The 72,089-nt window shown below is 40.3% G+C and overlaps 2 long non-coding RNA genes across 7 annotated transcripts; both read right to left on the reverse strand.

Annotated features, from left to right (window-relative positions):
• Positions 1-12,336: 12,336 nt before the first annotated feature.
• On the reverse strand, positions 12,337-44,721 carry LOC117066864. 6 transcript variants are annotated; one of them, XR_004430537.1, is made up of 4 exons: positions 37,535-38,060; positions 33,188-33,344; positions 32,666-32,738; positions 30,966-31,193 (listed from the first exon to the last, which is right to left on the reverse strand). It is a non-coding gene; the product is annotated as an uncharacterized LOC117066864 (long non-coding RNA). The 6 variants fall into 6 exon arrangements; XR_004430556.1 differs by lacking the exon at positions 30,966-31,193 and adding an exon at positions 44,674-44,721 and having other exon boundaries at positions 31,287-32,738; positions 37,535-37,795; XR_004430551.1 differs by lacking the exon at positions 30,966-31,193 and adding an exon at positions 41,993-42,270 and having other exon boundaries at positions 31,287-32,738; positions 37,535-37,795.
• Positions 44,722-45,495: 774 nt separating this feature from the next.
• On the reverse strand, positions 45,496-47,565 carry LOC117066705. The gene is made up of 2 exons (XR_004430467.1): positions 46,972-47,565; positions 45,496-46,419 (listed from the first exon to the last, which is right to left on the reverse strand). It is a non-coding gene; the product is annotated as an uncharacterized LOC117066705 (long non-coding RNA).
• Positions 47,566-72,089: the final 24,524 nt, after the last annotated feature.

Consider the following 72,089-nt stretch of genomic DNA (forward strand, 5'->3'; position numbering starts at 1 on the left):
TTTTTCGAGTGTATCTAGGGGAAATTGATGAAATACTTTTATTTCTGTTTTGCCTAACCCAGAACTCATTCTTCATTGAAAATGCCAGAAATTGGTCATAAATATTTAAGTTGCTCAGAAAAAAGAATACAGTTTTTATCCAATAGACAGACAATATAAAAATCAAAAATTGAAGAGATCTTTATTTGAAAAAATCTGAATATTCAAAAGCAGTTTAATGTACTGAAAGATTTAGAAAATCATGTCTATATTCACGACGGAAAATTTTATCAAAAATATATAAAACAATATAGGTTAATTCTCAAGTTTATCTATAGTTTCAGTGTGAGAAGAAAGTGAAGGCCAAGACAGAATTATAAGCAATCCCCCTGAGAGTTAAAGAAGAGTGTTAATACAGATCTAATTTTTAAAAAGTGATAGTTTTAAAATTGCTCTTATTCAAAATGCTAATGGAACACAAGCTAAGCTTTTAACATCTAAGAAAGCAGATTGGAGAAATGAAGAAAAACTAGATTTCAGAGTTAGCACATTTGGACATTTTGAATATTGTTTTCTGCAAAACGAAAATGTAAAAACCAATAGAAATATATGACTAAGGTAAAGTAAATGCAGAAACTGAAATATACCAAATTTTATAGATAAAGAATTTAAAACAACAGTTTTAAGTAGGGCTAAAGAAAAGTGACACAGAATTGATGAAAGAACAACATGAGAGCAACAATGAGACAAAATATTTAAAAATATGAAAAATTTGAGATAAAGAGCACAATGACGGAAAGAAATCTAAAACAAGGACTTTAACAGCACACTTGAGCAGGAAAATATTCAGTCAACTTTAAAAATGAAAACTGAAATACCCAGTCTGAGAATTGAAAAAAAATTTTTTTTTTAATGCTAAAATGTAAATAGAATACCATGAGCTATACCAATACATGCAATATGGGCATCTCATGTATACAGTAAAAGAAGAGGAAAAAAAAATCTGAAAGCAAAAAGATGGCTGAATATTTCCCAAACGTAACTAAAAATCTAAATCTTCAACCAGAATATAGTCAACAATATACACATCAAGAAACATTATAGTCAGTCAAGAACTAAGACAAAGAAAATTGTAAAACCAGAAAGTTATAAGCAATTTGTTATGTTCATATGAGCCTTGATTAAAATTAATGGATGATTGTTCATTAGAAACTATGGAAGTCAGAAGGCAGTAGGATATCAAAATTTTAATAAAAAAATTTCTATCAAATTTGAAATCTATAAATGGTAAAATGATACACAAGCAAACATGTCTAGATAAAGGAAAGCTGAAATAATTTGTGACTAACCTTCTTTAAAAGAAAATTGCTATTACTATCACAACCCTGGCAAAGTTATGTATTACTGAGCACTCACTGTTTACACATATAATATGAGAAAATAATATAATTTAGAAGAATAGGAAAGCAAAAAGCAGCACATTTTTATATTATTTCAATTGAAGTTCAGGTTATTGAAACAAGTTAGTGTTATTAAAAGTAGGTTATTTTAAATTTACAATAATCACTGAAGTTCCAATTATAACTAATTATAATATAAAAATACATAATTTTTTCTAAATTAACCAAATTTTTAAATGAGCAAACAGGAATTAAGGATAAATAAAATAATTAAAATATTGACAACAAGGAATTAAATTTCAGAATAAGTAATGTTTGACTTGTAATAAATTTAAACATGAACTCATGCATAAAAAGACAAAGACTGGCAAAAATGTACCTTTAACGAAAAATTTATTTATGTTATTTCTAAGAAAGTCTTTCTTTAGGTGTAATAACACAGAGGTCAAAAGTAAGATGATACAAGTTCTGGGAAAAGCATGACAAGTTACTCCAGAGCACTATATATCTGTCACTTCAACTATACAATAGGTGCAGGGTCAGAATTAGTATGATGCAATTTTTTTGGAATCCCAGAGTTTACCTGAAGGTTTACAGCTTCCAAAAAGATTTGTATAGTAAACAATAATTAAATTTTATCCATTTTATAGCATAGATAAACAGCAGCTATTTATTCTTTATTAACCACCTCTGTGGTATGCTGCCTTGCAAATACTTCTGGAGCAGCTTGCAAGAATGGTGATAAACAGAAAGGACCCTGCATTTTAAATCTCAGAAGGACTTGTGCACCAATTTCTGCTACTGATTATAGCGGTCCTGACATACGTGAATAGCCATTATTTCACTACCCAACTGTTTGGACGAACGGAGGCAAGATGGCGCAGTTCCGGGTTCTTCACTGTCAAATTTCCCGCGCCTGGGAAAGACACCGGTCGACTGCGCAGGCGCAACCCGACCTCCGACGGAGAGAAACCGGAGCCCGCCTAGCCATGCCTACCGATCCGCCCCCCCCCACACGCCTATGTCCCGCCCACTGCCCTCCCACTCCCGGGCCCAGGACATAAAAGCCGCTCCGCGCGGGCGTGCAGTGCGAACTTCCTGGTCCCTCCTGGTACCCCGGACACAGGAACCTCATCCGAGAGCGCCAGAGTGAGCTTCCTCAGCCCCTCCTCCTGCGTGGGACCCAGGAACCTCGCCCGAGAGCCCGGAGTGAGCTTCCTTGGCCCCTGCTCCTCTGCGGACTAGGAACCTAGCCCGAGAATGTGGGAGCAACTTCGTCGCCTCCACCGCCAGAGGCCAGTGAACCTCGCCCCTCCCTCACATTTGTTTTGTAAATAAAGTTTTTTTGCCTTGCCTACTTGCCTTTCTCTGGCATTTGCTCTGGGGGTCGCATTAAAGCAAATCAGCTGGTGCCGAAACCCGGGAGGAGACCCCTCCTCAGGGCCCCCCAAGGTCCGAGGAGCCTCCTCTTTTCACGCCCCAGACAGACCAGGACCTGGACATCGCTTTCCCCACCTCCAAGTCTCCTATGGGTGAGTACCTTCTGCCCCCCTCTCATATTGCTTGACCAGAAGTCCTGCGCAGGCCCAAGGCTTTTTTTCCGGTCACCTGGTGGCCCAGGGAAGTTCCCAAGGGCAGAGACATCTGCCCAAAGGAACTCCATTCTGTTCCGTGTGAGACCCGTCCAGGACGGAGACATCTGCCTGGAGGTAAACTCCATTCCGTTCCGTGGGAGACCTGTCCAGGATGGAGACGTCTGCCTGGAGGTAATCTGAATTCCAGCTCCAGGAGGCTCTCACCGGTCTCTGGTGGCTCCAAAGGATGCTTTGTAGCCAGGTAGAGTTCGGTTTCCATTTCCGCCTATTGGCGAGAGGAAGGCAATGGGAAACCCCCAATCCAAAATACCTAGAGACTCCCCTTTAGGGTGTTTTCTGAAAAACCTCAAAACTTTGCAATTAGAACAAGATCTTGGGTGAAAGCGACTGTGTTCCTCTCCACTGTGGCGTGGCCACAATATAATTAGACAATCAGTCTCAATGGCCACCTGAGGGCACTCTAGACCATAACATTTTGACCGACCTCAGTAGTTTTGGTCAACGCTTAGGCAAGTGGCCCAAAATTATTATATACAAGGATTTTGGGCCTCGCATTCTCGTACCGACCTGTGTTGCCAGTGTCCTTGGATCAAGTCATTTTGGCTAGGGACGCAGGCCTATCAGAGTCCGAAAAAGAGGAGTCATCTTTCCTGTCTGAGTTGCCCGAAGACCTTACTTCCCCTCCCTCCCTTCCACTCCTGCCGTATACCCCACCTCCACCTCCCACTTCGGCCCCACCTCCTCTTTTGGGCCCCACCCCCGCTCTGGCAGTTGTTCCGCCTCCCTCCACAGCCCCTCCCATCATTGTTGAGGCTATAGTTCCCTCCGACCCTTCGGCACTTCCACCTGGTCATTTTAGTTTCCTTATCTCTGCCCATACCCGCTCTAAAGATTGCCTAGCTGCCCCCGCTCCTACTCCCACCCTATCCAGCCCCGCTCTGCGGTCTGGCACCGTTGCATGAGGTGGCCGGAGCAGAGGGCATAGTTGGAGTTCATGTTCCCTTCTCACTAGCAGATCTTTCAAAGATTGAAAAACGCTTAGGAGATTTTTCTGCCAACCCTACAATTTATACCAAAGACTTTAGATACCTTTGCCAGGCCTACGATTTAACCTGGCATGGTCTCCAGATTTTTCTTACCTCTACTCTAAACCCTGAGGCCAAGAGCGCATCCTGCTGGCCGCCAGGCAGCATGCCAACCAATTACACTTAACAGACCCTACGTTCACACTGGGGGAACAAGCAGTCTCCTCTATAGACCCAGACTGGAACTATCAAGTAGGCCAGCCAGGCCGCCGAAGATGAGATATGATGACTCAGTGTCTTCTGGCTGGTATGCAGGTGGCCTCAAATAAGGTAGTAAATTTCAATAAACTAAAAGAAATTATTCAAGATCCAGATGAAAACCCAGCCACATTTTTAAACAGGCTAACTGAGGCTTTAATTCAATACACTCGGTTAGACCCAGCTTCCCCAGCCGGGGCCACTATACTAGCATCATATTTTATTTCACGATCGGCCTCGGATATTCGGAAAAAACTCCAAAAGGCAGAGGATGGACCTCAAACTCCTATTCAAGACGTAGTCAAGTTGGCCTTCAAGGTCTATAATTCAAGGGAGGAAATGGCTGAGGTCAAACGACAGGCCCGCCTAAAGCAGAAGGTACAGCTCCAGACTCAAGCCTCAGTTGCTGCTTTGCAGCCTAGCCGTAACCCAAAACTGGAGAGCAAAATGCCCGGAGGCTCAAAGACAATAAAAGGGGCTTGCTATAAATGTGGTAACCCAGGGCATGGGCTTAATAGGTGTCCCCAGAGTCCCCAACCATCTGAGCCAGTGTGAACATGCTACAAGTGTGGAGTAGCTGGACACTGGGCTAAAAAGTGTCCTAACCCTTGTCTGCCAACAACTCCTTGTCCAGCATGCCACAAAGAAGGGCACTGGAATTCTGACTATCCCATCCTGAGAACGGGCGTGGCGCCTCAGCATGATGTCCCTTCTCAGGACCCTGGGAGCTCCTTCCAGCTCTTACATCTGGATGATGACTGAAGGTGCCAGGACTCGGGGACCCACATTACCCTCGCTGAGCCGCGGGTAACTCTCCTGGTAGCGGGCAAGACAATTAATTTTTTAATCGACAGGGGGGCTACCTACTCTGTTTTGTTGTCTTTCGAAGGGCCTAGCCTTCCCTCCAATATTTCTGTTGTAGGAGTCAATGGCTCCCCATCCAGCCCTCGAAAAACCCCACCTCAATTGCTGCCTGGCCAACAACTATTTTGCACACTCGTTCCTCATTATCCCCTCACGCCCCACTCTCCTCTCCTCCTGGGCCGAGATGTTTTAAGTCAACTGAAAGCCTGTATCTCCATCCCTACTAGCGCCCCCACCCTACCCGCCATCTGCTTCTAGTATTGACTAACTCAATGACTCCAACAATCCTACTAACCCTTTCCCCGATTTCCCCATTCCTATCAACCCCCAAGTGTGGGACACCTCCACTCCTGTCGTGGCGGAACATCATCCACCAATACTTTATAAACTTAAGAAACCATCTCAGTTTCCAACCCGCCCACAGTTCTCTCTCTCCACAGCACTTACGAGGACTAAAACCATTCATTACTAGCTTACTCAGCCAACACATATTCATCCCCATTCATTCTCCCTGTAACACGCCAATCCTACCTGTAAAGAAGGCAGATGGAACTTTTTGGTTAGTGCAGGATCTTCGTCTTATCAACGAAGCTGTTTGTCCCACCCATCCGGTAGTTCCCACCCCTATACCCTTCTTTCTCTCATTCCACCTAATACAACACACTTTCTGTACTGGATCTAAAAGATGCATTTTTCACTATTCCCCTGCACCCAGATTGTCAGTTTCTTTTTGCTTTTACATGGGAAGACCCAACACCCATACCTCCACCCAACTGACATGGACAGTGCTTCCCCAAGGTTTCGAGACAGCCCCCATTTCTTTGGGCAGGCCCTAGCAAAAGACTTAGCCTCCTGTCCTCTTACCAACGGTAAAATTCTCCAATATGTAGATGACCTTTTACTCTGTAGTCCCATGGGACAGGACTCTCTTTTAGACACTGCATCCTCCTTAATCATCTAGGATCCAAAGGTTACCAAATATCCAAACACAAAGCTCAACTCGCACAACAATGTGTCATATATTAGGTATTGAGATCACTCCTACGATGTGCTCACTTACTACAGACCGCTTAACTCTAATACAAAATCTTTCTCCTCCTCAAGACGCTAAGGAAATTCAATCCTTCCTGGGCCTAGTAGGATTTTTCAGACACTGGATTCCTAATTTCGGAATCTTGGCTAAGCCTCTATATGCAGGCTGTCAAGGAGACTCCCCAAGGACCTTTGTCTAACCCAAAGTTAATCTATAAACATTTCACTCACCTGAAAACCGGCCTTCTCTCACATCCTACTCTCTCACTCCCAGATTTCCAACGCCCCTTCCAGCTTTTCACAGATGAAAGACAAAAAGTTGCAGTGGGTCTTTTAGCCCAATCTACAGGCGCCACCTACCACCCCGTGGCATATCTATCTAAACAATTAGACCCCACCGTACAAGGGTGGCAGCCCTGTCTTTGGGCCCTGGCAGCAGCAGCCTGTCTAACCCAAGAAGCAAAGAAACTTATTAGGGGTGGTAATCTAACAGTCTTTTCTACTCACCGCCTTCAAGATCTTATTGCCCACAGAAGTATTAGCCATCTAACCCCATCCAGACTCCAACTCTTTCACCTCCTATTCATAGAGGACTCCACCATTGCCCTAGGAGTCTGTTCCTCTCTGAATCCAGCAACCCTATTCCTGACCCTCTCAAGCAACCTAGTACTGAACACTCTGTCCAAAACTTTTAGAGGCCCAACCACCTAGTCATTACATTTACATGACCAGCCATTGGAAGGCTCACAGTTAACCCTATTTGTAGATGGCAGTTCTTTTATAAATTCTCTAGGAAACAGATAGGCAGGATGCGCGGTAGTTACATCTTCTGTTGTCCTAGAAGCTAAGCCTTTACCTCAAGGAACAACATCACAGCAGGCAGAACTTATCGCACTAACCAGGGCTCTCCTCCTATCCGAGGAAAAATGGTAAACATAGTACACAGGCTCCAAGTATGCCTTCTTGATTGCACACCCCACTCTGTCATCTGGAAAGAGAGAGGGTTTTAACCACCAGTGGTACCCCTATAGTCAACAAAAAACAGATACTCAAACTGCTAGACACTTTATCAGCACCTTCCAGAGCAGCCATCATACACTGTAAAGGTCATCAGACTCCATCTAACTGGTGGTGGCTGGCAATAACTTTACCGACACCACTGCCAAGTCGGTAGCCAGATTCTCACTCCCACGCTTTCCTCTCTTTCTTTCTCTCTCCAATATACCCCTACTTATACCAAGAGGAAAAGGCCAAACTATTACAAGATTCAACAGCCAAACTAGCCGCAGACAATTGGATTTACCTCAATAATAAATTAGTTATTCCTGAAACTCAACTCCACACCATTCTAAAAGACATACATAATTCCCTACACATAGGACCCAAAGCTTTTTATAACCTCCTAAGCCCTCATTCACTGCCCCACACTCATGAAACACCTAATTATAATCAACCGACAGTGTTCCACATGTCTCAAGTCAAACCCTCAAGCGCATTGCGCAACCCCCATCCGAGCCATCAACTCAGAGGGCACCAACCAGGCGAAGATTGGCAGATTGACTTTACCAACATGCCAGGGCATAAAAAATTCAAATATCTCTTAACCTTCATTGATACTTTTTCAGGATGGATAGAAGCCTATCCTACTACAGGAGAAACCGCCAATATAGTTGCCTCCATACTCACTGAACGCATTATTCCTAGGTTTGGCCTCCTGCTCCACTCCAGTCTGACAACGGCCCAGCTCTCATCTCCAAGGTAGTCCAACAGGTCGCAGCCCTCCTACAAATCCCTGGAAACTCCACATCCCTTATAGACCTCAGTCTTCTGGTAAAGTAGAGAGGGCCAAGGGCTCATTAAGCAGCAACTCACCAAACTCTCCTCGAGACTCGACAATCGTGGGTAACTCTCCTTCCCCTGGCCCTAACCCGGCTGCGAGCAGCCCACGGAGTCCAACAGGCCTCAGTCCATTTGAATTAAGTTACGGCGGCCCCTCTCCCTCCAGCAGTTACCCACCCTTTATTCCCCACTGGCAACTTATCTCCATACCTCACCCTCTTGAGACAACTCCTGAGACAATTGCAGAAACTAGCACACTCCTGTCCAACAGACACCTATAGCCCACATCTCTCTCTCAGCCCAGGAGACCAAGTATACTTAAAAGATATCCAAGCCAAAGATCTTCAGCCTAGGTGGAGAGGCCCCTATAACTGTCCTCCTATCCACATACACAGCAGCCAAACTTCTAGGACACACGCACTGGGTCCATATATCACAATTAAAAAAGGCCCCCGCAGAACACAATCAGTGGACATCTACTAGACTTACCCCACCTGTCTCAAATTCACCCAACTCTCCAACCACTGCATGTTTCCTGACCCCTGAGCTTATCCCGATTTCTCGCCATACTCTATATAAACATAACAGAATTCCAACATCTTACCCGGATCCCTACTTGCCTCCAGATAATAGCCCATCAGGGGTTCTCCAGCTTACCTTTATAGAACATCTTCAGTGACAAGGTGTACCCTGTGTACACTGAAGATGAAGTACTATTTCACACTTATACTATCTTTTTCTTGCATTTCAATCTCTGTTAACAACCCAACTTTCATATGGAGATTCTCTGTAGTTGAAACTTGGTCACACAAAAATAAACAGCACTCACAGCTACAAGGCACACTGCTGACTGCCCCCCTTCAGGCTGCCAACCCCATCTCACTATAAATTTCACCCGTATCGTGTTGCAGTGCGGCCGGAGCTAAGGCTCTCTGCTTCCTGCATGATCAGACACATTACAATTGTAAGACTTACTGGAAACAAAAGAACCTAGGATGCCTTATATTATTGTAAGATCCATTATGCAACCTTGAGACAGACGAAACCCACTGCTCTCTTCACCATTGCGAATCAACGAACCCCCCTTCAATACCAATTAAATATCAAAGACCCATGGGACCCCTGTGGCAGACGGAGTCAAGGTGGACTCTACACAGGCTACACAATCCTTAGTTCATATCCCATGGCACTCTCTGATAAAAAGAAACACTTGTCCAGCAAAAATCCCTTCCTCAAAACATACAAGCCCTACAGATTTAACCTTAGCCATGCAAGCACAAGAAAAGGCCTTAAAAGATCAATTGCACTCCTCCAATAAGGACCCCTTCTTATGGTTAAAACTAGTCCATCAAGGGTTAAACCTAACATGGGCAGCCAACCTACAAAATCTCTCCCACTGTTTCCTCTGTGCGGCCCTTGAAAGAGCCCCCTTAGTGGAAGTCCCCTTACCTACTGCTTTCAAGGCTACCACTAACTCCATAGGCACCTCCCCAAAAAACATTTTACTCCAAGTCCCACTATACCAAAGCCCAGAAAGTCCAATCCTTCCTTTCTGCTACTCTACCCCAAACACCTCCTGGTGTGTAACTATACCCAGCCACCCGCTAAGACCCACACGGCTCCCATTGGAGGTATTTCTGATGCAACAAAACTCTCTCAAGGTCCTTCATCAACATCCATTGTTCAATCCCTTTGTGTCCCAGGTCCCTAGTACCTAGTTTAACCTTATATAGTAAAGCAGAAGTAGCTGAACTCGTCGTACAATTTAACCATCCTCCTAATGATCTCCAATAAGGGGCTGTCTTCTTCCCCTAGTCATCGGAGTCTCCTGGCACCTCCTTAGTGGCATCAGGGCTTGGAACTGGGGCACTTGCCCACTCGGTACAGTCTACCCAATCTCTAGCAGCTCAATCCAAGAGGCCATAGAGGCTCAGCTAAAAGCCCGGCCTCTGCTGCAGCATCAGATTACCTCAGTGCGAGGTAGCAGCACAAAATAAGTGAGCATTAGATTTACTTACTGCGAAAAAGGAGGAACATGTCTTTCTTAGGAGAAGAATGCTGCTATTACGTAAGCGAGTCAGGCCTAGTGAACACTAACATCCAAACCCTAAACAGGACTAAAACAGAATTAAAAACCTACAATACCCCCTTCAGCCCCGGACCACCGGTATGGCTGCTGCCCGTAATACAGCAGATGCTCTCGTTCCTAATTCCCATACTAATCCTCTGTTTTGTCTTATGTCTTGCTCCGGTTTTAATCAAATTTCTCCGAGCCAAAGTTCAAGAGATCACGCGCGTCACCTTCAACCAGATGCTTCTTCATCCGTGCGTGCAAATACCAACCATAGACCCCAACCTTAATGACGTCTCTTAACAGCAGGAAGTAGCCAGACAGACCACGGTGCCCCTTATCACTATTATCAATAAAAGGTTGGACTGTTTGGATGAACGGAGGCAAGATGGCGCAGTTCCGGGTTTCACTGTCAACTTTCCCGTGCCCAGGAAAGACACGGGTCCACTGAGCAGGCGCAACCCGACCTCCGACGGAGAGAACCCGGAGCCCCCCAACCACGCCTACCGACCCGCCCCCGCCCTGCCTATGTCCCGCCACTGCCCTCCCCTCCCGGGCCCAGGACATAAAAGCCGCTCCTGGCGGGCCATGCGGTGCTCACTTCCTCGGCCTCTCCTCCTGTGTGGGACGCAGGAACATCACCCGAGAGTGCCGGAGTGAGGTTCCTTGGCCCCTGCTCCTGTGCGGACCTAGGAACCTCCCCAGAGAATGCGGGAGCAACTTCGTCGGCCTCCACCGCCAGAGGCCGGTGAACCTCGCCCCTCCCTCACATTTGGTTTGTCAGTAAAGGTTTTTTTTACCTTGCCTACTTGCCTTTTCTCTGGCATTTGCTCTGGGGGTCACATTAAAGCAAATCACAAACCTTTTGCAGGCCTTTCCTCCTTCTGCTTGAGCAACTTTAAGAATATTTAAAGAAAGAATGCTTGTGTACTTATCCAGAACCAAGATTCAACAGCTCAAGGCTCCTGGTCTCCCACAACAATTCTCAATATGAACTGCCTATTCTCTTCTTTCTATGACCCAGCTTCTAGACAGTGGCTGGTTACTCTTGCTGATCACCTAGCAAGTGATTTCCAACCCTTTATCTATATGTGTCACCACTGGTTAAAAAATTGAGTATGTACCTCCATTTATTTGTTTATAAGTTACACACATGTGCTATTCTTCGGAGAAATCATCTGTATGATGTAACATATACAAAAGTCAAAATTATAAGTCATGAGAGATTCTGCAATGTAAGTGGCATTACCCTTTAAAAATGTCATAGTCATGAAAGAAAGGGAGATTTAGGAACTGTTCCAAGTTGGAGTAACAAATATATGACCCTGGATTGGAATCTGAACTCTAAAGAAAATTTTGGAAAAAATAAGTAATGTTTGAATGGGATCTGTGGATTAGATGGTTAGATAAATGTTGATTTCATAATTTTGATTTTGGAATTGTAAATACATGCCAAATATTAAGAGAAAAAAGAATATTTAAAGAGAAAGAATATTTTTTCCTAATTTTTCTTCTTTTCCTGTTAAGAAGACAGAAATTTGTTTACAAAAACATTCAAAAATAAACATATAAATAAAAAGTTATGATAAATAAGGGTAGTAATCATATCTTCCCCAGATGGGTGCAGGCTCAAAGAAGACCTAAGAAGTTCAGTAGGACTAATTTCCAGGACAGCAAGGGCCTACATGATAAATAAACAAAACCCTAGCCAATCACAGGGAAAGAAAATCTGAGTTAAATATTTACAGTATTTTAATATTTAAATGCCCCTTTTCAGCATTAACAGAATCACTAACCATAAACTGAAAGAGAAATGTAGGGCTCATCCTAAGAAAAAATAATAATAACTTACAGAAACTTTTCCTACACTGCCCAAATGGCAGGCTTTACTACATATATTTTTCTAAATTAATGTTCTTGGGAAGGGAATAGAATAAACATAACACAGACAGTCATGAACAAAAATTAGTAATGAAAAGAGGTAAAATTATTTTAAAAACTAAAAAAATTCTAGGGATGAAAAATAAAACAATGAAATAAAAATCCACTACAGACTTTTTTTTTTTTTGAGACAGAGTCTAGCTCCATCTCCCAGGCTGGACTGCAGTGGCCAGATCTCAGCTCACTGCAAGCTCCGCCTCCTGGGTTTCTGCCATTCTCCTGCCTCAGCCTCCCGAGTAGCTGGGACTAAAGGCACCCGCCACCTCACCTGGCTGGTTTTTGGTATTTTTAGTAGAGACAGGATTTCACCGTGTTAGCCAGGATGGTCTTGATCTCCTGACCTCGTGATCCACCCATCTCGGCCTCCCAAAGTGCTGGGATTACAGGCTTGAGCCACCGTGCCCGGCCTCACTACAGACATTTAAAAGCAGACTTGAGCAGATAGAACACAATTATCAGCAAACCTAAAAAAAGACCAGTTGAAATTATTAAGTAAGGAAGAGAAAGAAAAAAAATAAAGAAATGTGAACACAGCCTAAAACATATGGGATACCATCAAGCAGCCTTATTGATGCATTTTGGAAATTCAAAGAGAAGAGACAATCAGTGGACGATTTTTAAAAATAGGGGTCAAGAATGTCACAAGGGTGAGAAAAAAAGCATCCAAGAAACTCAATAAACTCCAAGTAAGATAAACTGAAACAAACACACTGAAATGTACTTGATAATTCAATCTTTTTAAACAAAGAGAAAGAGAATCTTGAAAGCAGCAAAAGAATTGGCTAGTCATGTACAGAGGATCCTCAAAAATAAACAACTGATTTCTTATTTCAGAGGCCAGAGAGCAGTAGACTGATATATTCTAAGTGATGTAATAAAAAACATTCAATCAGAAATTTTATGTTCAAAGTGTCCATCAAAAGTATGAGAGAAATTATGACATTCCCAGATAAAAGCTGATTTTTTTTACCGCTAGACTACCCTTTGAGAAACACTTTATGGGGTACTTCATGGCAAAATGAATGGACACTAAATAGCAGTGTGAATAATATATATTAAGGTAAAGATAAATACATGAATAATTTTAAAATATATATAAAAATTTAACGTGTGCACCTCCACAATTGGTTCTCCACATAATTTCAAACACACACACATATTATATATAATACTTATATATATTATATTATGTATATTATATATAATACTTATATATTATATTATATATTATATATAGTGATTACATGTATATATAATCACTAACGTGTTTTTTACATTCAATGTGTAAAAGTATAATTTTGAAAACTCAATAAGTAAAATAATGGGGCCAGGATATACAAGAGTAAGGGTTTTATATGTTATTGAAAGTAAATTAGCGTAACTTTAACAATGTTGTAACTTTAGAACATTCGACGTAATTGTCAGAGCAACCATAAAGGAAAGAGTAACAGGCAGGTAGAAAAGGTAGAAAGCTTTCTGCACTACACCAGAGTAGGAGTGGTGAATTCACTTACCTGAGAAGCCAGCTATCTTAGCATCATGAAACCAAGCCCAGGCCATCCCATCAGGGAGTAACTGTGGAGAGCCTGAGGTATATAGCATAGCTGTTCCTTAATACAACTTTTACTACAACAGTGGTCACAAAGTGGAAGAAGCTCATACATACTCAGCAATTGATAAAGTGCTAGAGGCAGAAAAAATGTAAGTATGTGAAGACCTAACTGAAACACATTTGGCACAGCAACTGTCCCAAATCTGTCTCTTCTTCATGGGCTCCCAGGAGTCTGAGGTTGAAACTATTGTTTACACAAGACAAGATAAAAATGGGAAGACAGAGTATTTGGTTCTGAGGAAAGGTTATGACAAAGAGAGTGACACTTGGGAACCAGAGCAGCACCTCATGAACTGTGAAAAATGTATTTATGTCTTTAACAGATGACAGACTGAAAAGCAGAAAAAAAAGGACACAGGCAAAAACAAGTAGAATTTTGTCAAACAATGCCAGAAAAAGAGCTTCCAGATCTACCAACACCAACTTTTCTAAGAACTCTCCTAAAATGCTGTTGACTGGCAAACTCTACAAGTCCAAATGACAGCTGCCCAGCCAGAACGTTAGGAAAAATGCAGCTTCACTTCTCTTTCACGCAAAGAATATGGAGATGGTAAATTCAACTGTCAAGACACTTGTACCTCAGAGCCCCTTTAACAGCAAGAACAGTGAGTGACCTTCAGGAACTTGACAAATTAAACCCTATTGCACCAGGTTAGCAGGACACAGGGGTATCCAAAGTGGCAGCAGAAAAGCCTATCAAAGTTTTATCAGATCCCAGTGCAGTACCAACTGGAATATAAAAAAGGCCACTAATGTCTCAGATGTCTGTCTCAGTTACTACTGCATCCATGGCCACAGCCTCAGCTAACAAGGAAGGTGTATTGGTATTAACGGACCCATTAACATCCAATGGAACAGCAAATATGCATACACCTGTTCCAAGAGTGAGAGGTGGGTGAAAATAGGTTATTGGTGATAAAAGAGACCAACAATTTATCAAGATGATGTATTTCGCCAGAAGGCTAACAGAAAGTGCCAGCAGATACAGAGACATTGTAGTGAGGAAAGGGGATGTATTCATCTAGATATTGGTATCAATGAGATGGACAGAAGAAAAACACACTGAATACAGAAGTAATGAAATAAATCATGAATGCCCTGAATAGGGCTGCTGTGGATGATAGCAAGCTTGTGCTGTTCAGTGCAGCTGACAGTGTCTTGCTCTGTTCTTGATTTTGGGTACTTCGTGAAGCAATTAAGAAATGACAGAAACAGAACAAGCATTGAAATGTTGGACAACATCAAGAATTTTGTCAATATGTTTATTCCATTAAAAAAGCCTATTGTTGGCTGGGCGCAGTGGCTCACACTTGTAATCCCAACACTTTGGGAGTCCGAGGTGGGTGGATCACAAGGCCGGGAGATCAAGACCACGGTGAAACCCCGTCTCTACTAAAAATACAAAAAATTAGCTGGGCGTGGTGGTGGGCGCCTGTAGTCCCAGCTACTCAGAAGGCTGAGCCAGGAGAATGGTGTGAACCTGGGAGGTGGAGCTTACAGTGAGCCAAGATCGCGCCACTGCACTGCAGCCTGGGCGAGGAGCGAGACTCCGTCTCAAACAAACAAACAAACAAACAAAAACAAACAAACAAACAAACAAACAAACAAAAACCCTATAGTTGTATCAGTCAACGGGCCAGCCATGGCACTAGGTGCATCAATATAGTCTCTTTGTCACTTGATTTAGGCTAATGAAAGCCTTGATTTCAGACTCTTATGTGACATTTGGACAGAGTTTAGATGCCTTTCTAGTGTTAGGTTTCCCAAGATGATGAATGAAGCATTTGCCAATAAAGTGTTGATTGGTGGGTGAAAGCTGACAGTATAGGAGCCATGTGCCAAAAGTCTGGTCTCTCAGGTGTTTTGGACCTCAATTTTCACGCAAGAGGTTATGATTCATATTAACAAGCTTGCCTCATGCAATCCGGTTGTGCTGGAGGAATATAAGGCCCTTGCTTGTTGTAATACTAAGATGGAGTTGTAACAAACCAATAAGAGAGAGAGTGCGAAGTGCTGAAGAAAATCTGGGACTTGGCCCAAGGGATACAATCCATGTTAATGTAAGTGCAAAATATAATTGGTGAGTTTTAATTGTCAGTCTGTTTACTTAGACACAATAACTGAGCTAAGTAGAAGACATCATTAGCTTCAAGATGTCCTAAACCATCTTCACAACCCAAAACAATTTCCCCTATACCTAAGGCTTGGAAGGAGAAATAGGAATATCCAAGCTATTCATAATATTATCAAGGAAGTTTTAAGTAACTGTAACTTTAAAATAAACAATGAAACAGCTTATTTGCCAAAATCTCATAATTGTATGCACATACAAGCCCACATATAAAAGCAGACTGATGAGTACTTGACTGCTCTTTCAAGTTCTAATTTTTATATGTAGCAATTACTCTATATTAAAAAACCAGAATTTTTATTTATTACACTGAATGAGCAAAAAACAGATAATTTATTTTTTAATTTTTATATTCTACAATGCAGAGTTTAACAGGGTATGACACAGCCTGTGCTCCTTTCCCCAAAATAGAGACACAGAAATATCTGAGATGATGCCCTTCAATTTGTAGTGGTACAAATACCACAAAGACACACAATTCTAGATTAAAAGGATAGTTATTTTAGGATACATATTTCCAACACAAAATTCACTGATGATTATTCTCCCAAACTGAACCTAAGTTACAATGTATGCTGAAATATCAATCACTTTCTTTTTCTTTATACATTTCTAGTTTTTACCCAGTTAACATGAAGAAATTTATCTCTCTGAAGCAAAACTTGTACAATATTAGTAAATCATGGAATCATTTTGGTAGAAATATCTAAGTGTTAATGTTTACAACATATACTTTTGGGTTAACTTTGAATATATTCTATTTAATAAGTTAAAATTCTGAATGTATTATTAAAGGCAGAGATTTCTTTCAAAGCAAAGAAAAAATATGTACACTATATGCGACATTTAAAATTACTGGTGTCTGCTTTTATGTGCACACAATATCTTAGAACACGCTACATGTTCCGCTATCCAGAAGCTCTTGGAATCCTGTACTCTTGGGTTTTTATGGAGGCTCCATTCTGTAGGTATGATTAAGTAATCCACTGGCTAATGGTGATCAATGTGACCTTTGTCACAGGCATAGAGATAGGTGCATGAGTGAGTGATGGTTGAGTCCAACCACCGCACACAACTAGGCACATTGGCTATGATGAGGTGAGCAGGTCCAGGAGATGACACAGGGGCCAGCTCCCTGAAGATCTTTGGCTGAATTTGGCGTATCACAAGCTGCAGGCACTGGGGAATGCAGTGGAATCCAGAAGCTTAGAAATGCCAGAAACCGCAAAGTCCAAAAAAGGGTGTCACAACTCTATCTTGGGAAAGTTTAGGTCTGAGTTCTTTTAGGCTCAAAGCTTTGCTGTCTTTTTTTTTTTTTTTTTTTTTTTTGGTAAGCAACAATGTGGCAAGTGAGAGTTTGTGAGTTTCAGCCCTGCTTGTGTTACTAATTGTCAGTTTTGCATTCAGTCCTGAGTCCTTCTGTGATGTCCAGGAAGAATGAGGTGTGTAAACAACTAAAAAATAATGATGATAAATACATGCTTTATTGAGTGACAGTAGAGTTTGCAGGAGATGTAAAGTGGGCAGTTCCTTTTTACAAGCAGGACACCCATTTATCTGTGCAACACTCAGTGAAGAGAAGAACCAGAGTAAAGAGCTTCAATCTGCAGGCAGGTTGTGCTGACATCTCTGCAGCCCTTAGTAAGGAGGAGATGTATAGTGGCAAACTTTTACCTACAGGAAGTTTTTTGAGCTATTTCTGCAGCCTTTAATGGAGAGGAGACCTATCTAACTGCAGGCATGTAATTCCAGTAAGTGTAAAACTCTCAGTGGAGATGAGACCCACAGTTGGTAGCTCCACTTCATAAGCAGGTTATCCACCATCTGCCTAACTCTGGATAGGAGCTTCAGTGGGAAGAAATATTGTGCTGATTGGTCAGTGGGTGGCCATTGTGGAGCCCAGAAAGAGACATAACTTCTCACCCTCATCTCTAGAACATGCAGCTTGGACCCCAGTCTTCAGAAAATCCATGGATTAAAGATGGAGTTTCAATGAGAAACTGAATCTTTCTGCCTAGGGGCCTGTCTCCTGCTACACAGTTCATGGTGCCAAGGCTGTTTTTGTAAAGAGAAACCTGAAGGCCTATACCAAGCTTCCCTTAGTCCCTACCCAACTCTAGAGCCTCCTATGCTCCCTGGGGTCCAAAGACTAGAGAAAACCAATGTGGCAGATGATTTTTATTTCAGCACAACCTCAAATGTAAGCACACCCGTTCAGGTCATAACAGCACCTAGGCTTGGCCAAAAAATTTCTTCAACATTAGCAGGGGAACTAGGAGCTGGGAGAGACCAGACAGTGAGAGCAGGCATTTCAGAGACTTTTTGGGAAGGATGGCTTTCCGGACCCCAGTAAACACAGGGATGCCTGAGTCTGCAGCTGTGACTAAGCAGCTACAACTGTTCCTGAGCAGGTAAGATTCCTAATAATTCCACTTGGCTGTGGCTATGGCTTCTGCCTGTTCTTTGTTCCCATCAGTTTCATAGAGGGCAGAACCCTGGCTGCCCCTGCCTCACTGCACCTGGCATTTTTTCAGCAGCCCCCCTAAATAGGCTGACGCTGCCAGTACCTGCAGCAACTCTCCCTTTCCAAAATAATGCAGGGTGAACCTGAGAGTTCTGGCCATCTAATCGTGCATCTGTCTTTTTATTGACAAGCCCCAACCTGAAGCTGTCAGTTATTAGCATATAAAAAGACAGCAATTTGGAGATTCCAAAGAATTCAGTATTTCTATGCAGAAAATCAGACATGCAAACATCAAACATACTTCACAATCTTACAGCTACTAAAAAGAAAGCCTGAGGGCCAGAGTGTTCAACTGTTAAATTCTACCAAATGATCTAAGAATTAAAACAACTTACTCCCTATTTCAAAGTAGTTAATTTTAAAAGAAAAAAAGGGCAGGTTGAACATTGCCAATACAAAAACTTTAAATATACTCCAATGTGAAACTTTAGTGAGGACATGAAACAAGTGGAAAACTCCACAGAAGATTCCTTAGCACAAGCTTTGTTTTATGCACAAAACACATTAAAATTACCTTCATGAGGTGGGAGGAAATAAAAAACAGAAAACTAGGAAGGATCCTAGGTAAAACTCTTTTAAGCAGAGAAACAACCTGAAAAATGATGTTGTAGGCACCTATTAGGGAACTAGAAGAGGAGGAAAGCCAAAGATATGTTCGGAGCTGCACTAATAAGAAAACAGGGAAGAATATGAAAATTCCTGGCCGGGCGCGGTGGCTCAAGCCTGTAATCCCAGCACTTTGGGAGGCCGAGATGGGCGGATCACAAGGTCAGGAGATCGAGACCATCCTGGCGAACACAGTGAAACCCCGTCTCTACTAAAAATACAAAAAACTAGCCGGGCGAGGTGGCGGGCGCCTGTAGTCCCAGCTACTTGGGAGGCTGAGGCAGGAGAATGGCGGGAACCTGGGAGGCGGAGCTTGCAGTGAGCTGAGATCCAGCCACTGCACTCTAGCCTGGGCGACAGAGCAAGACTCTGCCTCAAAAAAAAAAAAAAAAAAAAAGAAAATTCCTTTCTGGTTTTTGCCTAAAACATATGCACAGGTGCACAGATAGGGGAACAAGACCAAATGTAGAAATACTTTTGTTATTTGTATAATCAGCAAGCTTCAAAAAGTAGACAATTCTGTCTGTGTGGGCATGATACATGGTAGGCTCCAGTGGAATCTGTTGGGACACTTTTCTATTTTGTACATGCTTTGAACTATGAGCCAAGTGTTTCTGAATCATCCCTTCAGCTTATGGTTTTTCCAGCAGAAGCTCCAGACCCAGTGTCCCAGACAATGCTTTTACTTCAGCCTCTGATTTGTCCCACGTCAGGTCCTGAACCAAACTGATTAGTGTTTTCTACAAGATAGCCCACATACAACTCAGAACATTTCTCTCTTTCCAGCCTTATATTTCAAAACTCTCATGGACCCCCTATTTAATGTGGAGAGCTTTCTTCTTTTACTTATTAAACTTTGTCCTACCTATACTTTCTGTCCAGGTTCCTTAATTATCTTGGACATGAAACGTCACTTCAGCATGTGATCAGGCCAAGGTTTCAGGTCAAGATTTCACTTCATCTCCTATTTGGTTCAGGGTCAAGGGTGAAGGCCAAGGTACGTTGCATCTATGAATCATCACTTCACCTCCTGATGAATCCCAGGCCAATGTTCAGGGACAAGCTGAGTAATGATTTCTCCAAGAAAACTAAGGATATTTATTTACTTTGTGTCTTTATCAAAGCCAGTCTTATAGTAGGCAAACCACTTACCCCCCACTTTCACTGTAAAGAGCTTTTTACTTTTACTCTCTCTTTGGGTCTGCACAATCTTTATGAGTTGTAACACTCAATGGGAAAGTCTGCAACTTCCCTCCTGAAGCCAGCAACACCATCAACCCCCAGTGAGGAACAAACAACTCTAGACACACCAACTTTATGAGATGTTACATTCAATGCGAAAGTCTGCATCTTCCCTCCTGAAGTTAGCAAGACCACGAACCCACCAGAAGGAAGAAACAACTCTGGACATGCCAACTTTAAGAACTGTAACACTCACTGCGAAGGTCTGTGGCTTCAATCCTGAACTCAAGTGAGACGAAGAACTCACCAGAGGAAAGAAACTCCAGACATATCTGAATATCAGAAGGAACAAATTCCAGACACATCATCTTCAAGAACTGTAACACTCACTATGAAGGTCTGCAGCTTCATTCTTGAAGTCAGTGAGACCAAGAACCCATTGGAAGGAACCAATTCCAGACAGATATTGGTGACCACGAAGGGATCATAAACTATTGCCAAGAGGTGAGTACCATTGGACCTCTTTCACTTGCTATTCTGTCCTATTTTTTCTTAGAATTTGGGGTCTAAATACCAGACATCTGTTGGCCAATTAAAAGCAATTAGCACAGCCACCAGACTAAAGACACGGGTGTCAGGCTTTGGAAAAGGGCTCTCTAATAAACCCTAACTCTTTGGAGTTTGGAGCATTGGCTTACTTGGAACAAGTTTCCACTTTTCCTGTACTTCTGGACTGAGCTGAGGGTTGACAGAGTGGAAAGACCTTGAGCTCCAGGGTCCTGACAAGTTTTCTGACTCTGCAGCCATAAACAGACCTCTCAAAGTCAGGTTGCCCAAGTGAAAGTCACCCATCTATCCTATATATCCTGACCCTCATCTCCTGGGTCCTAATACATGCCAGACAAACTTCCTCTCTTCTCTGAGGCCAGTCCTTCTTCTAAAAACCACTGCCTGTCTCTGATGCTTTTCTAGTTTCTCCTATCACAATGATTTCTAGGACAAACTTCAGGACTCTGTTACCTTCTTTAGGCACTTGGACTCACCAATCAGAAAGACATAATTTTTGCCCAAGACCCCATTGTAGGGGGGACTATCTGGAATTTTAAGATCCCTCCTCAGGCAAGCAGGCCTAACAAAAGCTATTCCTGAAGCTAGGACATGGGGAGCGTCAGAAATTATATCCTTCCTATTCATGTAAGTGAGGACAAAAGGCATCACTCTTTCAACTCTAGAGATCCCTTCCCTCCCTCAGGGTATGGCCCTCCACTCCATTTTTGTGGCATAACATCATTATAGGACAGGGGTAAAGTCCCAATACTAACAGGAGAATGCTTAGGACTCTAAGAGGTTTTTGAGAATGGGTTAGTAAGGGCCATTAAATCCATTTCTTCTTGGTCATCCTTGTGTTCTAGGAGGACAGGCAAGGGTGCAGATTTTTGAGAATGTGTCAGTAACAGTCACTAAATCCAACCTTCCTTCATCTTCCTTTTGGTCTAGGAGGAAAACTAGTGTTTCTGCTGCTGCACTGGTGGGCACAACTCTTCCGATCATCAGGGTACAGGACTGTTGTGGGTTCTTAGCAGGAGGTGTTTCTGCTGCTGTGTTGGCGAGTGCAACTATTCCAGTCAGTAGTGTCCAGGGATTGTTGCAGGTTCATGGGCAGGGAGAGAAACAAACAAAAACTGTGGGCAGTTTTGTCTTTCAGATGGAAAACACTCAGGCATCAACAGGCCCACACCTGAAATGCATCGTAAGCCATTGGGCCCAATTTAACTGGCAAATGCTGAAAAAGAGGTGGCTTATCTTTTTGTGCACTATGGCCTGGCCCCAGTACTCTCTCTGATGGGAAAAATGGCCACCTGAAGGAAGTATAAATTACAGTACTATCCTGCAACTTGATCTTTTCTGTAGGAGGGGAGGCAAATGGATTGGAATATCTTATGTCCAAGCTTTCTTTTTACTGAGGGAGAATATACAACTATGCAGAGCACGCAATTTTACCCCCATATCCTAACTTACCTGTAGCTCCCATTCCTATTAATGATAAGCCTCCTCTAATCTCCTCCACCCAGAAAAAAACAAGCAAATAAATCTCCAAAGGACCACAAAACCCCCTGGGCTATCAGTTATGTCCCCTTCAAGCTGTAGGGTGAGGGGAATCTGACCCAACCTGGGTACATGTCCCCTTCACCCTCTCTAATTTAAAGCAGATCAAGGCAGATCTGGGGAAGTTTTCAGATGATCCTGATAGATACATAGATGTCCTACAGGGTCTAGGGCAAACCTTTGATCTCCCTTAGAAAGATGTCATTCTTTTGTTACATCAAACCGTGGCCTTTAATGAAAAGAATGTGCCTTCAGCTGCAGCCTGATAATTTGGAGATAACATGGTATCTTAGTCAAGTAGGTGATAGAATGACAGCCAAAGAAGGAGAGAAATCCCTTCCAGTCAGCAAGCCTTCCCCAGAATGAATCCCCACTGGGACCTTGACTCAGATCATGGAGACTAGAGGCATATATATCTGTTGACCTGTGTTCTAGAAAGACTAAAGAAAATTAGGAAAAAGCCCATGAATTATTCAATGATGTCTACCATAACTCAGGGAAAGGAAGAAAATCCTGTTGCCTTCCTTGAGCAGCTATGGGAGGCCTAAAGAAAATATCCTCTCCTTCACCCAAATCACTCGAGGATCAATGGATTCTAAAAGGTAAGTTTATTACCCAATCAGCTGCAGATATCAGGATAAAGCTTCAAAAGCAAGCCCTGGGCCCTGAACAAAATCTGGAGGCATTATTAAACCTGGAAACTTCAGTGTTCCATAATAAGGATCAAGAAAAACAGTCAGAAAAGGAAAAGCAAGACCAGAGAAAGGTTGCAGCCTTAGTCATGACCCTCAGACAGACAAACTTGGTGGTTCAGAGAGGACAGAAAACGGAGCAGGCCAATCACCTAGTAGGGCTTGTTATCAGTGTGGTTTATAAGGATCCTTTAAAAAAGACTGTGCAACAAGAAACAAGCTGCCACCCTCATCCATGTCTGCTGTGCTGAGTCAATCACTGGAAGGTGTACTGCCCTGGAGGAAAAAGATTCCCTGGACCAGAAGCCCCTAAAAAGATGATCCAACAACAGGAATGAGGGTGCCGGGAGCAAGTGCCAGCTCATATCATCACCCTCACTGAGCCCCGGGTATGTTTAACCATTGAAGCCCAGGAAATTGACTTCTCCTGGACACTGGTGCAGCATTCTAAGTGTTAATCTCCTGCCCTGGACAACCGTCCTCAAAAGCTGTTACCATCAGAGGAATGCTAGGACAGCCTGTAACCAGGTATTTCTCCCACCTCCTCAGTTGTAATTGGGAGACTTTTCTCTTTTTACATGTCTTTCTTGTTATGCCTGAAAGTCCCACACCCTTATTAGGGAAGGATATGTTAGCCAGAGCTGGCGCTATTATCTACATGAACATGGGGAACAAGTTACCCATTTGTTGTCCCCTGCTTGAGGAGGGAATCAACCTTGAAATCTGGGCATTGGAAGAAACAAACTCAAGCTCCAGTCTTAAACCTTCACACAGAATGAAAGTTTTCTTTATATGTCATAGGAAGAGCACGAATAGCTCTTGGAGTCCCTACTCAGACTTGTGGGACAACCCCACACCAGTGGCATACCTAAGTAAGGAAATTGATGTAGTAGTGAAAGACTGGCCTCAATGTTTATGGGTAGTTGCAGTGGTGGCCATCTTAGTGTCAGAGGCTATCAAAAAATATGATGAAAGGATGTCACCATCTGGATTACTCATGATGTAAATGGCATACTAGGTGCCAAAGGAAATTTATGGCTATCAGACAACGGCTGCTTAGATACCAGGTGCTACACCTTGAGGGACTGGTGCTTCAAGTGCGTATATGTGCAGCCCTCAGCCCTGCCACTTTCCTCCCAGAGAATGGGGAGTGTTCGAGCATGGCTGTTAACAGGATGTGGTCCAGACTTATGTCGCCTGAGATGATTTCTTGGCAGTCCCTTTGGCTAATCCTGATCTTAGCCTATATGCTAATGGCAGTTCATTTGTGGAGAATGGGATACGAAGAGCAGGTTATGCCATAGTTATTGATGTAACCATACTTGAAAGTAAGCCTTTCCCCCCAGGGTCCAGCACCCAGTTAGCAGAACTAGTGGCACTTACTCAAGCCTTAGAACTGGGAAAGGGAAAAAGAATAAAAGTGTATACCAATAGCAAGTATGCTTATCTAATCCTACATGCCCATGCTGCAATATGGAAAGAAAGGGAGTTCCTAACCTCTGGGGAAACCCCCATTAAATACAAGGAAATCATGGAGTTACTGCACTTAGTGCAAAAACCCAACAAGGTGAGAGTCTTAAATTTCTGAAGTCATTAAAAGGGAAGGAGAGGGGAGAACAGCAGCGTAAGTGACTGGCAGAGGTGGGGAAAGACCAGCAGAGAAAGAGAAAGATAGGAAGCCAAACAGAAGGAGACAGAGAAGAGACAGACAGGAAGTCAAACAGAGAAGGAAAGAGAGAAAGAGACAAAGGAGTCAAAGAGATGTAAGTAGTAAAGAGAAAACAGTGTACCATATTCCTTTAAAAGTCAGGGTAAATTTAAAACCTACAATTGATAATTGAAGGTCTTCTCCATAACCCTAAAACATTCCAATACCACTTGTTGACAGGTAAACAAGGGCGGAGCCCAAAAAAACTGAGGTCACTGACAACCTGTAACCTTCCTATCAAAAATCCTTAACCCAGCAAGTTTTCTAAAAGGGAGATCTAAATCTTAATTAATTACTATACAAAAGTCCGACCAGATCTAGGAGGAACCCCTTCAGGACAGGACAATAGACTGTTCCTCCCTGGTGATTAAGGAAAAAAGACACAATGGTTATTCAGTAAATGATAAGGAAACTTTTACAAGCAGAATTAGGAAAATTGCCTAATAATTGGTCTGCTCAAATTTGTGAGCTGTTTGCATCAGCCAAATCTTAAAGTACTTACAGAATCAGGACAGAGCCATCTATACCAATTCTAAGTTAATATGGACTGACCAAGATCTTATTAAAAGCAAAGAATAATCAAAATACCAAACTTATAAGGTTTTCAACAAAAAATAAATTTGGCTAAAAAGTAACAGTGTAATTAATTATCCTAACTTCTAATCTTATGGCAATCAGACCCTATCATTTCCCCCTCAAAGCTCAAGTCCTTCAGCACAGGTCCAAAAAACTAATACCCTACTTATAGGATTAGAAATGGCCACTGCTACAGGAACTGGAATAGCCAGTTTATCTACTTCATTATCCTACTACCATGCACTCTCAAAGGAGTTTTCAGATAGTTTGCAAGAAATAACAAAATCTATCCTTATTCTACAATCCCAAATAGACTCTAGCAGCAGTCTCTCTCCAAAACTGCTGAGACCTAGATCTCCTCATTGTTGAGAAAAGAGGACTTTGCACCTTCTTAGTGAAAGTGTGTTGTTTTTACACTAATCAGTCAGGGACAGTACAAGATGCCACCTGGCATTTACAGAAAAAGGCTTCTGGAATCAGAAAATGCCTTTCAAACTCTTGTACTAACTTCTGGAGTTGGGGAACATAGCTTCTCCCCTGTCTAGGTCCCATGACAGCTATCTTGCTATTACTCACCTTGGGTCCTGTATTTTTAAACTACTTGTCAAATTTGTTTCCTCCAGGATTGAGGCCATCAAGCTATAGATGGTCTTACAAATGGAACCCCAAATGAGCTCAATTAACAAATTCTATTGAGAACCCCTGGATGGACCCACTGGCCCTTCCATGGGCCTAAAGGGTTCCTCTCTGGAGGACACTACAACTGCAGGGTGCCTTCTTCACCCCTATCCAACAGGAAGTAGCTGGAGTGGTCATTGGCCAAGTTCCCAACAGCACTTGCAATATCCTGTTAAGAGGGGGTATTGAGAGGTGAAACTGGCTTTGCTCCTGACTCTGGTGGGGACTTGGATAATGTTTCTGTCTAACTAAAGGATTATAAATGCACCAGTCAGTACTCTGTGTCTACTAATTGGGTGGGGATTTGGAGAACTTTTCTTTCTAACTAAAGGTTTGTAAATGCAACAGTCAGTGCTCTGTGTCCAGATAAAGGCTTGTAAATGCACGAGTCAGCACTCTGTAAAAATGAAACAATCAGCTCTCTGTAAAATGGAGCAATCAGCTTTCTGTAAAATAGGCCAGTCAGCAGAATGTGGGTGGAGCCAAATAATAAAGGAATAAAAGCTGGCCATGGGAGCCAGCAGTGGCAGTTCCCTTCCATGCTGTGGAATCTTTGCTCTTTCCTCTTCACAATAAATCAAGTTGCTGCTCACCCTTTGGATCTGCACTACGTTTATGAGCTGCAACACTCAAAGTGAAGGTCTACAGATTCCCTCCTGAAGTCAGCAAGACCACCAACCCACCATGAGGAACAAACAACTCTGGATGCGCCACCTTTAAGAATAGTAACTCTCACTGTGAAGGTCTGTGACTTCACTCCTGAAGTCAGGGAGCCCACAAGTCTACCAGAAGGAAGAAACTCTGGACACATCTGAACATCAGAAGAAACAAACTCCAGACACACTGTCTTCAAGAACTGTAACACTCACCACGAGGGTCTGTGGCTTCATTCTTGAAGTCAGTGAGACAAAGAACCCACCGGAAGGAACAAATTCTGAACATAGTTACAGCCATTGAAGCTGGAAAATTGAGAACCACAACAGTTGAGTTCTGCTTGATCATCTGAAGACTGACTCTGGACATAGTGACCTATATCTCTAAACAAAGATCCTTCTGTGGTCTCCATCACAAGCTGGACAGGGTTAAAATATCTTCTGGATGCCTGGGCAAGCCTTTGTGAAGTGTTCCAGCTTGCCACAACAGTGGCAACTAGCAAGTGTACTTGGGGATTATAGATCTTATAGGCCTATAAAGTGGCCACTAATGCCTCTTTTATTTTCTTGTATATCTACTCATTTTCCTGGGCCTCCTTCTCCTGTTTCTTCTTGTGGCATACTGAAAAAACAAATCCAAAAAGTTTTTCCAATATGCTATCTGATTCCACAGACTGCTTTTGTAGTTTCGCTCTAAAATTAAGAGCTGCTTGATAAATAAACTTTTATTTTAAGATTATCTGTGTCTCAGTTGAATTAAGAAATAGAAAGATGTGTTTCACTAACGTTTTCTCAGCCTTTCCAAAAAGGATGATAAATTTTTATCTTGTTTCTGATTCAACAAGAACATTTTGGAGTAATTAAAATGTTTATTTCTGGGTTTTTTTTTGCAAGTCTCTTAATATGCCCATTAAAAAGTGTATTTTTTTTTCACTTAGGACCTCTAGGGATCTAATTCAGATTTTCAAAAAGCATTGTTTCTCTTTCAATGGAAATGAGGTTTCAGTCTCTATTTTATTATTTTATTTACTTTTGACTTTTTTTAAAAAAAAATTTGACTGGTTACAGAATACTTGCTCTTCATTTACAAATCTCTCTGCTGCCTTTAGCACTGCCTGTTTCTTGAGAGAAGTTAGGATACAGCTTACAAGTGTACAGCTTACAAGTGTACAGAATGCAGATAGTTACTATGCAGAAATAGGATATTTTCTAAACCCCTCAGTTGTAGTTGTGGAGATCTAGTATGGGAAGGGGAACATCACACACTGGGGCCTATCATGGGGAGGGGGGAGGAGGGAGGGATTGCATTGGGGAGTTATACGTGATATAAACGTCATGCACATGTACCCTAGAACTTAAAGTATAATAAAAAACAATCTCAATTAAATTATAAGATAATATAAAGCTACTTATGTGAAGTAGCATTACTTCATATAAGATTAAACACTTGGGTTAGATTTTTAGAAGCTTCCATATACTTATTGGGGTCCTCAGATAACTTTCTTAAGTCTTTTTTATTTAATTTATTTAATGGCCTAGTGTGAGAGGAAAAAAAAAAACAAAAACAAAAAACAAAAAAACTCCAAACTTGAACCTTAGTAGCATCATGTTTATTGAACATTTTCTGAAACCCTGAATTGTAAACTTTTTGGTGACGCAACTGAAGGAGCTGATATAATGGCTGCTGGGAACCTTTTATAAGGGAAGCAGATAGAGCACCCAAAAGTTGCATTTGAGAATTCTCTAAAAGTTTATTTCTCTGAGTTTAGAAAATGCCTTTTGTAGACTTGCCTGCTATGGTTGCCAAGAAAACAGTGTTAATTTTACAATGTTTACAAAGAATTGGGTTGTCTGGAATAGTAAATCAAGATTTTGTCATTGGATATTATTGAAATTGTGTTTTTTTCCAAGAAGGTCAGAACTCTTGCTCATAATAGGACTATGTCTTTGTGCCCTATAATATAAGCCATTTTTTTTCTTCAGAGTCTTGCATCAAAGAAGCACTTGTGTTAAAGAATAAACTTCAGGGGAGTACAGAATGCAGATAGTTTGTTACTATGCAAAAATAGAGAGGATATTTTCTAAACCCCTCAGTTGTAGTTGTGGAGATCTAGTATTTAAATATCTCAATTTAATTATTCTTGAAAGTTTCAATTTTTCTACTAGGCAATTTTAGCTTATATGGCCACCATCATTCTAATGGATTCAGGACAAAGCTCTTTGTCTCCCACTGGTTAAAACCAATTTTAACCCAGAAGTCTGGCCACATCAAGGAATAATTTGCTAAGCTACAACTGCTATACTCATCCAGATTAGCCTTAAGAGTTTCATTTTTACCCTAGCAGTAGGCAATATCTTTTACAGCCAAAAGCTAGAAGAGAGACTAGAAGCAATCAGGGATAATCTAAAGGCTAAATACTTTCTTAAACCCTGCCACTGTCTTTACAACACCCAAATATTAGAGGTACAGGAACACAATAAAGAATGGAGGCTAGATCAGAACCTCTGTCTCATTAATAAGGCTGTTGAAAAAACAAAACATTAGTAAAGGAAAGAATTATACTTTCTCCTTCTTTCCCATTTCCAAAACAATCAAACATCTAAAAGAATTTTTAGGCATTACACGTTTTTCAGGATTGTGGATATCCAGGTTTGGTGAAACAGCTAACTATATTATCTTATAAAAGAATCTCGGCCGGGCGGGGTGGCTCAAGCCTGTAATCCCAGCACTTTGGGAGGCCGAGACGGGCGGATCACGAGGTCAGGAGATCGAGACCATCCTGGCTAATACGGTGAAACCCCGTCTCTACTAAAAATACAAAAACTAGCGGGCGAGGTGGCGGGCGCCTGTAGTCCCAGCTACTCGGGAGGCTGAGGCAGGAGAATGGCGGAAACCCGGAGGCGGAGCTTGCAGTGAGCTGAGATCCGGCCACTGCACTCCAGTCTGGGCGACAGAGCGAGACTCCGCCTCAAAAAAAAAAAAAAAAAAAAAAAAAAGAATCTCAAGCAGCTTTGGCTCCCTTCCTAACATAGGGACCTGAAACTCAAAATACTTTTAAACAGATCAAACAATCCTGACACAAAGCACCTGCCCTCAGTGTACTCACAAAGAAGGCATTGTATTTTTATATCTTAAAAAAGAAAAGGGACATCAGATAAAAATTATTTTATACACCATACTTATAGGATTTATGTTTCTTACTTTACTTCTTGTAATGGGGTTATGCACTGAGACACCTTCTGAAATATCAGAGAGTCTCAGTTACCATTTTATTTAGTTACTATAATTATAGCAAAAACAATAGTGATAAATAAAAGATAAACATGAAGATTTTCTTACTATCAAGGTCACTAACATTCACTATTAGATGTAGCACTGTCACACACCCTAGGGTCCCTACAGTATTAACCATTGCCCATCTATACAAGGAGACAACTTCTAGGTTTGACTTGAAAAATCTTCTCAGATTTAAAACAGATTATTTAATTGTATGCACTCAATATCTTAGTTTTCTTGCTGTTAGTTTAACCTTTAACCATTAAGCACTTGATAGGTATGAATGAAACCTTGTATGGAATCACTTTTAACTCCATCCAGAAAGACACATTTCCTGAGTGTAAGACTCAAACCTTAGGCTAGGTGAGGTTGATAGAATAATAGCAAATGTCTTTCTCTATTTTAGAGGGAAAAGAAACCATACTTGGAGAATCTCAAATATTGCAATACCCCTCTTGTAATATCTGAGAGTGTGGAGATCTGGAGAGTAAATAAAAGCACAGGTGACATCAAATCTTGGGAACAACTATGAAGAAATGAAGAAACGTTAACAATCTAACCAGATCTTTCCACTGGTATTTCTAGAAGAAATCACTACCCATAGGCAGAAATGCTGCCTCTTTCCAACATTATTATCAGGTAATAAATAACACCTATTTGCAACCAAACGTGTCCACACGTGGAATCCTGAACCCTTATGTAATATTTTGTAATGATGGTGTCCTACATGTATGCAGAGAATTGTAAACGTCTGGACTAATAGCCCTTGTCGTGAGGGTTACCTAAGATACTGGGCAGAACATGCTGTGTCTCTAATTGTCTGAAACTCTATCTGCCAAAACGATTCTTCCAAACTAGCACTAAATGGAAAAAGATACTTTAATAAGAGTGGTCCTCGTCTGTTTTTTTTTAAATTTAATTTTAATTTTTATTTATGTATTTATTTATTTATGTATTTATGTATTTATTTAGGTGTCTCGCTCTCTTGCCCAGGCTAGAGTGCAGTGGTGCAATCTTGGTTCACTGCAAGCTCTGCCTCCCAGGTTCTCATGTCATTCTCCTGTCTCAGCCTCCTGAGTAGTTGGGAGTACAGGCACCTGCCACCACGCCCAGGAAATTTTTTCTATTTTTAGTAGATATGGGGTTTCACCGTATTAGCCAGGATGGTCTCGATCTCCTGACCTTGTGATCTGCTCGCTTCAGCCTCCCAAAGTGTTGGGATTACAGGCATGAGCCACCACGCCTGGCCCCGTCTGTTATTTTTGTATCTCACCAACATGACAGCATCATCCGGTGACAATTTTATTCAGGACTCTTCTTTGGAGTACAGTATCTTGCACACACAAAAATAGATCACTTGTCTCTATGCTATCATGTGGAGATTTATATTCTCATGCCCTTGTGCATGATTAAGTACTAGATCTAGGATGAGCTAGGCTTTACTCTGGGAAAAAAAAAAATGTAAATTTTAGTATTCCTGCCATCTCACCAATTCACCACACACAATGTAGCAGATTCTTTTTTGTAAGGTATCACCCAGAGTTTTATTTTACCTTCTCACAGCAAAAAAATTAAGAAGCATGAACAGAAAGGGTAACATTTGAGTAAAAGTTTACTAAGCAAAATAAAGAAGGACTCTGCAGGGGAAAGTGGGACCCAAGTATATTACCCACTATGAGGCAGGGTTGGAGATTTTTATAAGCTCAGAAGAGAAGAAATGCAATGACTGGTTTGAAACAACATGACTAAGCTTTGCTCAGGGTTTGACCCAGAACCAATCAGGAGCTGAAATGATTATTCATGGAACGCTTATCAGATTTGCCTGGGACCTTGGCCCAGGGTCAATCAGGAGGTAAAGTTAAACCTTGACCTGCGATCATAGCCGAGACCAATTAGAGGCTGAAGTGATGATTTATAGAAACTCATCTCCTAGTGCAAGCATGTTCAAAAATAGAAAGAAAAGTACCTACCATAACCTACTGAAGGCCCCTGTGTACATGTCCACAAATAAAGAATAGATTCTTTCCTGGAAGCCTACTGATTATTCAAAGAACAGAGGAATTTTTATGTTGAAACTTGCTCTCTCATGAGAGTACCTGTGGGCTTTTATTAGAAACAAGAAAGACGTATCTATGTTTGGACTTTTTAAAAGAAGTATATGAATTGGCTGATGTTTGATCTAGTTTTCCTATCAGTGCCTACAACTTGATTTATCAGTCTTTTTCTCTGCTTCAAGATTTTTTTACCAATAATCCTCCCTAACTACTTAACATTTCTCCCATATTTTCTCTCTCATGAATGGAGACACTAACAGCTGTTAGAAAAGTAGAGTGACAGGCTGGGCACAGTGGCCTCCAACCCTTCTTTATTTTGCTTAGTAAATGTTTACTCAAATGTTACCCTTTCTGTTCATGCTTCTTAATTTTTTTGCTGTGAGAAAATAAAATAAAACTCTGGGTGATACCTTACAAAAAGAATCTGCTACATTGTGTGTGGTGAATTGGTGAGATTGCAAGAATAATAAAATTTACATTTCTTTTTTCTTTTTTCTTTTTTTTTTTTTGAGGAGTAAAGCTCTGTTCATCCTGGATCTAGTACTTAATCATGCACAAGAGCATGAGAATATAAATCTCATTTTTTTCAAAGTCCCAGTCTTCAGTATATGCTTGAGAAAAGTGCAGTCTAAAGATGGTTTATTACTATCTGGAAAAGGAAAGGGCAGATGCATTCCTCTGTCTTCCTCCTTCTTTTCAACGTGACCCAGGGAGGAGAGAGTGATAGAAAGCCCATCCCATTTCTCCCCTTTCTTTATATCCTCTGTGTCCCAGCAACCATTAGAGGTGGACCCTATAAATGCAAGCATACTTTTCACCCATGTATTTGGAGGGACCAGCCTATAGAAGTAGTCATGCTCACTTTTTCGAGGCTAGAGCTCTTCAGCTCTCTGTGTTTTCTAGATTCACTTGGCCCATAAGTCTTGCAGGGTATTCTAATGTATGGGAGAGATTATGCAGTAGTTGGATTTCAGTGGAATCTCTTAATAGAGATGGTGTTTCTAACACCCGTTTCTGCCTTCTGTAGCTATTGCCCTAGTAAAGCTTTGGATTTCCAAATAATGAGACCAATTGACCACTATACATGTAATTCTTTGTGTTGTTAAAATGAAAATGTAACTCATTTTAGAATAATTATTTTAACAGAACATAAAAATAGAATGATTATCCTTCCTCTGATAGAGAGTAGGTTTCACTGTGTTATCCTGGATGGTCTTGATCTCCTGACCTCAACATCCGTCCACCTCAACCTCCCACAGTGCTGGTATTACAGGTGTGAGCCACCATGCTCAGCCACCATGGAAGTTTTTATTTCTCATTTTCCCCAGAAAGCCTTTCTACTGGGTTTCTGATACTGATAAGTCAGTGTAAGGTTTTTACTTACCTCTGCTTCTAGCTGTCCCAGAGTGAGGTGGTGGTGGTGCTCAGTGTGTGCTAAGTAGAATGCAGATCTCATCCTCTAAGGCAGTCGATGCTGATTTGGGAGCTCCCATGGTCAGAAAATGTGGCATCGAGTGCCACCCGTGGTGGTCCTGGCTTGCCTATGGCAGCAAATAAGGGCCGAGTTCAGATTGTTCAGTGCCATTGTTTTAGAAATTCAAATAGAAATAGAACCTATTAATGTGTGTGTGTGTGTGTGTGTGTGTATTTTAATGATGAAAGAAGCATTAATTGGAAACCACAGGAAATAAAATGAACACAGTTGCAAACTTTCCATCTTACATAAAGTTTTCCTCAACATAATCCTGAGATTTAAAATGTAAAATCTAAAAATACACAATTTTTAAAAGAAAGCACAGAAAGAAAGGTATGTGACCTTGGGTTTGGTCATGAGTTTTAAAATATGACATCAAAGCCGATTCATAATAGAAAAAATAATTAGCAATATAGACTTTTCTTACATTAAAAGTTTATACTCTGTGAAAAGTCCAGTACAGGAAATAGACAAGCCACAACCAAGAAGAAATTTCTGCAAAATACAGATCTAAGAAAGAACTTGCACTCAAAATATACAAAAAAATCTTGAAGCTCAACAATAAAATAGATTACTCAATTAAAATGATAACTGAGCAGATACCTCACTCATGAATATACACAGATGGCAAGCAAACAGAAACATGCTTAACTTCACATATCATTAAGGGACTAAAAATTACCACAGTGAGATGCTGTGGCCCATCTGTATTTGCTAGAACTGCTAAACTGTCTTTAAAATATGACAAATGAATTGCATTTCAAATGAATTGAAATATGACAGGATTGCATTCATTGCTGGTGGAATGCATGATAGTATCAAAATTATGAAAAACAGTATGGATGACAAGAATATGCCTCCTCAGTATATGACTGTAGAACAGATTATTCCACCACAAAATATGCCTCCAGGGTATAAGAATCGTTTTGAACCTATTATTTTCAGAAAATGCAGACACAAGGGAACTGAAAACAGAGCAGAGATTACCAATTTTTAAGGAAAATGTACATCTACTAAGGAAGTCTCCATTTTAATGGAGTCTCCCTCTCAGTACCAGTAAGAGAATGATGACTAAATCAGTAGAGGCTCCTATTAGAGACTTCCAGAAGCACCCTCCCAAATATACCCAGAAATGGTACTTTACCAGCTATTTGTATATCCCTTAATCCTGTCAAGTGAACACCTAAAATTTACAATCATAATTTTTATGCCTGATTTGTGACTAAAATTTTAGAATGAATACTATAAGATCTCCATTTAGATGTGTCTGTATGTTTGTATACATTTTCTATAGGTGATACTTTCAAATCTCTGCATGGCATTGCAAACTTTCTCTATTCTATATTGGCCTGGAAAAAGTAAGCACTCATAAGTTAAATATTAACAAAACACCCAGAAAACATAGAAACTGATCCAAATGTCTTTGAAGTACAGATTATTTTGATAAACCTTAGGTATGTGGCACTATTTTAACAATTTTGACTTACTAAAACAAGTATGTCTTCAAAGATTTCACTATTAAATTAAAAAAACATATATTTTTATTCTGTTTGGGTACCAAGCAAACTGGTATTATATTCACAGATATTTAAAATATTATAAGTTATAGTTTGATTTTAATTAAGCTGTCATTTTATGATCATTATAATAATAATAATTATGTTGTACAGTAAATCTAATAATTTATAAACATATTTCTGGTAATTTACCACCTTAAAGTTATGGTAAGTAAAAGATGTTTATTAAATATCTAGAATATTTATAAATGAGATAAAATATTAAAACTTAATTACTAAACATAAATAAATTCTGTATACTTGTAGCTTCTTATTTTTACAGAGAGACTAAAGATATTTTGGTCTATTTAAAAATCCTTTTATGCAATAATGAGACATTGTACTCTGAGGAAACATATACCTCTAGAAATTATGAGATGGTATATTCATAAATTCTAATCTATGTAATGCTAGCATTTGACAAACAGTATGAAATGAGCAGTATACAAAATATACAAATAAGGAAAGATACTTAAACTATCCTAGGCTATATTTGTGTTGGTAAATTGTTATCTTTTCAGAAACTGTATGGAATTCCTGGAAATTTGTAAATGACTTTCCTACTATATGCCGTAGTATAGTATCATGTATGAGTCATAATTCCAGTTACCAGTTATTATTTTAAATTTTGTATGCCACAGAAGAGGACAAATTTCCTCCCTAATTGTGATATAATTAGCTTCATTAGAGTTTTATCCATGGCCATTGTACACCTTTTGTAATGTACAGGTAGGTAGTATTTCAATCTCATGTTTTCCCAAAAGGTTCTGCATCTGTATTGGCTACAGGTCAGAATGTTGGTCTCCCAACAAAGAACTTCCTATGAGACTCATGGCAATAACTGTGATGGGTCCTCTGGGTATAAAAATTCCATGTCAATGTTTAAATAACTTTAAGATTATAACACAGGACTGAGGAACAATATCCAGAGCTCTAGTTGACAAATTGATGGGTTCATGGCACTGCTAACCCAAGATTAAGCAAGATAGGAATTGATTACATTGCTCTGAATAAACTGATAAAGAATGTGTATAATTTTGTAGCTTTATTTGGAAGATTGCTGGTTCTTTAATATTCTATATTTTTGGACTTAAAAAATCCTTCTTTTTCTCTTAGGCTAATTATAAATCATAACAATTTAATAGATTATACTTTGTAAACAGAAGTAGAACGCTTGTAAACCAAAAATGAAGTTTTAAGCCCAATCTGTCCCAGCTATCTGATGGACCCCTCTTTTTGGCTAAGGGCATTCCAAAGTTGGTTCAGGTCCTAACCTGAACCCTCAGGAAGAAGGGTCAGACATACTTCACTATATGCTCCTGCCTTTAGCAATTCAGAAAAAGTTAACCATCATTAAATCAACACAGACCTTAAGTCTGATAAGAAATGTTTATAATCTTTTCTCTAGCCTGTGACATGGAGGCTTCATCTTCATGATAAAACTTTGGTCTCTACATACTATATTATTTATTGTAACCCAGATTTATGTATTGATTCCTTTATATTGATTCCATGTCCTCAGATAATTCTTTCAGCCAACTCCCAATTAGAATGCACCACCACCCATTTTAAGTGGTCCCATCTTTGGTAACCAAACCAATGTATATCTTATATGTATTTGATTGCTGTTGCACGTCGCCCTAAAATGTATAAAACTAGGTTGTGCCCAGAACAACTTGGGCACACTTTTTTCGGATCTCTTGAGAAAGGTTGTATTATGGGTGACTGGTCATTGATATTTGACCCAGAATAAATCCTTTAAATATTTTACAGAGTTTGAGGGTTTTTATCAGCACATTTCTCTTCTGTCTCTGTCCATTCCTCCAGAATTTTGAAACTCTTATGACGTGTTCTTATGTTCATTGCTCTTTCTTCTCTGCCTATTACTCCAGAATTCTGAAACTCATAAAATGTTCTTATTTCACTCTTCATAGAGTCATTTGTAAAAGTTCAGCAAACATCTGTTCAACTTTTAACAGGACATACTTAGGAAATTTGTTCATATTATGGAGGTTTTCACTTGAAGACACATTTGAACAATACAGGCTCACAATTGAGTACTAACTGACTTTTAATATTTCTGATTTTATTAAAAATTGTGAAGATTGAGACAACAGAAGGACAAATTCTTTAATTAATTTTATGCTACAATATCAAAGTTTGATAGCGTTAGTATATCTCATCAAAGGTAGGATGTCAATTTTTATAAAACTGAATTTTCAGTACCATTAAAAATGCACTCTCAATTAAATGGTGACTGTCTAAATAAACAAAAGAAAAATGGTTGCTAACAAGGTATACATCATATATTTACACTTAAATAATGATTTCAGTTCTAATATGACTACTTAAAAATTTTTCCAACTTTTCCAATACTAGTAGTAGTATTGTTCCAACTACTCTAGCACTGTAAGAAAAATGAGCCAGAAAAGTATGAATAAAAGTGTTGATGGAGGGTGTGCTGTGTTCCTGGCCTCAGCCTATCATGGTGGTGCTGCTCAACACTCCTCCTTTCTCTGTACCAGGATTTCTCTTCAGAAACAAGCCCATCTGTGAAGCACATGTTGGTGGCTGTGACAATGCATGATAACAGCCTCATTCAATAAACACTTTTGTAAAGTCATATTTGGAGGTCATGGTTGGGGAAGTAAGGCCTATGGAAGCAAACCCTCCTCAGTACTGGGGGCCTCAGACAGAACACCTTTTCCTCAGCTTTCCTCACTTGGCCACCAGATGTCCTGATGTTCTGGCCTTTCCAAGTAGGTCCAGAGGAGATGATGTACCATCCTCACTGTGGATGCAGACCGAGGTGTCCCAACTGCACCACAGCCATGAACTCTCCTGGGTGGCTTCTGAGGGGAAGAAAGCCCTGTTTGATGCCCTCAGGAAGCTGCCCTGCAGCGCATTGCATGGGCTCCTTAAATCTGTTCCATGAGCTTCCCGAGGCAGTCATAGAGAATCTCTGAAATACAGGGAGGATGAATCCAGGCAGTAATCTAAGGAAGTGGTAGTGAAATAGAGACTACCTTTGTGTGCCTTGATAGGAATGGAGATAAGAAGAAGCAAAGCAGATGGTCATTGGACCAAATGCCACTGATTTTCTCTATGTTGGCAATAATGGATAGGAATAATTGGAATTTGAATCATTAACACATCATTTACAATAGTATCCCTTAAATTGAATCCATTTGTAGGGATTCAATCAGGCTGATGGAAAAATTTTAAAGAGATTATAGAAGTACACACAAACCTTCTGGGAAAGTCTGAAGGTTTTTACAGAAGTCTCAGGATAGGGTTATAGCTGAAGGCAACCTAATCCTTACCTTGAGTAAACAGCTTAAAGTGAGTACAAAGATGGACAGAGTAGATTATCTAGCTAGTTAGTTACTCATGTGGTCCTAAAACTAACCTTTGCTGTACCACAGGTGCTTAATTGCTTTCTACTGAGGAAGTTGACAGTGTCAATTACCCTCTAGTGGTGTTTACTCAGGACCTTTGTCAATTAATCTTTACCAAATTAATGTGAGTCTCACTGTGTGATCAAGGTCAAAGTTGCAAGTGTTTACAGTACTCTCCAGGAAGTCTGTAAGAAGCTTCGATACTCAGGTGAACTGGCAGAGCAGAATGCCTGTGTGTCAGTGTACTGGATTCATCCACTGCTGGATCAGTCTGTGGGTCGACTCCTACACCTGGAGCACCTGTGTGAGGAGAGCTACCACAGTTGGTGCCCCTGTATGAGGAACTCTGTAAAGGGAATGTGATGGCCTCCCCCAAACAAAGGCAAAGGATGACCACACAATCAAGTCAGTGAGTGATCAGTAATCACTGCTGCGCACTTGAGATTTTCAAGTTTGGAGGAGATTGATCAAACTGAGGTTTCATCACAGGACAACAGTTATCAACTCAAGTGAAACAGTATATAAAATTGTTGAAACAATTACTTATGGCTAGCAGATCATCACTTTCCCAAGCTCAATTAAGGGACCTAACAATAAAAACTGTTGCAAAACGTAGCCCATGGTTCCCAGAAAAAAGAACATCAGACATGGAACTCTGGGAAAAAGTGGGGAAAAATCTTAATATCAGGCACAAAGGCAACAGGTCCCAGTAACACTTTTAACATTATGGGCTTTAAATAGAGAAGCCTCGGTTTTGTTATACATGGAAGAGCCTAAAAAAGAGAAGCAGGAGAGAATGTCACCTGCCTTATCACCTGCTCTTACCTTAGCCCTGATATCACTGGTCCAAAATAACAAAGACGAGACAGATGTTTTAGCTGAGCCCTCTCCTCCGCTAGATAATAAAAAAGAGGAAATACTACAGCTGTAAGTCCCTGGCTTAACCAGGGAGCATTAGAAGGACAGCTCTTAGCCTGCCCGGTAATGTAAGATACGCAAAGTAATCTAGTACCTAAAAGGTTAAGAAAAAGCATTAGAAGCCAGAGCCATGTGCCCAAGGAAGCAGTAGGCAAAAGGGAAAACTCAGTCGGGACGTTCGCAACCCAAGTCAACAGGTACTCACAGGAACTCTACCCCCATAGTGGCACTGGCAACAAAAGCCAAGCATAGTACACCTATGCTAGCCTCCTGGGGAGGGGAAAGAGGTACATGTCACAGCATCTGCCAGAGCCAAGGCATGCATGATATGGTCCGCCCCGGCCAGCAACAGCTGCCCAGCAGTGAAAGGAGGAAACAGCATAAGTGAAAAGCCAGCAAAGGAAAAAAGCCGTACCTTTACAAATACAAAGCAGCCACTGCTCCAGGACCCTCCTGGTGAGTTCTCTAGCTCTACAGATGATCAACTTATGGCAAAATCTCTTGTTTCCTGTTTACAAGTGATGTTCTGGATTATAATGCTCTACTAAGATTTAAGTAAAATTTAAGGATGTGTTTTCTAATTGTGGCCACTGTTACCTCTCTCATCCACCTAACGTGACTCTCTCAAAATCCAAATTAAATAAAAACATAACCTCCAAAGGGAGAGATGTTACAAAAAGCCCATGGGTTAGTTAAGGAGTAATTACAAGCAAATTTTCCTCCCCAGTAGAAAAGAGTTTCCTAATTGCAAGGTTATTCAATTTATCGGTGATATTTTACTAACAGCCCTTAATACTTGGCCATTTTTTGTCATTCCCAAAATGTCTAATAAATGTTTTACTAACAAAATAGTTTACTCCCCCATATCTAATGTCTTAACACAATTTACTGTTGTTTCTAATAAACATGAAAACACATTATCTAGTAGAGGCCATATTTCATTTACTTACTCTGACTTTACTAACACTCAGAGAGCTAGAGTTAAAACCTCAATATTGACTCTAAAAAGATTTTACAGCCCTAATTAAGTCCACTGTAGAGTCCACCCTGTGTGCTTGTTTTCTCCAAGTACAGCAATGGCTACACCAAGATACACATACTATTTTTATTACACACATTCTAGTCCACAGTTCTATAACTGGCCCATTGGCTTATGGCAATAATCAAGCAGACCTTCAAGTTTTGACATCACTACTTGACTAAGTCACCCAATCGCATCATTTTTTTCATCAAAATCAGTTAAACTTATCTAAACAATTTTGACTTACCCAGAGACTGGCTAAACAAATTATCCTACAATGCCAAGATTGCCAGCTCACAGGCACATCCCCTTCTCCTACAGGTGTGAGCACTAGAGGATTGGAAACTAATCAGTTGTGGCAAACAGATGTTACAGACATCCTTGAATGTGGTAAACTAAGATATGTACATGTATCAGTTAACGTTGACACTCATTTAATTAGTGCACATGCTCTGCCTGGAAAGTCAACTTGGTATGTTATTAAACATCTTCTTTTAACTTTTGCATACATGGAGTGACCCACAAAAATTAAGGCTGATAATGCTCCAGCTTATGCCAGCTGGAGCTGAATGTTGGGATAGCCAACATTCCACAGGCATCCCATAAAACAATCAAAGAAAATCAATAGTAGATTGTGCCAACTTCACACTCAAAATATGCAGAAAAAAGGAGGGAAGGGATAAAGACCCTGCAGCACTATTGGCACAAGCATTATTTATCCTTAATTTTCTAAATTTAGATGACAAATTTCCATCAGCTGCAGAAAAGCACTTTGCTAAAACCTCTCAAGGTATAAAACCTATAATTTTACGGAAGGATGTAAACAGTAATGAATGGTGTGGTCCTAGAAAATTATCAACATGTGGAAGACAGTATGCTTGTGTCCACATCCCCTCAGGTCCTCTTTGGATTCCAGCACGATGCATCAAACAATTTCATGGCATGGCTAGGACCCAATCTGGTACCAGAAATGAAGGCGTTAAACCTGAAAGACCCACAGCCCCAGATGATGTGGCTTCCACAGATGACACAGGCCCTGGGCGTTATGCTGAAGAAATAGAAGGCTAAGCAAATCCCACTCCAGACACAGACCCCATTCACTTCAGATAATTTATTTCTTTTTCATTTTCTCGTTGTGCCTACTACCTGTACCTGCTACAATCTAATAAGCCCATCTTCTAAATGTGACATTTTTCAGCCCTGTTATCTGGGGAGACACTCCCTTTCCAGCTTCTAACAACATAACTGCTTGGTTGGAAGGAGTTTAATAAAACCCCAGTAGAGCTCCTTAGTAACAGCATTCATCAAACTGAAGTGGCAGGTCACACTTTGACAGGAAAACAATGTTGCTAATTGTACTCATGATTATTTTGTGTTATTGGCCAATTCTAGGATGCAAAGCCAAAATAAGAGCAAAGACCACTTCACCTCACATAACTGTTCCTGCACACATCTATACTCTCCAATCAAAAGGACATGGGGCAGAACACAAAAGAGGGGATATGTAGAAATATAATCAGGCTGGTGGGAAAGATATTGAAGATAGTTACATAAATAAACACAAACCTTCTTGGGAGTCTTGAAGGTTTTTACAGAAGTCCCGAGATAAGGTCATAGCTGAAGGCAACCTAATCCTTACTGTGAGTATAGCTTAAAGTGGGTTCAAAGAAGGGCAGAGTAGTTTATCTGGTTAGCTTTTTTACCCAGGTGAAAGAAAACTTTGATGTACTCTGGGTGCTTAGTTGCTTTCTATTCAGGAAGTCCACACTGTCAATTACCCGCTAGTAGTGTTTACTCATGATGTTTGTCAATTCATCTTTACCATATAAAAGTAAGTCTCGCTGACTGCTCTAGGTCGAAGTCACAAGTGTTGACGGTACTCTCCACGGAGTCTGTAAGAAGCTTGGACACTCAGCTGGACTGGCAAAGCAGAATATTTGTGTGTCAGTGTACTTGATTCATCTATCATGGAGTCAGGGTCTGCCGCTCTGGCCCCAGCACCTGATGCCCCCATGTGAGAAGCATTACCACATCCACTAAGTATAAATGTAACAGAATATGCAAAATTCATTCAGAAAACATGAGTCACTGTTGAGAGAAATCAAAAGAAATATAAATAATGCAGACAGGCCAGGCATGGTGGGAGAGGACTGTAATTACAACACTCTGGGAGGCTGTTGTGGGCAGATCACTTGAGCCCATGATTTGGAGACCAGACTGAGCTACATGGTGAAAATGAGGTGGGAAATTAAAGATATAAAGAAAAATAAAATTAAGAAGAAAAAGAAATAAGCATTCCTGTATTATGATGATTTATACTGTATGATGATTTATACTGACTTGTCCCAGAGGCAGCACAAGCATGGCCCAGACCCAGGAAACATCTTGATAAACACTATCTGAGAAGCCAGGACACAAAGGAATGTGCTCTGGAGATTCTCCCAGTGCTCCCTCAATATGGAGAAGAAAACAAATTTTCCTTTGTTTTATTGTGTGAGTTTATAGATTCTTGTTTTCTGTAACTAGTAACTTCAAGTACTCTGTTTTATCAAAGAAGTACAGTGAAGGTCATGAGAAACCTGAGCAGATCTAAACTACAGCTGTCTGGGCATCATAGAGAAGGTTATGAGGTAAACCAGTGCAAGGCTCTTTAAAGTAATGCTGTTCTGCCTCTATATCCTTGCTTTTGTGCCACTGTAGCTGTAGGCCATAAGCCTGCTTCAAGCTACCCACCCCCTTTTTGAAGTGTGTATAAAAGTCAACTGCTATCTTTGTTCTTGGCCCAGTTTTTCATATATTGAGTATGCTGGATCTGGGTGCACTCAGTAAAAATCCACCTGTTCCCAAGGCCTCTCTGGGCCTCCTCATTCTGCAACAAAACCTCATATCTACCAAAAATACAAAAAGTAAGCCAAATGTGGTGGTGCACACCTGTGGTCCCAGATGCCTGGTGTTCTGAGGTCACAGAATCTCAGTGATCTAAGATCTTGCCACTGCACTCCAACCTGGATAGCAAAGCAAGACTCTGTCTCAATAAATATAGGAGAGAAGTTTCTTGTTTAGGAGTAGCACACTAATCATTGTTTCAGCCAAATCCCAATTAAAATCCAGGCAAAGATATCAACAAACTCTTCCTAAAATTAGAATGAATGAAATAAGATTCAGGAAGGACAAAGTTAAAATCTTACACATCTGGGTCAGAATAGTTACACACAGTAAGCTAGAGTAATAGAGTGTGGCATTGATTATTTAATAGACAAGTAGACAAGTGGAATAGAATTGGCAACCCCAAAACAGACCCAACTCAACTGATTTTGTCAAAGAAGCAAAGACTATTCAATGGAAAATATTAATGTGTTCCACAAGTGGCAATAGAGCAATTGGAAATGATATGAAAAAAATCAACATAGACACAAACTTCACAGTTTTCCCAAAAAACTCACTCAAAAATATTCATGCATTGAAAATTTCCAATGCAAAATTGTAACAGAAGATCTGCATAGTCTTGGATTTGGTAATGAATTACTATCCAGTCTACAAAAAAACACAAAAATTGATAATGTAGACTATATTAAATTTTGAAATATATACTCTGTAAAAGATGCTTTTAAAGTCAGGTTCTATGACACATTGTAATCCCAGCACTCTGGGATGCCCAGCTATGTGGATCACCTGAGGTCAGGAGTTCCAGATCAGCATAGGTAACATGGTGAAACACTGTCTCTACTAAAAATACAACAAAATTTGCTGGATGTGGTGGCAGGCACATGTAATTCCAGGTAAGCAAGTGGCTGAGGCAGGAGAATCCCTTGAACCTGAGAGACAGAGGTTGCAGTGGACAGAGTTCACACCATTGCACTCCAGCCTAGGTGACAGTGCAAGATTCTGTCTTAAAAAAAAAAAAAAAAAAAAAGAAAGAAAGAAAGAAAGAAAAGAAATATGATCCTGTTAAGAGAACCAAAAAACAAGCCATAGGCTGAGAAAAATTGAGCAAACACATCTGTAAAGTAACTTGTATGCAACATATAGAAAGAAATTTCACACTGAAGAAGATAACCCAATTAAAAGTAAAAGACCCGAAGAGATACCTCACTAAGGAAGATATGTAGATGGAAAACAGGCACACAAAACATTGCTTGCTGAGCTCCTGCTGCTTTTGCTGAACGTAGAGGCTCCAGGCTGTCCCCTGAAGAGCAGCAGTGACTGCCAGAATGGCAGTGGCTTCAAAGGACATCTCAACCTACCCTAGATCTACCTATCCTCCAGGGTCCAAGGGTCACCCAGGCACTGGGCATCCTCTCCTGAAATGAGCTGAAAGCTGAATGTTTTATTTCTCAGCTTTTCCTAAAGTTTTGGAGGTGCCAAGTATCTATAAGTTGAAAGTTTTATTTTTATCCTAACAGCCTTGAGTCACTAAGAAGTATTAGAAAATTGTTTTGTAACCCATATTAGTCTCCATAAGGAGATAAAATAATTGTTTCAGCCAGTCACGGTAGCACTCACCTGTAATCCCAGCACTTTGAAAGGCTGAGGTGGGTAGATCACCTGAGGTCAGGTGTTGGAGACAAGTCTGGCTAATATGGTGAAATAACGTCTCTACTAAAAATAAAAATTTAAAAAATTAGCTGGTCATGGTTGTGGTCCCCTGTAATCTCAACTACTCAGGAGGCTGAGACAGAGAATTGCATGAACCCAGGAGGCAGAAGTTGCAGGGAGCCAAGACTGTGCCATTGTATTCCACACTGGGTAATAACACCAGGAAAAAAAAAAAAAAAAGAAAGAAAGAAAAAAGAATTCCCAAACATCCAGTTTGTACTCTAGAAATTTCAATTTCTCCCTTAACACCAGTAAAGAATTACTTGATGGAAAGGTATCTCTACATACTGATACATCACACTAATTCACCACATTGTCTCATTAGCTAGATTTTGCTACCTCTTTGTAGTAACCATAAAATTGGAAAAAATAACAGGATAATAACAGGATAAATGACTATGTGTACTAGTATTTTTTTTTTTTTAGTTTTTACTAAGTAGAGATTAGAGTGCTTTTATTTAAACTGTTTCTCTTTGGCACAACATATGCATGCTTTTTGGCAGCAATCATAGGATAATGAACAAACAATAACAACAAAATAATGCTAAACAACACTTGCTGTCAGGGGAAAGCAAATTACCAATGAGAGTACTGAACAGCTATAATATGACTTAAACATTTTTTAAATGCAACAAAAACTGCAACAGGAACTCTTGTTCTTCACTGGTGGAATGCAAAAACATTAAAAGTTATTTTTTTCTTCTACCACAGCTTTTGCAGTTTTTTTTTTTTTTCTCTAAAGCTAAACATGGTCTAGCCATATAGGATAACATTTGCATGCTTAGGTATTTAGACAAATGCTTTACAAACTCGCATCTAACCAAAAACACATGCAATTTTGTATATGTGTTCTCTTGACATGGCCAAATACTTTAGGGAATCAGAATGCCCTTCAATAATAACTAAGTCAGGTAAATCCATGAAATGGAATACTATTGATCAAAAGAAGGGAGTGATTTATGAGGTCATGCAAAGCCATGGATGCATTGGACATACATAAAGCTAAGCAGAATAAGCCACTCTGAAGAGATCACATATTGTATGATCCCATTTCTGTGTCATTATAGGGAAGAATTGTCTACAGAGATGGTAAACAGACCTGTAATTTACAGTGGCTTATAGGTGACAGGGAGTAAGCTGAACAGGGGCATAGGAAAATGGAAAGAGGCACAAATGGGCCAGTGGTAGTGAACTCCTTCTGATTAGTGAGATCATGTTGGTCATGTGGAAGAGCCAAGACTGTGTAGTATCAACATGAATAAAAAGGCTCCTACTCATTCTAGGAGTGGAGCATCTTCTTTCTTCACACACAGAACTGTCTCAGGAACAGTTCTGAGAAAGATTTTGTTGTATGTGGTAAAAGATACATAACAAAATTTACCATTTCAAACATTTTAAGTGAATATTTCAGTGACATTAACTATACTCAAGTTGTGCTACCGTCACCACCATTTCAATTTCCACCAGAAATCCACAAGAGTTCTAATTTTTCCACATACTCTCCAACTCTTTCATTAAAAGAAAAATAGATATTCCAATGGGTAAACAGTGATAATTTTATTGTGGTTTAGATAATCATTTACCTTAGGGCTAGTGATATTGAACATCTTATAATGTGCTTATCGATTCTGGTTTTGTCAATGATTGAACAAACTGAAGAAAAAGAATAGATAAATTGAACTTATCAAAACTAAAAACTTTTATGCATCAAAACACACTGTTAGGACAGTTAAAGAAAACCAAAAGCATGGGAGAAAATACTTGCAATTCATATATATGGTAAGAGTCTAGTATCAAGGATATAGAAATAATTCTTACAACTCAAAAACAAAAAGACAAAAACCACTTAAAAAATATGCCAGGCACAGTGGTTCATGATTGTAATTTCAACACTTTGAAAGGCTGAGGTAGGTGGATCATAAGGTCAGGGGATTGACACCATCCTGACCCACATGGTAAAACCCCATCTCTACAAAAAATACAGAAATTAGCAGGGTTTGTTGGTGCATGCCTGTAGTCCCAGCTATTCAGGAGGCTTAGGCAAGAGTGTGGTTTGAATCCCATAGTCTGAGGTTGCAGTAACACTCCAGCCTGAGTGACAAAACAAGACTCTGCCACCCCCCCAACAATAAAAAAAGCAGAGGACTGGCAAGGACTTTTCTCCAAAGGCAAATAGCACATGAAAAGATGCTCAATATCACTTACCTTAGGGAAACTCACGTCAAAACCACAGGAAGAGAGATCACTTCATACCCATTATAATTGCTGTTATTAAAGAAAAGCTAACAAGAGTTGACATGGAAATGGAGAAATGTGAATTTAAAATGGTGCAGCTGCTGTGGAAAATAGTTTGGTAATTCTGCAGAAAGCTAAACACAGAATTACCATAGAACCCAGCAAATACACAGGAGAATGTAAAACAGGAATTCAAACAAAAACGTGTACATATACGTTCATAGCAACATTATTCACAATAACTAACAGGTAGAAACAAAATAAATGTCCACCACCAAGTAATAGAAAAACAAAATTGAGTACACCCATACAACGGCATAATATTCAGCTGTAAAAAGTATTGCGGCTCTAATAATACAATGTTGAGGAACTTCAGACCATTTGGTTAAAGAAGCTGAACACAAATGGTCACATACTATAAGATTTCATTTATATAAATATCCAGAATAAGTAGATAGAAATAGAAAGCAGATTACTGGTTGCCAGGGGTCAGAAAAAAGGACAGATTAGGAAGTAGCTCCTTAGTACGTAGAGGATTTCCTATTGGGATAATAAAAATAATTTGAAACTCTTTTCAAATATTTTTCAAATATATTTCAAATACAAATAATTTGAAAAATAATTTGAAAATGAGGTGGTAGTTGCCCAGAAATGTGCATGTACTAAAGGTCACTGAATTGCTTATTTGGAACAGTTACTTTTATATTATGGAAATTTTACCTGAATAAATCCTAACTCTAAATCTGAACATTAACCTGACCCCGATATTACCCTAACCCAACAGTAATCCAAGCATAACATGAACCAAACCCAAACCCTATCGTTAACCTAACCTGAGCCTAAAACCCTAACCCTAAACCTGAAAAATTAACCCTAAGCATAAAATGATAACACTAACCCACCTCTACCAATAATCCCTCAAAACATAATACTAACACTAAAATCCTAGTTTAATACTAACCATAACCCCTAACATCTAATCCTAAACCCTAGTCCCTAAACCTGAATCCTGAACCTGACACTAACATTAACCTAAGACTCATACTAACCTCTAACGCTAATCCTAACATTCTAATTCTACCTCTAAACATTACTCTAAAACTACACCTACCACAACCTCAACCCCAAATGAAACATAACTCTAACTCTTGCCTAAACCCAATCTGTAATCCGAGAATGCTTAGCCCAAACCTAAACCTAAACCTAAGCCTAACCCTTAACCCTTAGCCTAAGCACTAACAATGACCTTAACCTTAATGTGTTACCCAAACCTCTATCCTAACCAAAACCCTAACGCTAACTGTAACCAATAATCCTAACGCTAAGCATAATCATAATACTAAACATAACCTTAACCCCTAACCTAAACCTAAACACTAACCATAACCAAAACCAAAATGCCTAACCCCAACCACTGACCTAACCCTAACTCCATCAATAATATTAAACAATAATTCTACACTTAACCCTAATCCTAATCCCAGGATCTCACCATAACACTAACAACCCCAAACCCACACTTTTGAAAACCCAAACACTTACTTACTAGCAATAAGCCCTAACTCTAACTTAACCCCTAAGACGAATCCTAAATCCTACAACTAACCCTAACATTGAACTCTAACCAAAACCCCCTAACCCTAACCGTAACCCTAAAACTAAAATGTACCATGACTGATAACCTAAACTTAACCATTACCCTAAATAATAACCCTAACACCTAACCCAAACCCTAATCTTGAAACCCTAACCCAAAACAAAACCATAATCCTTAAACGGAACTCTAACTGTAAAACCCTAAAACACTAAACATAACACTGATCCTAACACATCAGCCTAACAGCAACCCTAACACTAACTGAAAAACCATAAAAACTGACCCCTAAGGCTAAAACTAAACAACTCTACACCTAAGCATAAAATTAAACCTCAGGTGTAACTCAAACCCTAAAGCCTGAAACCTAACTGTAACCCTAACCCTAAACCATAAAGCCTGACCATCATAACCCTTAAACCTCATCCTAAACAGTAAATCTAACCATAGCCCTTAACAATAACCCTATCACAAATGCTAATCCCTAACAGGAATCCTAAACTCTTTTTTTTTTTTTTTTTTTTTTTTTTGAGACGGAGTCTTGCTCTTTCGCCCGGCTGGAGTGCAGTGGCGCGATCTCAGCTCACTGCAAGCTCCGCCTCCCGGTTCACGCCATTCTCCTGCCTCAGCCTCCCGAGTAGCTGGGACTACAGGCGCCCGCCACCTCGCCCGGCTAGTTTTTTGTATTTTTAGTAGAGACGGGGTTTCACCCTGTTAGCCAGGATGGTCTCGATCTCCTGACCTCGTGATCCGCCCGTCTCGGCCTCCCAGAGTGCTGGGATTACAGGCTTGAGCCACCGCACCTGGCCAGGAATCCTAAACTCTTAATGCTCACAATAAACACTAACCTGATCTGCAACCCAAATTTCAACCCTAAACCCTAATCCCAACTTCACACCTTAAACCCAACCCTAACTGTAAACCCTAACCCTAACCGAACCCTAATACTAACTGTAAAATTTAACCCTAATAGTAAGTTTAATACCAACCCTAACCACATACCTAATCCTTACCCCAATCCTAACCCTGATAAGCTAACTTCAACCCTACCCCTGCACCAACACCAACCCTAAACCTAAACCTAAACCATACCCTCGCTTAAACACAGGAACTTAAGCCCATATCCTAACCTTAATAATAACACAAATGGTAAACAATACCTTAAACATAAAACAATACCTCACCCCAAGCCTAACTTTAAAAGTTAAACCCAAACCCTACCCCAACCCCAAAACTAACAAAAATCTTAACCCATAACCACAATCCTAACACTAACTGCACACCAACGAAAAAACCCAACACCATTCTCAACACTAATACTAAACCTCAACCCTAAACCTAAGCACTGACCCAAATCCTAAACCTTAATACTAAACCAAACACTTAGCCACAACCCTAAAACTGAACCTAAGGCTTATCCTAACGACGATGCTTATTCTGAATCCTAAATCTAAGACTAACCCTAAAAAGCTAACCGAAACCCTAATTATATTGTCTAAATCTAACTCTAATTCTAACTGTAAAATACAAAATTGCAAAAACACTAAAAATAAGTTTAACTGCATCCCATAACTCTAAGACTAATACTAACCTAAAAACTCTAACACTAACACTAAGATATAATCGTAAAATTATCTTGACCCTAGCAATAAAACCAAACCATAACTCTTACCCTGAACACTAAACTCAAACACTAACCTTTATACTAAAGCCTAAGCCCACCCCTACCCATAAACCTAAACCAAACTCTAACCCAAACTAGCCCTAAATCCTAAAGCTAACCTTAATCATTGTCCATAACTCTAGCAATACCTTAACCCTAACCCTAACCATAAAGGCTAACCCCTAACCCTAACATTAAACTAAGCCCTAACTGTAAACCCTAACCCTACTCCTAAACATTAAACTCAACTCTAAGTGTAACACTGACCATGACAACTAACCCTAACCCCAGGCCTAACCCAGCCCCAACAGTCATGCCAGACCTAAATCCAAAACCTTAACCATATACCTAACAGTAAACCTCACATGTAACCATAATCATAACCATAAATGTTAGATGCTAACACTAACACTAACCATAAACCCTAATACTCAATGCCAAACCCTAAACCTATATGTAACCCTGAACACTAATCCTAATGCTAAATTCTAACCTTAAAGCTTAACCAAACAGTAACACTAACACTAACCCTTCTAACTCTTACCCTCAACATAATCCTTAACACTAATCCTAATCCTAATCCAGGCCATGACCATAATCCCTAACACCCTACTGTATGCCTACCTTTTTACCCTAACCCTAAGCGTAACGCAACCCCAAACTTAACCTCTAACACTGATTCTAACACCTAACCCTAACCCCTAACCCTAATCCTAACTCTAACTCTAAAGCTAATCCTGTGACAAGACTATCCCTTATTCCAACCTCAGCCCTAACAAACAATCGAATCCTAAACTTTGTTCAGCAGTTGTAAACCCCTATCCCTAATCCTCAACTTCTTTTTCCTCTTTTTTTTTTTTTTTTTTTTGACACACAGTCTTGCTCTGTTGGCAGGCTAAAGTGCTGTGGCATGATCTCGGCTCACTGCAACTTCCACCTCCCGGGTTCAAGAGGTTCTCTCACCTCAGTCTCCCAAGTAGCTAGGAATACAGGTGCACATCACCATGCCCAGCTAATTTTTTCCTGTATTTTTAGTAAAGACCGGGTTTCACCATGTTTGCCAAAATTATTTTGATCTTTTGACCTCCTGACCTGCCCATATTGACCTTCCAAAGTACTAGGATTTTAGGCATGAGTCAACCAGCCCAACCTAATCTCCAACTTCTATCCTATCTTAATGTTACCCCATCATGCTTCAAAAAACATTAAATAGGCCGGGCACGGTGGCTCAAGCCTGTAATCCCAGCACTTTGGGAGGCCGAGACGGGCGGATCACGAGGTCAGGAGATCGAGAACATCCTGGCTAACACGGTGAAACCCCGTCTCTACTAAAAATACAAAAAACTAGCCGGGCGAGGTGGCGGGCGCCTGTAGTCCCAGCTACTCGGAGGCTGAGGCAGGAGAATGGCGTAAACCCGGAGGCGGAGCTTGCAGTGAGCTGAGATCCGGCCACTGCACTCCAGTCCGGGCGACAGAGCGAGACTCCGCCTCAAAAAAAAAAAAAAAAAAAAAAAAATTAAATATATACTTTGTGACTCTAACCTCTGAAATCTAATACCCATAATGTACACCAAGCCATACCTTTTTCTTACCCCAACTGAGCATTGAATTAAATATACAGTATCACTAGGTCAAAAAAAACTAAATGTTAATAAATTTGATAATTACAGACATCATAGTGTTTAACTAAATAATAGTACATGGCATCCAATAAACAGTGGTTCAAATTTATTTCACATAATGAAACATCTTCATGCAAACCCACAACAATCATCATCTGAATTGTTGGGAACCAAGGCTTTAAGATGAAGAATAGTACTGATGCTCACTTTCATAACTGTATGCAACACTGTACTAGAAGTTCTCCTAGAACCATTAGAAAAGAAAAATACACACAAAGCCATTCCTATGTGTAAAAGTGAAGTAAAGCTACTCACAGATCTCACACACAGAAAACCACGAGGAACCAACAAGAAATTATAAAATGTAATAAACAATTAAGCAAGATAACAGGACAAAATATCAATACACGAAAGTCTTTTCCTATACATTAGCAATAAATCATATGGAAATAAAATTAAGACAACAGTTTAATTAAAAAAAAAAAAAACAGCCATAATTTCTCCAACTCCTCTGGAACCCACAGATTCAGGCAGCTAGGGGCGGTGGAAATCTGTGGAGTGGCAGCTGTGCTGCTACATTGAGAACTGGCTGCAGTAGCTTTAGGGCTAACCAGAAACTGTTCAAGCACCTTAGAAATCAAAGTAAACTTACTTAAAACCATCATGGATGAAGAAGAGAGAACCTACAGTTGTTGTGAAAGCTCTAATGTCATGATGTCAAATGTATATCTTCTGAGTCCTAAATTTCTTGTAAAAAGGAGAACATGCACAAGCATCAGTAGCAACGAAATCTTTGTTGAGTAGCCCAGATCATTTTTCTGAGAAAGAACCATAGATGTCAATTTGAGAGACATCTCCTCACAAGTGCTTCCAAAAGCATGTACATATTTTACCTACGCTTTTCACTACACTGACAATTCCACAGAGATTCTTAAATTGCTGTTTCACCTGAACTGCAGTAGAACTGCTGATGGCTGTGAACTTTCTAGAATCTATGTAAATACAATGGATTGTATATAAATACAATAGATTGATATAATAAAATAAATATATTTTTAATTATATCAAATAAATATAGTTTATTTGATAAACACTGGTAACTCTTTTCAGTGTTTAAGACCTGTAATTGAGTTTGTATTTTTTCGTAGATTGTATATACTCTATGTAGTAGGCAACATATCTATAAAACTAATTGCAAAGAAGATTGCCTTCTCTTTTTTTGCATAATAGAGTTGAAATTTGTTTGCAATGTCAACAAATTAAGGCCTTTTTCACAAACTGAGAAATAAACAAATACCCCAGTTCATAGGTCGTTTTGCCTTATCCTTTGGATATTACTTTTAAAATGAGCCATGATGATATAAAAATGCTGAAAATTGACATAAATGAAAATGTTCTACAATTAAATCATGTAGCTAAGAGTTTTTAAGTATTATTGGTTATTTTTAGTAACATTACTTTGATTTTTTTGTCTGCTCATAGCATTGCTGGAGTTATGCAAATAATTGCATTTTAAGTACTTTTATAACTTAGCCAAAAATTTGACTTTTTAAAACTAACCCTAATATAATAAATGTTTTATCAATGGCTATAATCCCAGCATTTAGGGAGGTCAAGGTGGTCAGATCACTTGAGCCTAGGCATTTGAGATGAGCCCAGACACCAGGGCACACCCTTGTCTCTACAGAAAATAAAAACTAGCCAGGAATGGTGACTGAGGCTAAGGCAGAACAATCAATTGAGCTAGGGAGTGAGAGTTAAAATTTCTTATGTCCTTGGGAAACTTCAGTATTGTTTAAATGTGCCTTGTCTTGTCATTATTTTTATTGCCACAATTTAAAAACTTCATTTAAAGACAATTTTGGAAGGTTACCAGATACAAATTATGAAGAAGTAATTGAACTTTACCCAGACGGTTAAGAAGTAAACTATGCAACTTAGAGTTATTGTGCAATACGCCTTTTGGGTAATTCAAAGTACTACATTTTCAATGATTATAAAGCAAAGCATCCTTTGCAACTTTCAAAACAGAAAAAAAAAATAAAAAAAAAAAAAACAGGCTGGATGTGGTGGCTTATACCTGTAATTCCAGTACTTTGGGAGGCCAAGGTGTGAGGACTACTTGAGCCAAAACGTTGGAAGTTGCCATGACCTATGATCACACTACCACACCCTCGCCTGGGCAACAGAATAAGACCCTCTCTCAAAATAACAAAAAAATCAACAGAAATAAGGTTTTCAAAAACAAATTTAACCAAGTTGCAAGACTTAGGAATGGAAAATTACAAAATATTGCTGAAATAAATCCCAGAAACTCTAAATGATGTAAAGACTCCCCATGTCCCTGGATTAGAAGATGATTATTTTTTAAGGTGACAATAATACACAAAACAATCTACAAATTCATTGTGATTTCTATGAAAATACTGAAGTCCTTTTGACAGAAATGGGCAAGCCAATCCTAACATTCATATAAATTTCAAATGATCCTAAATAGCCAAAATAATCTCAGGGGAAAAAAAAAAAACAACAACAACCTTGGAGTCTCACATTTCTCGATTTCAAATATTACTGCAAAGCCACAGTAACCAAAATAGCATAATACTGGCATAAGGACACACATGGAGATCAACAAAACTGAATGATGAGTCCAACCATACTTCTATGGTCAATTGATTTTTGACATGTAGACAAGACCATTAAATTCAACAGATGCTGTTAGGCAACTGACTACTCATATTCAGACAAAGAAATTGTATCCTTTCCTCAAAGCTCAGAATGGTTCAAAAGCCTACATATTAAAGGTAAAAACATAAACTCTAGAAGAAAACACAGGGATACATCTTCATAACCTAGGATTTAGCAGTGTTTTCTTAGATCTGATCCCAAAATCTTAGATCTGATAAAGCCAACTAGTTTCCTCAAAATTAAACATTTTTGGCTGGGCGCGGTGGCTCAAGCCTGTAATCCCAGCACTTTGGGAGGCCAAGATGGGTGGATCACGAGGTCAGGAGATCGAGACCATCCTGGCTAACACGGTGAAACCCCGTCTCTACTAAAAAATACAAAAAATTAGCCGTGCGAGGTGGCGGGCGCCTGTAGTCCCAGCTACTCGGGAGGCTGAGGCAGGAGAATGGCACAAACCCAGGAGGAGGAGCTTGCAGTGAGCTGAGATCCGGTCACTGCACTCCAGCCTGGCGACAGAGTGAGACTCCGTCTCAAAAAAAAAAAAAAAAAAAAAAAAAAAAAAAAAAAAAAAAAAAAAATTAAACATTTTTGTGCAGTGAAAGACACTATCAAGGAAATGAAAAGACATACCATAAAAAGGAAGATTTGCATGTTAAAGATGTAACAAGTCTGTTATCTACAATATACGAAGAACTTGTATAACTCAACAACAACAAAAAAGACAATTGAAATACGAAATGGAGAAATAGCTGAATATACACTTCAACAACAAAAAAATGCATAGAGAAAACAACCACATACAAAGATGAACAGTAAAATATATAAGTTTACACGATGATATGTTTCATATGTTAGATTTTCTCATAGTCATGTGATTCTGTGTGGTAAAGTTAGCCCTGTAGAGCTCTAGCTGAGGGCCAGTTAATATAACAATATGACTGTGTAGGAGGTTTCATTGAAGGAGAAAAAAAAAAAAAATACCTGGCAGAAAAGGATATTCTGAAATGAAAACTTTTCTGCTGAACTAGAGTTTCCAATGAAGGTAACAGTTTGCACTCAGTCTACACAGGTCAAGAATTTATCATCCAATATTAAGTAAAGAGGGAGCCATTAAGTTCATGGGGTACATGGATACACAATTGCCTCAAGTCACCTGCTAGAACTGTGATATAATCACATTCCCTCTCAGAATCTCAATATAAAAATATTAACAATTCATCTCCTTAAATATATAAGCTTACTTTACTTACTTTACATTGTACACTTAAGGATGTTTTTAAATATTTATACAGATTGTCAAGATGTGGGTTAGGACTTTTTGTCAGTTAACTGTACTGATAGGTTACATAAAATGTAAGTATTTAAACCTAAAATATCTTCTAATTAATAGCATACAGTTAGAGAATATGGCAAGGTAATAGTCTCTCCAATAAATTATCAATTTTGTCATTTGTTTTCAGCACTGAGATTTCTTTTCTTTACTAATTATCCCAAATATGGACTTTTATTTGATTTACTATTATTTTCTTGATTTATAAATTGAGAGTGATTTGATCAATGATCTAACAAATAATGAATCATTTCTTTATCTTTAGAAACACCACATTATTAACTTTTCTACAGTTAGATATCACAACTGCTGTGACATTTAAGGATCTAGCTGGACATCTTAGAAAATTAGATAAATTTGGTAAGGGTGAGCACTGGGTGAATGGATCAACAGAATGCACATAAAATCCAAAAAACACCCAAAGGCTGCAAAAGTGGGAGCAGACAAGGCTGCAAGCAATTGAGTGGAGTAAATGGGAGAGAGAAACAGGCAGGACCACTTGGGGTCTGCAGCTATGGTGAGTTCTACAGTCCTTTTTGTAAGTTCAGTGGAAAACCATTAACAAAATTAAATCAGGAGGGTGACAGGATTAAAGTTGTGCTTGTAAAAAAATATTTTGCCAATACCATTACCAATACTAATCTTGTATTTCCTGATTTGGTAGTTATGTGATGGTAATTTGGGAGAGTGTTTTCACTTTTGGTAAAACACACTGGGATATTTTGAATGAAGCTGTAAATCTAGCACAGCAATAACTACTGGGGAATCTGGAAGAAAGAATAAAGTATCTAACTGCTATGGCAAGTTTTCTAGAAGTATAAAATTTTTGAGAAGCAAACTACTTTTTAACAAAAACAACCATGTCAATACCGTGTCACTAAAGCAGAGACAACAAGATCAAACTTCATTACAGGGGCCAAATCCAAGCCAAAGCCAGCTCAGTGGAAGCTGCAAAACTAAGTACCTTTTAAAGAATATGAATGTTATGTCAGTAGTACAGGTCTTACATCTGTATGACGGGTCTTATATCAGTATTATGGTTGTAACATCAGTTTTATGGTTGTTCCATTTGTACTACAAATGTTACAGTAGTAGTATGATTGTTATATTAGTATTACAGGTGTTACATTAGTATTAGAGTTGTTTCATCAGTACTAAAGTTGTCATATTTGTATTGCAGATAGCATATTGGTATTATGAGTGTTACAGTTGTATTACAGGTGTCAGGACAGCATTACAAGTGTTAAATCAGTATTACAAATGTTTTGTTTGTACTGCAAATCGATATTGGTATTATGAGAGAGTTATATTATGGGTGTTATATCAGTATTACGGTTGTTACATTTGTGTTGTGGATGCTATATTGGTATTCTGAGTGTTTTATTGTGGTTATGAGTGTTATAGTTGTATTACAGGTGTTAGGTCAGTATTACAGGAGTTACATTAGTATTACAAATGTCACATCTGTATTATGGGTGACATTTGTTTACAGATGTATCTCTATTGAGATATATGTAATATATATAAAAATACATATATATTTGTTTACAAATGTTGTATATCCATTGTAGATGTTATAATTGTTTGACAAATGTTATATTTGTGTCACGAGGCCACAGCGCGCACCTGCCATTTTGGCTACCACACGTTGGGTGTGAGAAAAGACCTCGGGGTGCACTAGAGCCGTGGGATTTTTTTTTTACTTTCCACACAACGCCCTTCTACTGGGTCCCCGATCCTCAGCAGTCAGAGGAAGGTTTTCACTTATTTCTGCCTTCAACTGTCCTGGGGTCAGGCGGTGTGGCTGCTTTCTGTGCTGAAGGAAGTTAGTGCTCGTCCTCAGGTGGCATACGCGGAGCACCCAGATGCTCCTAGGGTCAGAAAAGGCGGGCTCATGCGCCTCGTGCTGGCAGCTGGCAGAACTGCAGAACCGACGTGCTCACAGTGCCACAGCCTTGCGCCCTGTCCAGGCTGGTCTGGGGCACCAACTAAAAGCAAAGTTAAGATTGTTCAGCGCCATCATTTTGGAAATTCCAACTGAAAAGTTGCCTATTACCCTGTTTGTTTGTTTTTTTTTTTTTTTTTTTTTCTTTTCTAAAAATGATTAAGGAAATCATTAACTGGAAACCACAGGCAATGAAATGCATGCAGCTTATAAGAAAACTTTCTCAACATAGTCCTGAGACTGAAATGTAAAACTATTCAATTTGTACAAGAAAGCGCAGAAGGAAACCTAGGTGACCTTGGGTTTGGGCATGAGTTTTAACATATGACCCCAAAGCCGATCCATAACAGAAAAAATAATTAACAGTGTAGGCCTTCTCATGTTAAAAGTTTATACTCTGCATAAGATCTTGTTCAGGAAACAAAAAGATAAGCCACAGACTAAGAAGAAATATCTGCAAAATACAGATCTAAGCAAAGACTTGCATTGAAAATACAAAAAGAAACCTTGAAACTCAACAATAAGAGAGACTATCCAATTAAAAAAAAAAGGATGAGTTTGTGTCCTTTGTAGGGACATGGATGCAGCTGGAAACCATCATTCTTAGCAAACTATCACAAGAAGAGAAAACCAAACACCACATGTTCTCACTCATAGGTGGGAACTGAACAATGAGATCACTTGGACTCGGGAAGGGGAACATCACACACTGGGGCCTATCATGGGGAGGGGGGAGGAGGGAGGGATTGCATTGGGGAGTTATACATGATATAAATGATGAATTGATGGGTGCTGACGAGTTGATGGGTGCAGCACACCAACATGGTATAAGTATACATATGTAACAAACCTGCACGTTATGCACATGTACCCTAGAACTTAAAGTATAATAATAAAAAAATAATAATAAAATTAAAAAAAAAAAAAAAAAACTAAGTTCCACATGGAAGGCACAGTACCCCTCCCCTGGGGCCTCAGTCTAGGAAATAAATAAATAAATAAATAAATAATAAATAAAATGGGTAAGAGCTGAGCAGATAGCTCACCAACAGATACACAGATGGCAGGCAAACAAGAAGATGCTCAACCTCGTATACATTAAGAAAGTGACAATTACAACAATGAGCTAGAATGGCCCATCTATATTTGCTAGAACCATGAAAGTGTTTTAAAAACATGACAAATAATTTGCTGAAGGAAAGACAGGAATACATTCATTGCTGGTGGAATGCACAACGTGGTACAGAAAATAATAACTCTTTTAAATCCTCAAATTTATTGGAAAGCCTGTTTCTCTTCTCTACCATGCACGGAAAGAATTCTCTATCTGGTCCACCTATTGATGACAGCTCTGAGATCCGATCTGATCTGTGCATCTTTCCGTAGCAGTTCAGAGACTGGTAGAAGGCAGATAGCTCCCAGAGTCAAGGTCATCGAGAAAATTTTTAATGAAGGGTGACTTATTCAGGGTACTCACAAGTAATGGTGGAGTTCCCTGGGATAACAGGGCCACACTGTTAGGATTCCTTGGGAACGGAGGACCAGAGGAGGGAGAAATTCTCAACACTGGAGAGAGGCAGGGGATGATGAGCACTTGGAAGAGGTCATCACAGGCACTATGACCTCACTTGGCCTTGAGACCCAGCAGGCAGTCTAGTGCCACTGTATGTGGTGGATGGTGTCCCTACCGGCCAAACCCAATCAGCTGGCAGAGGGCCAGGACAGCCTTGATACCACCTTGAGGCAGGTTAGCAGAATTTAATCCAGAAATATTAATTTTATAAATCTTCCCAATAATCCTCCCCTAATGGGCATAAAGCATAGTTTTATAATGTTGACATAATAAGAATTATTAAAACCTGCAGGCCATGCACAGTGGCTTATGCCTGTAATTCCAACACTTTGGGAGCCCAAGGTGGAGACCACTTGTGATCAAAAGTTGAGATCAGCCTGGCCTACATGTTGAAACCCTGTCTCTACTAAAAATACAAAAATTAGCCCAATGTGGTGGTGAATACCTGTTGGCAAAGCTATTAGGAAGGCTGAGGCAGGAGAATTCCTTGAACCCAAGAGGTGGATAATAGACATAGTTTAGGAAACACAAGCTTTCATTTCTATTCTCTTCCAGTTGCCATTTAAGTAATTCATTTTTTGCCAGAAGCTCCAGTTTCTCTTCTTTTAGTAGTGGGTAATCATTCATATCTTTAACCTTTTCATTAAGCATATGGTTTTGTTTTGATATTGCCAAAGAGTGAACTTTGACAGGCTGTAGCTAAATTTTTTTAAAAAATATTGTATGGCTGAGCACTTTGGGAGGCCAAGGCAGGTGGACCACGAGGTCAGGAGTTTAAGACCAGTTCACTCCAGCCTGGGTGACACAATGAGACATTGCCTCAAAAAAAAAAAAAAAATCTGTAACATGTTGTATATTTATTTCATTTTCTGAGTTTACTATGTCTCATATTTGAATACAAAGCCTATAAAGTTCTCACATAAGTTAAACTTGCAAAAATAAATTTTATATACAAAATATGTTGTAAGTACCTAAAGTCCAGCTGCATCCTTCAGAAAGTAAGCACAGGAAATAATGCAACAATCAGTGCTCTGTCTCTAGCTAAAGGTTTGTAAACACTCCAGTCAGCACTCTGTAAAAATGGACCAATCAGCACTCTGTAAAATGAACCTATTACTTCTCTGTAAAACGGGCCAATCAGCAGGATGTGGGTGGGGCCAAATAAGGGAATAAGAGCAGGCCACCTGAGCCAGTAGCAGCAACTTGTTCACATCTGCTTCGATGGTGTGGAAGTTTTGTTCTTTTGCTCTTTGCAATAAATCTTGCTACTGTTTAGTCTTTGGGTCCTCCCTGGATTTATGAGCTGTAACACTCACTGTAAAGATCTTCAGCTTCACTTCTGAAGCCCTTAAGACCATGGACCCACAGGGAGGAATGACAATCCTGGGCGCTCTGCCTTTGTCAACTGTAACTCTCACCACGAAGGCCTGCAGTTTCACTCCTGAAGTCAGCTAGACCACAAACCCACCAGGAGGAATGAACAGTTCCAGACATGCCACCTTTATGAGCTGTAACACTCACTGTGAAGGTCTGCAGCTTCACTCCTGAAACCAGTGAGACCACAAACCCACCAGGAGGAATGAACAACTGTAGATGTGCCACCTTTAAGAGCTGTTACACTCACTGTGAAGGTTTGCAGCTTCACTCCTGAAGTCAGTGAGACCACGAACCCACCAGGAGGAATGAATCACTCTGGATGCACCAACTTTAAGAGCTATAACACTCACTAAGAAGGTCTGTGGCTTCACTCATGAAATTACCAAACCATGAATCCACCAGAAGGAAGAAACTCCAGACACACCATCTTTAAGCACTTTAATGCTCACCATGAAGGTCCACGGCATCATTCTTGAAATCAGTGGGACCAAGAACTCACTGGAAGGAACCAATTCTGGACACATTTTGGCTACCCAGATGGGATGATTGTCTGTCGCCAAGAAGTGAGTACCATTGGACCCCTTTTGCTTGCAATTCTGTCCTATTTTTCCTTAGAATTTGGGGGCTAAATATGGGACACTTGTCAGCCTGTTAAAAGTGACTAGCATGATCACTGGACTAAAGACATAGGTTTCAGGCTCTCTGGGAATGGCCGCTCTAACAACCTCCCACTCTACGGAGTTGGAGCATTGGTTTGCCTGGAATCAGCTTCTGCTTTTACCATACTTCTGGGCTAAGCTGATGGTTGACAGAGAGTAAAGCCATTCAGCTCCAGGGTCCTGACAACAAGATGGTTGACCCTGCAGCTATGAGCAGAACTCTCAAAGTCTTGTCACCCAAGCAAGACTCACTCATCTATCCTATCTATGCTGACCCTTGCCTCCTGGGTCCTAATGCCTGTCAGACAAACTTTCTCTCACCTCTCTTCTCTGAGGCTAGTCCTGCTTCTAAAACCACCCCCTGTCTCTGGTGCTTTTCTAGTTTCTCCTGTAAGAATCATTTCTAGTATGAACTTCAGGACTCTGTTAGCTTCTTTAGGCACCTGGGCTCACCAGTCAGGAAGACATAATTTTTGTCTAAAGCCCCATTGTCACAGGGGGAGGGGGACTAGCTAGAATTTTAGAATGCCTCCTCAGACAAGCAGGCCTAAGAAAAGCTATCCCTGAAGCTACGATGTGGGGAGCCTCAGAAATTGTATCTTTCTTATTCATATAAATGAGGACAAAAGACACCACTCTTCCAACTCTGGTGATCTTTTCCCTCCCTCAAGTTATGGCCCTCCACTTCATTTTTGGGGCATAACATCTTTATAGCACATGGGTAAGGTCCCAATACTAACAGGAGAATGCTTAGGACTCTAACATATTTTTGAGAATGCATCAGTAGAGACCACTAGATCTGATTTTTCTTGGTCCTCTTTGTGGTCTAGGAGGACAGGCAAGGGTGCAGGTTTTTGAGAATGCATCACTAAAATGGACCTATCACCTCTCTGTAAAATGGGCCACTAAGTCAGACCTTCCTCAGTTCTTCTTGTGGGCTAGGAGGAAAACTAGTGTTTCTGATGCTGCATTGTTGAGTGCAACTAATCCAATCAGCAGGGTCCAGGGATCATTGCAGGTTCTTGGCAAGAGATGTCTCTTCTGCTGTGTTGGTGAGTGCAATTATTCTGATCAGCAGGGTCCAGGGACCCTTGTGGGTTCTTGGGCAGGGAAAGAAACAAACAAACCAAAACAATGGAAGGTTTGCCTTTCAGATGGGAAACACTGAGGCATCAACAAAATAACCCTTGAAATGCATCCTACACCATTGGGACCAATTTGACTCACAAACCCTGAAAAAGAGGCAGCTCATTTTTTTTTTTCTTGCACTATGACCTGGCCCCAATATTCACTCTCTAATGGGGAAAATGGCCACACGAGGGAAGTATAAATTACAATACTGTCCTGCAGCTTGACATTTTCTGTAAGAGAGAAGGCAAATGGAGTGAAATGCTTTATGTCCAAGCTTTCTTTTGATTGAAGGAGAATACACAACTATGCAAAGCTTGCAATTTACATCCCACAGGAGGACCTGTCAGCTTACCTCCATAACCTAGCCTCTGTATTTCTCCCTTCCTATTAATGATAAGCCTCCTCTAATTTCCCCTGACCAAAAGGAAACAAGGAAAGAAATCTCCAAAGGATGACAAAAACTCTGTGTGTGTGTGTGTGTGTGTGTTTGTGTGTGTGTGTGTGTGTGTGTGTGTGTATGTATCTATTGGTTATGTCCACTTCAAGTTGTAGGGGCTGGGGAATTTGGCCCAAGCCAGGTACATGTCCCCTTGTCTCTCTCTGATTTAAAGCAGATCAAGGCAGAGCTGGAGAAGTTTTCAGATGATCTTGATAAGTACATAGATGTCCTACAGGGTCTAGGGCAAACCTTCAATCTCACTTGGAGAGACGTCATGCTATTGTTAGATCAAATCTTGTCCTTTAATGAAAAGAATGCAACTTTAGCTGCAGGCTGAGAGTCCAGTATCTAGTCAAGTAAATGATAGAATGACAGCCAAAGAAAGAGACAAATTCCCTATCAGTCAGCAAGCTGTCCCCAGTATGAATCCCCACTGGGACCTCGACTCAGATCATGAGGACTAGTCATAAACATCTATTGACCTGTGTTCTAGAAGGACCAAGGAGAATTAGGAAAAAGCCCATGACTCAGGGAAAGGAAGAAAACACTTCTGACTTCCTTGAGCCACAATGGGAGGCCTTAAGAAAATATACTCCCCTGTCACCCAACTCACTCGAGGGTCAACTGATTATAGAAGATAAGTTTATTACCAAATCAGCTGCAGACATCAGGAGAAAGCTCCAAAAGCAAGCCCTGGGCCCTGAACAAAATCTGGAGGCATTATTAAACCTGGCAACCTCATTGTTCTATAATAAGGACCAAGAGGAACAGGCCCCAAAGGAAAAACAAGATCAGAGAAAGACTGCAGCATTAGTCATGGCCTTCAGACAAACAACCTTGGTGGTTCAGAGAAGACAGAAAATGGAACAGACCAATCACCTGAATGGGCTTATTATCAGTGTTGTTTGCAGGGACACTTTAAACATGGTCGAATAAGAAACAAGCTGCCCCATCATCCATTTCTTCTATGTTGAGACAATCAGTGGAAGGTGCACTACCCCAGAGGACAAGGGTCCTCTGGGTCAGAAGCCCCTGGCCAGATGATTCAACAACAGGATTGAGGGTTTCCAGGTCTAGTGTCAGCTCATGAAATCACCCTTACTGAGCCCTTGGTACATTTAACCACTGATGGCCAAGAAATTGTCTTCCTCTTGGAAACTGATGCAGACTTCTCAGCACTAATCTCCTATCCTGGATGTCTGTCCTCAAGGTCTGTTACCATCGAGGAATGCTGGGACATCCTATAACCAGGTATTTCTCCCACATCCTCAGTTGTAATTGGGAGACTTTGCTCTTTTCACATGCCTTTCTTGTTATGCCTGAGGTCCCACACCCTTATTAGAGAGGGATATATTAGTCAAAGCTGGAGCTATTATCTGCATGAATATGGGGAACAAGTTCCCATTTGTCTTCTCCTACTTGAGGAGAAAATCAACCCTGATGTCTGGACATTGGAAGGGCAAAAAATGCCCACCAAGTCCAAATCAGGCTAAACTAAACCACCACCTTTCCTTATCAAAGGCAATATCCCTTCAGGTCTGAAGCTCATGAAGGATCACATGATATTGTTAAACATTTAACAGCTCAAGTCTTAGTAAGGAAATGCAGCAGTCCCTGCAACACCGCAATTCTAGGAGTACAAAAATCGAATGGTCAGTGGAGACTAGGGCAAGACCTTACACTCGTGAACAAGGCAGTAATTCCTCTATATACAGTTGTACAAAACCCCTATACCCTGCTCTCACAAATACCAGAGGAAGCAAAATTGTTCACTGTTCTGAACCTCAAGGATGCCTTCTTCTGTCTTCCCCTGCACTCTAACTCCTAGTTTCTCTTTGCCTTTGCAGATCCCACAGACCACATGTCCCAACATACATCGATGGTCTTGCCCCAAGAGTTTAGGGATAGCCCTCACCCATTTAATCAGGCACTGGTCCAAGATCTAGGCCACTTCTCAAGTCCAGTAACTCTCTTCCTTCAGTATGTGGATGATTTACTTCTGGCTACCAGTTCAGAAGCCTTGTGTCAGCAGTCTACTCTAGCTCTCTTGAACTTTCCAGCTGATCAAAAGTACAACACATCTAGGTCGAAGGCCCAGCTATTCCTACAGCAGGGCAAATATCTAGGCCTAATCTTAGCTAGAGGAACCAGGGGCCTCAGCAAGGAATGAATACAGCCTATACAGGCTTATCCTCACCCTAAGACATTAAAACAGTTACAGGGATTCCTTGGAATCACCATCTTTTGCCAACAATGGATCCCCAGATACAGCGAGATAGTCAGGACCCTATATACTCTAATCAAGGAGACCCAGAGGGCAAATATTCATCTAGTAGAATGGAAACCAGGGGCAGGCCCTAGTACAAGCTCCAGATTTAAGTCTTCCCAGAGGAAAAAAGCTTCTCTTTATATGTCAGAGAGAGAGCAGTGATAGCTCTTGGAATCCTTACTCAGACTAGTTGGACAACCCCACAACCAGTGGCATACCTAAGTAAGGAAATTGATGTAGCAGTAAAAGGCTGGCCTCACTGTTTAAGAGTAGTTGCGGCAGTGACTGTCTTAGTGTCAAAATAATACAAGGAAAGGATCTCACTGTCTGGACTACTCATGTTGTAAATGGCATACTAGGTGCCAAGGAAAGTTTATGGCTATCAGACAAATGCCTACTTATATACCAGGCACTACTTTTTGAGGGACTGGTGCTTCAAATACACACCTGCATGGACCTCATCCCCACCACTTTTCTCCCAGAGGACAGGGAACCAATTGAGCATGACTGAAAACAAATTATATTCCAGATTATGCTGTCCAAGATGATCTCTTAGAAGTCCCCTTAGCTAATCCTGACCTTAACCTATATAGTGTTGGAAGTTCATTTATGGAAAATGGGATATGAAGGGCAAGTTATGCCATAGTTAGTGATGTAACTGTAATCCTCTTCCCCTAGGGACCAGTGCCCAGTTAGGAGAACAAGTAGCACTTACCTGAGCCTTACAACTGGGAATAGGAAAAACAATAAGTGTGTATACAGATAGCAAATAGGCTTATCCAATCCTACATGCCCATGCTGCAATACAGAAAGAAAGTATGACCTCTGAGGGAACCCCTATTAAATACCACAAGGAAATTATGGAGTTATTGCAAGCAGTGCAAAAACTCAAGGAGATGGCAGTCTTACACTGCCAAAGCCATCAGAAGGGTAAAGGAGAAAAGGCAGAAGGAAACCTTCGGGCAGATGATGAAGTCAAAATTGCTGCCAGGGGGAGGCTCCCATTAGAAATACCTATGGAAGGACTCTTGGTTTGGAACCCCCTCCAAGAGATTAAGCTCCAGTAATCTGTGACTGAAACAGAATGCAGACTTTCATGAGGGAATAGTTTTCTCCCTTTGGGGTGTTTAATGACAGAAGAAAGAAAGGTACTTATGCCGGAAGCCAACCAGTGGAAAATACTTGAAGCTCTCCACCAAACTTTTCATATGGATATTGAAAACACTCATCAAATAGCCAAATCCCTGTTTACAGGGTCAAATCTCCTCCAGGCCACCTGACAGGTAGTCAACATCTGTGAGGTGTGCCAAAGGAATAATCCCTTGATCCATGGTAAGTCCCCTTTAGGGGAACAAAAATAGGTTGCTATCCTGGAAAGGACTTGCAGGGAGACTTCACTCATATGCCTGAGTCAAAGGGATTTCAATACTTATTGGTCTGTGTTGATACCTTTAGAAATTGGATAGAAGCTTTTGCCTGCAAGAGAGGGAAGTCTCAGTGGTGACTAAATCCCTAATTCATGAAATAATTTCTATATTTGAGCTTCCACAAAGCTTATAGAGTGACAATGGCCTGACTTTTAAAGCCACGATAACTCTGGGAATTTCCAGGGTGATAGGGATGCAATATCACCTTCACTGTGCCTGTAGGTCACAATCCTCAGGGAAAGTCAAGAAGACAAATGAAGCACTCAAGAGACACTTGAGGAAACTAACACAAGAAACTCATCTGTCACAGTCTACTCTTTTGCCCATGGGCTTGTTGAGAATCCAAAATTCTCCTCACAAAATGGGGCTCAGTCCACATGAAATGCTGTATGGATGACCTTTTCTCACAAATGACCTCTTACTTGATTAGGAAATGGCCAACTTTGTCAAATATATAACTTCTTTGGCAAAATATCAACAAAACCTTAAAAACTTACCTGAAGGATGTCACAGAGAAAAGAGAACAGAGTTGTTTCAACCACGAGATCTAGTATTCATCAAATCTCTGTCCTCTCCTTCCCCATATATGAACTCTTTGTGGGAAGGACCATACTTGGTAATCCTCTCTACCCCCACCTCAGGTAAGGTGGCAGGAGTGGAATCTTGGATTCATAATACCTGAGTTAAACTTTGGACATCCTCTGAGGAACCTGTGGGACCACCAGTTCAGGAGTCCCAAGATCAACCAGAACAGCTTCGATACACCTATGAACCATTGGAGGACTTGCATCTCCTATTTTGGAAGAAAACATCCCAGACTAAAAGACTCCTATCACTGATCCTGAAGAAAAACACCTTTCTCCTTAAAAAAGGTAACTGGAAACCTAAATAATCTTTATGTTTAACACCTCTCTTTGCCCCTTTATTGGAATCCTTTTACTATTTCATCATATTATTAAGTAGCATACTAACCATACTTTTGCAATAGGGCTATATACTGCAGCTCCTGCTGGGATGAAAATCCTGCTTATTTCAACCTTCTTTCTATTTTGCTTCCTTCTGATAGCAATTTACATCTACATTTGACTCAGCCTGGCTAAAATGATCTCGTTTTCCAGAGCACTCTATCTACCTTCCTATTTACTCTTCACCTGTCTATCCTTCCTTCTTCCTTGGACACCACATACAATCAACCCTCCCCTTTCACTAGCTTCTAATTACCTCTACAAGACTCTCAACTTAACCCATTCTCTGTTAAACCAGTCCAGTCCTTCCCTGGCAAATGACTGTTGGCTTTGTATCTCTCTGTCAACTTCTGCTTATGCTGTCACCTCCATTCCTGCAAAAAATTGTGTCTTTACCAACTTAACCTACCACCCTCACTATGAAGGAAAAGACCCTTTCCAACTTCTAAATATGCTATCATTAGCTGACTTTCCTATCTCTGATAGGACCAAGAACACCCTAACAAGACGTCAAATCCAACCTTTACATACTTACATTTCCAACCTCACCTATTACACAAGCAATGAAAAGTCCATATGTGGCCCTGTAATTATGAATACAATCTTCACTTTCCAAGCCCCTTTATGTATCCAACACAACCTGTTATCAGGCCTGCCCCTGGGGCACCTACTACCCCATCAGTGTAATTACACCTTACTACTTCAAGCTCCAGTGATCATAGTAACTTCCGAGTCACTCAAACAGCTTCATTCAGATGGCTTGTCAGCTTCTCAGGGCCCCCGAGAATCATCACCTCCTCCCTGATTAACAAACAGTCCAGGTTTTGTAAAGGTAAACATACTCCCTGAATGACCATTCTCCCCTGGATCCCCTGCAGCAGCACCCCCACCAATAGGGAATGCCTTCTCATCCCCTCTTTAAATCACTCTCTCGAATGGTTTCTAGTAGATACCAAATGGCTTTTTCCTCCAGTGGGAAAATAGAACACAGGGAGCCACTCAGTTTGCTCCCAAAACCCCTTTCCAGCAGCTCACTGAAGCTACCATGGCTAATGCTCTAGGAGTATGGGAAAAATGAAAACAACAAATTCACACACTTTTTAACATACAAAACCTGTTCTCTCTATCCAGCTAAGGTATATTCTTATGTGGAATATAGACCTATATCTGCCTCCCCACTAACTGGACAGGCACCAGCACCTTAGTCTTTCTAAGTCCCAATGTTAACATTACCCCAGGAAATCACACCTTGTCAGTACCCCTCAAAGCTCAAGTCCATCAGCTCAGAGCTATACAACCAATATCCCTACTTATAAGGTTAGGAATCGCTACTGCTGCAGGAACCAGAATAGTCAGTTTATCTATTTCATTATCCTATTACCACACATTCTCAAGGGATTTCTCAGTTTGCAAGAAATAATGAAATCTGTCCTGACTCTACAAACCCAAATAGATTCTTTCATAGTAGTGACTCTCCAAAACCACCGAGGCCTAGACCTCCTCGCTGCTGAGAAAGGAGGACTCTAGACCTTCTTAAGAGTGTTGTTTTTACACTAACCAGTCAAGGATAGTGGGAGATGCAGCCTGGCATTTACAGGAAAAGGCTTCTGAAATCAGACAACACCTTTCAAACTCTTATATGAACCTCTGGAGTTGGACAACAAGGCTTCTCCTCTTTCTAGGTCCCGTGGCAACTATCTTGCTGTTACTCACCTTTGGGCTCTGTACTTTTAACCTTCTTGTCAAATTTGTTTCGTCTAGAATTGAGACCATCAAGCTACAGACGGTCTTACAAATGGAACCTGAAATGAGTTCAACTAACAACTTCTACCGAGGACCCCTGGACAAACCTGCTGGCCCTCCCACTGGCCTAAAGAGTTCCCCACTGGAGGACACCACACTTTCAGGGACCCTTGTTCATGCCTGTCCAGCAAGAAGTAGCTAGAGCAGTCATCAGCTACATTCCCATCGGCAGTTGTGGTGTCCTGTTTAGAGGGGAGATTAAGAAGTGAAGCCTCTGGGCTTCTGGGTCACGTAGGGTCTTGGAGAATTTTCTGTCTAGCTGAAGGATTGTAAATTCACCAATCAGTGCTCTGTGTCTGGCTAAAGGTTTGTAAATGCCCCAATCAGCACTCTGTGTCTAGCTAATCAGGTAGGGGACTTCGAGAACTTCCTTATCTAGCTAAAGGTTTGTAAACGCACCAATCAGCACTCTGTGTCTAACTAAAGGTTTATAAATGCACCGATCAGTACTCAAAATGGACCAATCCACACTCTGTAAAACAGACCAATTAGCCCTCTGAAAAATGGGCCAATCAGCATGATGTGGATGGGGCCAAATAAGGGAATAAAAGCAGGACACCTGAGCCAGCAGTGACAACCTACTCTGGTTCCCTTCCATGCTGTGGAAGTTTTATTCTTTTGCTCTTTGCAATAAATCTTGCTGCTGCTCACTCTTTGGGTCCATGCCACCCTTATGAGCTGTAACACTCACTGCTAAGGTTCACAGCTTCATTCTTGAAGTCAGTGAGACCAAGAACTACCAATTCCAGACACATTGGGATCAAGCAATCCTTTCACTGCAGCCCCTCAAAATGCTAAGATTACTGGTGTGAGCCACAGCACCTGTTCAATGTTTTCTTTTTTTTTTTTTCAATGTTTTTTTCAAAACAGGATCTCACTCCCATCACTGAAGCTAAAGTACAGAGGTGGGATCATGGCTTGATATAGCCAAGTTATCAGGCTCAGGTGATCCTCCCACCTCAGCCTCCCAAGGAGTAGAGACATTGTCTCACTCCAGTTGCCCAGGCTGGAGTGTAGTGAAGAAATCATGGCTCACTTTAACCCCGCCTCTGAGGTTCAAGCCATGTTTCTGCCTCAGGCTCTTGAGTAGATATCTGCAAGTACTGCTGTGCACCACCATGTTGCCAAGGCTGGTCCCAAACTCCTGGGCTGAAGTAATTTTCATCTCTTGTCCTCCCACATTGCTGGGATTATAGGCACGAGCCACCACACCTGGCCTGTTATTTTTCTAAAGAAGATCAAAGTCCCTTTCATGTATCAAAATCCAATGCAAATGTAGTTAATAATGATGAAATAGATCTAAAAAGTAAATAAATATGATTCCATTCTCATGGTTCTAAATACTTACAGTTGAGTCAGACAGCTGGTTGTAGAGAAGATCCACGGACTCAGAATAATTCCCTGGCAGGATTCAGCCACAGACACTAGCCATGACATGTTGCTGGATGTTGAAAATTGTGAAATCACTGGGGGCAATGAATATAACCACTGTTTTTGATAGTTAGGTAGTGTAAATGGGAGGGGAAATGGTAAATATAACATGAAAAACAGTATCTTTTCAAATGATCAGTGAGATATGTCATCCTACATATTTGTTTGATGAAGAGGAAATTAAGGAAATATAGAGAAGGATTAGAAGGAGTAAAGAAAAGCGTTGTAGAATTAAGTGAAGCAAATCCATCAAAAATAGTAAATGAGATAAATAATATAGGAAAGATAAAGATAATATTTTAAAGACTAAACAGAGAACACAACCTAAAGTACTCAGACAAACAAGTCTTATGAAGGAGACTTTCTTGAGAAAGAAAATCCCAAGTATCAGCAACTTACCAGTAGAACAGTGAAGAAACCATCCCAAGAAGAAAAGCAGAAGTTTCATATTGGCTTAAGTGTATGTGAATAGAAGATAGGGTTTTAGGAAATTACCTATGAAGGTGGAGATTGAAATGGTAGGATATAGAACGTCTGACATCATAAGAGGTCCTTGTGAGATAATTGTCTTCCATTAGGATTAACTAAATATTATATGCAAGAAATGCAGTCAAATTAAAGGGGATATTAAAACTATAACTCTTTCATTAGTTCAGTGTTAACCATTAATTTTGGAATAGGGACAGATAATATTCCAATTCCACACCTTATAAAAATTTAGGGTATGTTCTCTGATACTATGTAACTTTTTTCATTTTTTTTTTTTTTGAGATAAAGTCTTACTCTGCCACCCATGCTGGAGTGCGGTGATATGGTACAGTATTGGCTCACTGTCACTTCTGCCTCCAGAGTTCAAAACATTCTACTGTCTCAGCCTCCTGAGTAGCTGGGATTACAGTTGCATACTAGCAAGGCTGGCTAAATTTTATATTTTTGGTAGAGATAGATCACACTGTCTCAGCCTCCTAAAGTGCTGGAATTACAGGTATGAGCCACTATGCCTGGCCAATATGTAGCATTCTTTGTCTACAAAATATTTTTGGTAGCGATAGATCACACTGTCTCAGCCTCCCAAAGTGTTGGAATTACAGGTATGAGCCACCATGCCCAGCCAATATGTAGCATTCTTTGTCTACAAAATACCATTTTGTAATGAAAAACAATTAGATAGC

The sequence above is a fragment of the Trachypithecus francoisi genome, unplaced genomic scaffold (assembly GCF_009764315.1).
Source record: "Trachypithecus francoisi isolate TF-2019V2 unplaced genomic scaffold, Tfra_2.0 Contig00140, whole genome shotgun sequence".
Classification (NCBI taxonomy): domain Eukaryota; kingdom Metazoa; phylum Chordata; class Mammalia; order Primates; family Cercopithecidae; genus Trachypithecus; species Trachypithecus francoisi.